This window comes from Solanum verrucosum, unplaced genomic scaffold (assembly GCF_900185275.1).
Source record: "Solanum verrucosum unplaced genomic scaffold, falcon-dt-bn FXZP01000160.1, whole genome shotgun sequence".
NCBI classification, from domain to species: domain Eukaryota; kingdom Viridiplantae; phylum Streptophyta; class Magnoliopsida; order Solanales; family Solanaceae; genus Solanum; species Solanum verrucosum.
In genome coordinates this window covers 500,678-572,766 of record NW_026020443.1, presented here as the reverse complement: position 1 = coordinate 572,766, position 72,089 = coordinate 500,678, and the positions used below count along the sequence as shown (strand labels likewise).

General features: G+C 33.0%; 3 protein-coding genes across 3 annotated transcripts; 2 read left to right on the top strand and 1 right to left on the bottom strand.

The window, feature by feature from the left end:
- Nucleotides 1–7,147: 7,147 nt before the first annotated feature.
- LOC125808546 (sodium transporter HKT1-like) lies at nt 7,148–12,981 on the top strand. Its single transcript, XM_049488229.1, has 3 exons — nt 7,148–8,258; nt 12,133–12,354; nt 12,593–12,981. Exons 1-3 carry the CDS (start codon nt 7,177–7,179, stop codon nt 12,789–12,791), a joined length of 1,503 nt encoding a protein of 500 aa, XP_049344186.1. The 5' UTR covers nt 7,148–7,176; the 3' UTR covers nt 12,792–12,981.
- A 19,090-nt stretch (nt 12,982–32,071) lies between these two features.
- LOC125808541 (sodium transporter HKT1-like) lies at nt 32,072–39,266 on the top strand. Its single transcript, XM_049488224.1, has 3 exons — nt 32,072–33,297; nt 34,815–35,045; nt 39,065–39,266. Exons 1-3 carry the CDS (start codon nt 32,072–32,074, stop codon nt 39,261–39,263), a joined length of 1,656 nt encoding a protein of 551 aa, XP_049344181.1. The 3' UTR covers nt 39,264–39,266.
- A 580-nt stretch (nt 39,267–39,846) lies between these two features.
- On the bottom strand, nt 39,847–50,995 carry LOC125808540 (dolichyl-diphosphooligosaccharide--protein glycosyltransferase subunit 2-like). The gene is made up of 20 exons (XM_049488223.1): nt 50,931–50,995; nt 50,700–50,839; nt 48,822–49,014; nt 48,629–48,718; nt 48,304–48,366; nt 48,143–48,212; nt 47,925–47,989; nt 46,220–46,274; nt 44,179–44,306; nt 43,977–44,092; nt 43,757–43,826; nt 43,291–43,392; nt 43,069–43,158; nt 42,799–42,947; nt 41,832–41,943; nt 41,670–41,753; nt 41,281–41,361; nt 40,885–41,109; nt 40,558–40,680; nt 39,847–40,148 (listed from the first exon to the last, which is right to left on the bottom strand). The coding sequence occupies exons 2-20, from the start codon at nt 50,834–50,836 to the stop codon at nt 40,032–40,034; spliced, it is 2,070 nt and encodes a 689-aa protein (XP_049344180.1). The 5' UTR covers nt 50,837–50,839; nt 50,931–50,995; the 3' UTR covers nt 39,847–40,031.
- Between the last annotated feature and the right edge of the window lie 21,094 nt (nt 50,996–72,089).

Below are 72,089 nucleotides of genomic sequence, written 5' to 3'. Positions count from 1 at the left end.
GAAGTGAAAAAGGACAAATATACCCCCGAACTATCGTAAATGGTACGTCAATACCCTTCGTTATACTTTTGGGTTGTGTATGTCCTTACCGTCAATATTCTAGAACGTATATACCCTTAGGATAGACGGAGGGACACTTGTCATAATCTTAAAGTACTACCCAAATTTAATTTAATTTTTACCCCACCCATCTTGCCCAATTTTAACCCATGACCCAAATTGTAACCAAAAGCACCCAAATCAAAAGAGAAGTTTGGTAAGACAGTAAAATCTCTCAAATTCCTCTTTTCTTAACTTATACAATAACTAATTTCAAACATTTAAATTTGAACAACATTTTCAACTAAGAAGAACATGATTTTTTTTTTTCAGAAACCCTTTAGACAATTTCTTATTCTTCATCTTCTTCAACAAAATTTTTGTATAATTTTTCAGTTAATTTGGCTGAAATCACTCATAAAGATTTGATTTTGAATGTATGAGATTGGAAAAACATGATGGAACTCAAATTCCTTAATTCAATTTCACCTATAAAACAACCACCAAGTCTTAATCTCTTCCCCACACTCAATCCACCAAAAAAAAAACTTTTAACTTTTCACAAGTTTTGATATTTTTCTAACTGTTTTTGCATATGAAGCTTTTCATGCCTCTAAAAACACAGAAACAAGCACACATGATTGAGCAGAAACTAGAGAATGAAGCAGTCTACGAGTTGTTTGTGCTAACAAGGTGTACGGCGACTATGCTAACACCGAAGAAGTGTACAACCAGATAGTGTGTGCTCATCTGTTATGCGTGGGGCTCGAAGGACTAGAAGAAAAAGAATTAATTTGTGGAAGAACTGACACCAAAGGGTGTTTAAGTTAGGTTAGATTGGGGAAGAAGAAGAGCGTTTTTAACTTGGTATGGGCGGGTTAAAATTATGAAAAATGGGTGGATTTTTTTTATTGTGGGTAAAAATTAAATTAAATTCGGGTAGGCCTTTGAGATTATGACACGTGTACACAACCCAAAAGTATAACGAAGGATATTGACGTACCATTTATGATAGTTTGGGGATATATTTATCCTTTTTTCCCATAAAAGAATTATTAATAACTTTGCAAAGGCATCATTCTATCATTAGTATGCTTGAGCTTCCCTGAATATGGTCATTCCTTATGTCACTTCCCATTAATGTAAATAGGAGGGTGAGGGGGTCAATTATGAAATGTTTTAGTTTAAGAACTAGTTAACAACAACACTATATATAATATTACATTAATAAAGCATAAATAAGGGAAAATGGTTCAAAATATATTCAAACTTTGACCGAAATTGTTGTAACAATCTCAAACTTTGGGCATAACATATTACCCCTGCACTATTTAATAGTGTATTTTAAAGATATATAGGTGTCCACGTGGACATCGTCAATATTGGATCATTATAAATAGTAACTTGTGTAGTTGGGCACTTATGTATCTTTAAAATATATTATTAAATAGTGCAGGGGATAATAGGTCTTGCCCAAAGTTTGGGATTGATACAACAATTTCGGTCAAAGTTCGAATATATTTCAGACTTTTTTCCCCATAAATAATATAAGAAGGTTTTGACATTTGAGGTATTAACTGCCAAAAAAGGTTTTTTTTTTAAAAAAAAATTAATAAGGATAGAAGCTAATGGTAGGGGTGTACAAAATCGAACCGAAAACCAAACCAAACCGCAAATCGAGTCAAACCGAAAAAAAACCGACTAGTGGTTTGGTTTGACTTGGTTTGGTATTGGGAAAAAAAACCCGACTATATTTGGGTTGGTTTGGCTTTAACTAAAAAAAAAAAAACCCGTGACCAAACCAACCCGACATTATATATGTAATTTAAAATTTTATTTTATACATAAAAATATTTACTTTGATATAATTTTAAAATATTTCTTATACTATTTCATAGTTTTTATCTTTTAATAAATTATTTCAAGTTTAAAACTCAGATCGGAATGGTCCAATAATGATTATAGTTCATAGATGTTGATAATTATAATAAAACATAAAAATCAAATTAATACTAATGCAAAAAGAAAATCAATTCAACACTAAGAATGACAATAATATTGAATATTTGTTCTTTTTACATTGGCTTAGACAATTAAAATACATAATCTAATTTTAATTTTTCTTAAATATTTAGTAATGTAACTAATAGTTATTAAACTTATTTTAGCATGATTTAGTACTTTTAAATTATGATCATTTGCAATATTTATTTTATATGATGATTTCATTATTATTTTTATTGAATAGTTTTAGTGTCATCAATACTCATCTCATATTTTGTGTTATTTTCTTAAGAAACACCTTAGATAATTGTATTTTGGTTGGACTAAAGAAATATTTGGAGCACAAGTTAATTATATGTTTGTATGCAAACTTTACGAAAAAATCCAAAAATCCAAAAAAATCTGAGGTTTATTAGTTTGGTTTGATTTATAAATTTAAAAATTTGACACAATGGTTTGGTTTGGTATTTGAAAACCCCGAACCAACCCGAGGTTGAAAAACCCGAAAAAATCCGAATTTTATTAGTTTGATTTGGTTTATAAATTTAAATTTTTTATACAAATGATTTGGTTTGATATTTGAAAAACCCGAACCAACCCGGTCATGTACACCCCTAGCTAACGGTTTGATTAAAAATCAATTACATAAATTGATTTTAATTTAGTCTTGGTTTGATTTGGATTTAATTTTTTAAAATCCATAATATTTAGTTTTTTTTATTGAGAAAATGAAATCAAATCAAATTGATAAGTTACATACATAAATTTTGTAATTATACATAAACAATATATTATTTTTTACAAAAAAATACCTCTTCGTTCGACGTATCTTCTTTATACCAAGGGTAAAAAAAATTCAATATATATGCTTTATAGGTGTTTTACATTAGCTTTTCGCTGATAGTTTAATTTCACATCAATAAAAAAAAATCGTCAAATAAATAAAATTATGATGAATAAAATATTGATAATGTTATTAAACATTTATCAAATAAAAAATTATTTTCTAGACTGACTAAAAATATATGTCACATATATAACACCATCATTCCCTCTTTAAGTCTTTTCTGACAACTTTTCCGAATGTCTTTGATCAACCAATTAGAAAATTTAGATAATGTTTTCAATTTGAAAATGTGATTTTATTCCACTTTGGTACTAAAAAGATGCACTCAGAATATATTAATTGATAAAAAGAATATGAAAAAAAAAATGAAACATATAGAATGGCCATCCATTCCATGTATATTTTTTAGTAAGTTAGGTCTGCATGAAATTAAGCTCAAGTGCAACCTCCACTTCAACTAGTATGTTGTAATTGGGAAATAATAATTCCATCCAGTAGTAATATCCACTTAGAAAATAAGAACAAGAGAATAATTAGAATATCATGTCATGATAAAAAAATTGAGACAGTTCATAATGACATCTATTCAATTCTTATATTACTGTTGAATACTATGACTGGAATTTTTTGGTGTAGTAAAGGTGTGCTTGTTTTGTAAAAGGAGTGTGACTTTTTTGAACAAGTGTCTGTTTTAACTATTTATGTTCTCTATAAATAGAAACGTCAATTACTCCAAATTAATTGCTTTTTAATTCAGCTGATAATAATAAACTTGTTATATTCCAAAAGGAGAATTGTTTGCTAACTTTATAGATAGATAATCACTTTTTTTGAGACTTTATTAATAATAGGGAAAAGGGTCAAATATGCCCCTAAACTTTTCGAAAAGATCTAGATATACCCCCATTTAAAGTTTGGCTCACTCATGCCCTCGCCGTCCAACTTTTGGTCTAGATATGCCCTTATAGTGTTAGTTTGCCTGCTGGAAATTGCCACATCATCTTTAAATGCCAAATGGAATTGCCACGTCATTTTTACATTACCACGTGACATTTATATTAAAAGGGAAAGGGGTCGCTTATGCCCCTAAACTATCCGACCCATAAATCACCCCTCTTTTAAATAACCTATCCAACCCATTTTCAACAATTTTGTTTTATTTTTATTTTTTTGGATAAATCCCAAAAATGAGTAATTGATTAATAAAAAATAGGAAAAATATGAAAAAAATATAAAATTAACGCCAAAAATTTACAAATAAATATAGTAACCTTAAATTCAACAATTTCAATAATTTTTTAAAATTTTTTTTTTTTTTTTTGGTAAATCCCGAAAATGAGTAATTGATTAATAAAAAATATGAAAAAAATATAAAATTAACGCCAAAAATTCACAAATAAATATAGTAACCTTATATTCAACAATTTTTTTTCATATTTTTCCTTTTTTTATTAATAAATTACTCATTTTTGGGATTTGCCAAAAAAAATAAAAATTAAAAAAAATTGTTGAAATTGTTGAATTTAAGGTTACTATATTTATTTGTGAGTTTTTGGCGTTAATTTTATATTTTTTTCATATTTTTTATTAATCAATTACTCATTTTTGGGATTTACAGAAAAAAAAATTAAAAAATTAAAAAAATTATTGAAATTTTTGAATTTAAGGTTACTATATTTATTTGTAAATTTTTGGCGTTAGTTTTATATTTTTTTTCATATTTTTCCTATTTTTTATTAATCAATTACTCATTTTTGGGATTTATCCAAAAAAAATAAAAATTAAACAAAATTGTTGAAAACGGGTTGGATAGGTTATTTAAAAGAGGGGTGATTTATGGGTCGGATAGGTGTTTTAAAAGTGGGTCGGATAGTTTAGGGGCATAAGCGACCCCTTTCCCTTTTAATATAAATGTCACGTGGTAATATAAAAATGACGTGACAACTCCATTTGACATTTAAAGATGACGTGGCAATTTCCAGCAGGCCAACTAACGCCATAAGGGCATATCTAGACCAAAAGTTGGACGGCGAGGGCATGAGTGAGCCAAACTTTAAACGAGGGATATATGTAGACCTTTTCGAAAAGTTTAGGGACATATTTGACCATTTTCCCTTAATAATATCATGTCTCAAGCCTTTTCTTCCCATTCTCTTACTCAAATATACTATTTGATATTACTACACTCCTCGTACATGATCATCCTACTTACTCAAATATATTATATGATTGCAGGGAGCTACTTCAGAAGCTGGGGAACCCTCAATTCAGCATATCTATAGACAAATAAATCAAGTGACAGATGCATTAGCAAAGGAGGGTAATAATCTAACACAACCAAAATTCTTTTTGTGTTATGAAGTTCCATCGATGTTTGTTTTGAAAAACCTAGAGATAGACATAACAGGAACTCGTTTTGTTAGGCTGACTAATCCCTTACTACTCTGAATAAATGTATAAATAGTACTATTAAATCAACCCCTTCTCCTAGCATCAATAGTATATATAGGTTTGATGGAATCAATTTCACAATATATAATAATAACATGCACTTTATCATATGTTTAAATGTTTAATTGAAACAAATCGTGATTTAAATAGCTAAATAAAATTTAGATAAATATTCAAGATACATATTAATTAAGCCTTTAAATCATCATGGCTAACAAGTTGATAATATGACGACCTGCAATGAGCCAATGATGCATGCCATTTTAATTATATCCTACTAAAGCTTCTTATGTGACACTTAAATAAAAAATCAACACAGTATCAAATAAGTAATTGACATGTCCAATATAATAAGATGTGGCTAAAATCATTTCAATCGGTATCAATCATAATAATTTTCCATTTATTTTATATTATTCATTTGGTTATATATTATCAATGTTGTTTGCAAGTCACGTCATTAATAGAGGTACATCACATAACGTCATGATAGTGTTAGCTATGCGAGACTCAACTGAATCCACGAATTCCCTTTACTTTGTCTATAATCTGAGATCATAAGATTCAAAAAATTCCTTTTATATTTCAAATTTTGTGCCCAAACAAACAAAGAAAATATAAACAAGAGTAGGGGTGTGCAAAAATCGAATTGAAAAAATGTTATTGGGTTTTAAATGGGTTTATAAAAAAATGTTATTGGGTTATTGGTTCGGTTTCGGTTTTTATTATTGGGTAATTGGGTAAACCGATAACCCAATAAGATGGTAATAACTTACTACTTTATCCTTCCTAAATGAGTATTAAATATTAATAATTTAATATATAACTAGACACTTAGTACTCTACCCACTTCACACTAGGCCGCTTTACTAGTCTTTATTGTTTACTCAAAACCTAAAGACTAAAGTAAGGTTCGCAATTGTAGCTATTTAATTTTAGTTTTAGTTTTAGTTTTAGTCTTGTTGGACTATTTGATTTTAGTTTTAGTTTGTAATTGTAGGTTGTAGCATTTGCAAGTTTGTAAAGGTCTGTAATTTGATTAACATTAGAAATTTCCTATTATGTTTTGGCGGTGACATGTAATTATAGCCTTCATACTATATTTTCTCTTATTGATGCAATTTCTCATTATATTTCTTGTTTCACTATATCAAAGCATTTAGAGAAGTGAGAAGTCATATAATATTTTACGGACATTTTTTTATTGGGTAAACCGAAAACCGAATCAATAACGATCAAAAACCAAAAATCGATAAAAATATCTTATTGGTTTGTTATTGGCTTAGCATATTTTAAAACCGAAAACCAATAAATCGAACCGATAATACATAAAATTGAATCGAACCGACCGATAGGAGTACTTTTTTTTTTCTCTTCTCCATTTCCACTTGACAAACCCTTTCAACAATTCTTACTGAAAATAATCACTCCACTAACTAATCTTTGAAAAAAAAAATCCTACAAAAGCAATGTCAACAAATTAGAGGATTCATCACTCAAGTAACTCATCCATAATCCCTCTTAGTCTCTCACAACACTATCATGCATTACTAAGTAGACATTAATTTGGACATAAACTTGAAATGCATAGATGCCTATTTTAACACGTTTTAAAAAATAAAAATAAATGGTAAAGCATCTTGTTCCACTAACTCTATGATAAGGAATTATCATGATCACTTACCAAGAATTATTATATTCCAACTCCTTTTGATACACCATATGTTGTTGGGATTAATTTAAAGCTTAGTATAGGAATTTCACTACTTCGCAATTTTTACTATAAATTGAGCCCTTGACTAAATAAAACTTAGCCAAACAAAATTATTTTACCAATGAAGCCACTTTCATTTTCTTTCTTTAAGATTATGAGTCTTAGGGTAAAGCCATTTTGGATTGAATTAGGGTATTTCACAACCCTTTCATTTTTAGGTTTCTTAGCTTTGAATTATTTTTCAAAACCTAGAACCCTACCGTCTTTTCGTCCTCAAAACCTAGATGTTTTTTTCACTTCTGTTTCTTCAACCACAGTTTCTAGTATGTCCACTATTGAAATGGAAGTTTTCTCAAATGTTCAACTTGTTTTCATGACCATATTGATGTTTCTTGGTGGGGAAGCTTTTACCTCTTTTCTTAGACTTAAACTCATCAAGAAAGAAACCAAAGATGAATCTTTTAGTAGCAACGATTATGAACTAGGAAATGTAATAAACGTTGACGATAAGTTAGAAGATGTAATAATAACAAACCCTATCGAAGATCATAGTCATGATCATCACGATGAAATTATAAAGATGAAATCGATAAGATTGTTGAGTAACGTGGTTTTTGGATATATTCTAGTTATTATTCTTCTTGGTTCATCGTTAGTTTCTCTCTATATAATAATCATCCCTAGCGCGAAACAAATCCTTAACAAAAAAGGTCTTAATTTACATACTTTTTCACTATTCACCACAGTTTCAACATTTGCAAACTGTGGTTTTGTACCTACAAATGAAAACATGATGATTTTCAAGCAAAATTCAGGTCTTCTTCTCATTCTTATCCCTCAAATCCTTCTAGGAAACACTTTGTTTGCTCCTTGTTTACGCCTCGTTATAATGTTCTTATGGAAAATCACAAAGAGACATGAGTTTGAGTATATTTTGAAGAACTCGAAACGTGTTGGATTTTCTCATATTTTTCCATGTTATGAAACAATTAGTATTGCAATTACTGTTGTGGGATTAATAGTATTTCAATTTGTTGTGTTTTGTTCATTGGAGTGGAATTCTGAAGGTACTTCTGGATTGAGTACTTATGAGAAGATTGTGGGATCTTTGTTTGAAGTTGTGAATACAAGGCATACTGGTCAATCTGTATTTGATCTTTCAACTTTTACTCCAGCAATCTTAGTATTGTTTGCCTCAATGATGTAAGTATTCTCTACAATTTTTGTTCTTCTTAATTTCTATCGTGTTCTGTCTCAATTTACGTGACATACATACTTCTTTGTTTCATTTGTGTCTGAAAGAATTAATGTCACCTTTCTATAATTAGAAATAACGTATTTTTCAAATTTTCTTTTTACCTTTTAATGAAATGATTTATCATCACACAAATATCTAAGATTTGTTTTAGATTACCAATTTTAGAACTCTTTCTTTCTTTTTCAAATTTAATGTTAAGTTACAAAGTGTTGCATGAATTGAGATATGAGAAAGTAGTTCATTGTTTAGAAGTTTATCATCCACACGCAACTATGTTAATACTAACATATTTGTTTAAGTTATACTGTAATAGGATATGATAAACAGTTAACTACACATTAGGTTTAAATATTAAACAAATGTGTTAAAAGTGTTACAACGCTATTAAATCACTTCAAAATAAAATATAAGTGTATGTCTATTGGAGGATGAGATTGATGACTGTGGAAAAATGATATTTTTTCTGTCTCAATTTATGTGAGACTTTTTTTTTTAAAAATTGTCTTAGAAAGAATGTTATCTTTTTATAATTGGAAATAATTTTATTTGAAATTCTCTTTTTACCTTTAATAAAATGATTTATAGCCACACAAATAGTCAAAATGCATTGTAGATCACAAGTTTCAAATTTGGTTTCTTTCTTCAACTATCAAATCAAACAATATCACATAAATTGAAAAATAACATATTACAATTTTTTAACCTGTATTGATAGTGTAAATTTTCTTTACACTATTATACCATTTATATCTATATACAATTTAACTATGTAAATTTTCTTGTGTGGCTGGTTGGAGTGTTATAATTCGAATATGGCTTGTGGAATACAAGTACAAAACTTGCATAAATTTGAGTCTGATCATTAATGGTGGACACAGGCTGGCTAGCATTAAAAATTAAGAGATATTGCATATTTTCATAATTCATTCTCCACTAACAATATTCATGATAAGTTGAAGCACTATATATTCATATTGTCTCTAACTAATTTAATATTTAGACTTGAACTTCTTTCTCCAAGCCACAAATTTTTCAAAAAAGGACTCACAATATTAAAAGATTTTATACCTTATATACAATTTGTCAATCTTTTTCAATTAATAATGTGGTACTTTGTTCACACGCCCATCAAATCTTCTCTTGAACTAAGTTCCACATAACACATCACCACGATTATCCACGTTGGATCAATTTTTGAAATTCACTGTGTGAACCCATATTGTGGGAGTATTTTATGGCAACAGGAGCCCACAACTAGCTTGCTCCACACCATCATCTTCCTTCGTCATACTAGTCCCTCTTAACCTAAGCTATGATATCAATTGTTAAGATAAATTAGCTAAATGATACTTTTAATATAGTGTGATATTGTCCACTTTGGATCAAGTCCTCATGATTTTACCACTACAAGAAAATAAGGAGACAAAATTTTGTAGTTAAACAATAAAAATGTTATGGTAATCCCATTTAGTGGCGTTAACGATAGACTATTTGAAAATTCAATTAGTTAGGAGCTAATTATATAGCGACAGATTAGCCAAGAATTATTGTTGAATTCCGTTGCTAATTTCATGTTTTCTTGTAGTGTTGTCTCGAGAAAAGCTTCACATCATTAACAGATCATACACCTTATAAATAGCTCCTCAATCTTTTCAGCTATCAATGTGAAATTTTGTTCGTACATCCAACAAAGATAATGAATTTCTCCTCCATTGGGCATTGATTGTGTAAAGGTTTTTAAAATGGATTAACAGCTTCTTGTAATGCTCTTCCTATTTATTTATATTCTCACATAAAAGCAACTATATATATATATATATATATATATACATAGAAGTGACAATATTTTACTACTCCATAAATAGAGAAGTCATGTAGATACCCTACTTTTTGATATTCCATTTTTAGAGAGTCACAAAACAATTCATATAATGGAAGATCTAAGAACACGTTCTTCTTTTCTTTCAGCCACATAGCAAATTCCTTATTCTTACACAAATATTCATCATTGTTTATTTATTTATTTATTTATTTTGACTTATACCTTGACTTCAAATCAGTGATTTGGTGTATCTAGCATATTGCTTTGGATCCAACATATGTATTTTTATTAAGGTTTTAATATATTCATTAAACATATCATTTAATACTGTAAGTCTGTAACATTTGTTATAAAGCTTATTGGACTAATTAGGTTACCCTTTATATATTCTCAAATTATTTTTATCATTTTAAAACTTTTTAGATCATGTATTAGAGTAACCATAAATATTTTTAAAATGATTCTTTTAAATTTTCTAAAATTCACAATTTTTATATAAGGAAAAAACTTAAATATTTCATTGAACTTTGAGAAAAGAACTCATTTATGTCATCTGTTAAAAATGTGATTCATTTATCTCATTTTCATTTGTGAAAAAGTTCACCCATGTCATTATTTATTAGCTAAAAACAATTTCGATTAATTTTGCAAAACTTCTTTTACACGTGGACAATGATAATTTGACCACGTCATTAATCAAATTATTTTTTGAAAAGACAAAAGGCTTAAATATGTTATCACACTTTGATAAAGCACTCATCTATGCCATCAGTTAAAAGTTTGGCTCATCTATGACATGGATGAAATTTTTTCTCAAACAAAAATGACATAAATGAGCCAAACTTATATTGTATGACATATATAGACTTTCCCAAGATTCGATGACATATTTAATTCTTTTCATCTGCTTCTTGTCTCTCCACGTCTTCAGTTTTTAGTTCTTGATCCATGACTCACTTCTATATATACTAAGCATGTAATATTTCTTGCCCACTCTTTTATCATCCTTTTGCAAGATTTATTCGTATCATCTCCCACTATAAAAGGAGAAGGTGAATAAGATGCCAAGATATTGTATTTGATCATAAACTTTATTAAATATTTTTGATGCGTTTTAATTTATGTGACACTCTTTTATCGGTGAATATAAATAAAAAAATGATATTTTTCTATGTTTAATAACAATTCGACTTTAAAATATTCATTTTTATTTATAATGAGTTGATCTATAATCACAAATATCTATAACTTAATTATTTCAGCTCACAAGTTTTAATTGCCTTTCCTTTCTTTCTATAAGGACTTGACCCTGAGGAACCCCTTTCAGTAAAATATTACATTGTTTATATTTATATGTTTAAAATATATAGAGAAGATGTTGAATCCTCTTTGATTTCTTTGAATGTATAAATCTTCATATTTAAACCCGTTTAATGAAAATTCTAATTCTCCCAGTTATCATATAAATAGGTATGGAGGAAGTATGTAATATTAGTATAACAATTATTACTGCCCTATTATAGTAATACACAGTAATTTGTAATGAATATTGTTTGCAACAAAATTTAAAGTGACAGAAATAAATTGCAATCACAAATAATATAGGAAGAAACTAAGAAATATAGTTTTATTGATAAATATTGTGGGTATAATTTTGTTCCTCCCTTGATTCTTCTCTCATAAGATTTATCCATGATTCGAGGGTCGTTAGTTGCGTATTTCTCAAATAAGGATGATTTAAATTTGATCTCTTTATGAATTTGTGCAATATTCGAGATGTCTTTTCAGGGGAATATAATACCCTTTATATTGGCAGGAACGAGGGTTTAGGATTGAGTAGCCTCCAAGAATCCTAGTTGGAATTCAATACACCTTATAAGAATCCCAACTCGAATTAAGCACGTCTTATAGAGTCCCACAAAATTTCTATGTCTACGAGTGTCAAAAGCTTTCTATTATAAAGTTAAAATGTAAGAATTGCAATGGTTGTTTTACAGGTATCTATCATCCTATACTACTTTTTTGCCTGTTTACAATTATGAAGAGAAGTCAGAAAAAATGAAGAAGAGTAAAGGGAGAAGCTTAATGGATTACATATCATTATCACAACCTTCTTGTTTGGTCATTTTTACCATTCTTATTTGTGTTGTGGAGAAAGACAAAATGAAAAATGATCCACTCAACTTCAATGTACTCAACATTCTCTTTGAAGTCATAAGGTGAGTCCACCACATTTTCACTTCATAAAATTTTATTGACATTTTTCATCTCCACATGCCAAAAAGTGAGCATCAAATGGCCAAATTTATGAGTTATTAAGACTACTGATAGTTTAAGAGATCTAAATAAAACGCGTCTAACTTTAAGGGATGTTTAGGTATTGTGCCATATTAATATTATAACTAAGGTGATTTTCACTCCAACTCATGCATATATATAATGATGATAATTTTGCAGTGCATATGGGACTGTTGGAATGTCAATAGGGTATAGTTGTGCTAGGCAAATAAATCCAGATGGCCATTGCAAGGATGCTACATATGGATTTGCTGGAAAATGGAGTAATACAGGAAAGTTCATTTTGATAATTGTCATGTTCTTTGGAAGGTTGAAGAAGTATAATCAAAGAGGTGGAAAGGCTTGGAAAGTATTATAACTTCACAACTATGATTACTTTTAACTATCATCTAGGTACAAATTGTATGTAAAATAAATATAAATTTGCAAGATATCTTTGAGCTTTTTCTTTCTTTTGCACTTTTGTAAAACAAGGTATTGGTATATTATAATGTAATCTGCAGATAGTTGGTTATCTTCCTTGTATATATGTGAAATTTGCGCTTGAAGTTCCTCCATTTGAACTATTGTGTACTTGACTAGCACATGTACTGCCTAGTATTGTTAGTGCCAACCAAGTTGTTTAATTTTTGTCCAGGATAGGTCTCTTATACATAACATATTGATGTGTCATAATTTGCTCCAAAAGGAGATCACTCCTATGTTTGATGAAAATCGACCTAAGAAAAGCTTATGATTTGATACCGTGGGAATTTATTGAGGAGATGTTGGATGGCTATGGTTTTTCCAATAAAGTTCATATAATTGATCATGGAGTGTATCACCACTACTAGTTTCTCTGTGAAAGTTGATGGGGAAGGATATTTTGAAGGGAGGAGAGGGTTGAGACAAGGAGAGCCCATTTCACCACTGTTGTTTGTGTTAGTCATGAAGTACCTGACTAGAGTATTACTATTTATTATGAGCAAGCTACTTGATTAGAAATTCCATTTAATGTGTAAAGGTCAACTACTTACTCGTCAATGTAAAGGACATCGGTACTAAGAATTACAGTAAAAGAACTATTCAAGCTCCTTACAAAAGGCAGATCAGCTTGATAACTCGATAAGTTGTATTGACAGAGCTATGAAGGTGAACCACAATGAAAACCATACTTCCCCCATTAGCATGCATATAACAGAGCAATCAACCCCTTCAACATCTCTCATAATGTGTTCTGTTAATAGCAGGATTATGGAGGTCATTGGTCACTTCTCACAGACTACAGGGTTGGTTTCCAATACAGACAAGTCTGGTCTTTAATTATGTGGCAAGAGTGGATGATATGACAAGGGACAAACTATTGGAATGTACACAGGTTGTACTGGGCACCTTTCCAATGAAATACTTAGGTTTGCCATTGTGGAACAAACTGGATTGTCATCAACTATATATGTCTAAATATAACATAGAAGATTCGAGCTATACAAACCAGGCACTTGTCAAAGTTCAGGTCATAAATTCAATGATCTTTTTGATAATATAACTTTTGAGGGTCTTCGTTCATCCTACCGATAGAAAATGCAGAGATTTTTTGTAGGGTAGCACTGAGAACAAAAGGAAGATTACATGGAGCAATGTGTGCAAGCCCAAAGCTCAAGGAGGTCTTAATATCAGAAGCTCTGCAATCACTAGAATAAAGCAGTTGTAGGAAAGTTGATCTAGATCATGTTGGGAAACTTTACGGGTGAAATGGATCCATGCATGGAATTCATATGAAAAATGGAAAGGACTTTTGGATTCACCGACCTTCTAATGATAGCAGTTGATATTGGAGGAAGCTCAATAAGTTAAAAATGGGCATGATAGGATGGTATAGCAATAGGAAATATATTCTAACTTCATCTGGTAAGTACTACTTTGTTACTAAGATCTACCCGATTAAGATTGAAATTAGAGCAAATTTGGAAAAGTATGATATTATTTGGACTAGGATCATGCAACCTAAACATAGATATATAATGTGGCTATCTAACTAGAAGAAGTTCTTGACAAGAAGCAGACTACTCTCTATGGGGATACAATGTGAAAATACAAGATGTGTACTTTGTGATCAATAATATGAAGAAGACTTCAAGCATCTTTTTATGTCATGTCAATGAACAAGAGAATTGAGGAGGGAAGTTGTAGTGTGGCTAGGGATTCAAGTCCCACAAACAGAGGTCAAGGAAATTCTACAATGGATCAAACGAAGACATTGGAATAAGATAAAAAAGGAGATACTAACAGCAGTGTATGGTTCTGTGAATTACTTCATCATGGATATATCCATGCTTCATGCGCTCTTCCTTGTTTTCTGTCCAAAAATGATGTTTTTCACAATCTGCAATCTTGCTTGATTTGTGTTACTACCCTGCTTGAGTGTAGGATTTATTGCTCCCATAGTACTGCGTTACGATCCTTCCATATCTTTTATATATTATCTTTATTATAGTTTTCAGTATCAATTCTCTGCATCTTCTACCTTTTGTGCATCTGTCTATTTCTTCTTCATATCCTTTACAGTCTACTTGTGGGATCCCCTTATCAAGCCATGTGAATTGTTCTTGCATATATATTTTCGAGAATGGACACTCGAAAAATAGATGTTCTACCATTTCTGATTCATCCCCAAATAGCATACATTTATCATCTTATCCCTATTTTATGTAGCCTCTCTTTAGTTGGTAGTCGCCCATGTAAGACTAGACAACATATAAAGTGTGCTTTGAGAGGGTTCTCTTTCCCCATATCTATTTCCTCCATGACCACTTCTCTTACTCTCCTCATCTCCATTTATATGTACTTGTAATCGTGTACTCTCCTCGATGCAAATTTGTATCTAATTTGACATATCTTCTTCCAATACCAACATCTATCTAGTGGGACTGTATATTGCCACCATTTCTTTCCTATTAATTATGTGGACATGGTCCATCCATCTAACTCATAAGTTATAGGCGTTCTGAGCGATGTTTCATACAAATTTTCCAACGGCTATCTCATTCAACTATATATATTCAATTATCTCTAATCCAACCTCTCTTTTGTTCTTGCACACCAGGTCCCATGCCACTAGTGGTGCCCTGTTAGTACTCATTTTCCCACACCAAAGAAAGTTTCTACACACCGTTGTTATACCCTTCAACACTTGGTTTGGTAGGATGAAAAATGAGGACCAATAGGTATGACTATGCAATAGTATGACATTGACAAGTAGCATCCTCCCTGCATATGGGAGATTCCTTGACCCCCCCAATTACTTCTCACTGTTGTAGTCAACTTGTCTATAAACACTTGCTCTGAGAGTTGCCTTGGTAGTGTCCCTCTCTGGTATTCAGTTATTTCGCATATATTATATTGTCATGTTGAATATATATACATTTGATTTTATAGCATTTGAGAAGTTTTTTCAAGGCTCTCAACAACCATAACACTGACTGTAACTCCCTTTGCAGAACATAAACACATCATTTGTGAAACATATGTAGTTTAATTTCAAATTTCTATAAAGTGTGGTATTCAAATCCATCCTTCATGTGTAGTAGTAACATTCAAGAGCCGAGTGAAATACAAAGACCAGGAGGGATATGGGACACCCTTGCACCAAATATCATTTGTGAAACATAGGTGGTTTAGTTTCAAATGTCTACAAAGTATTATGATCATATTCAAATTCTTTATGTGTAGTAGTAACATTCAAGTACCGATCGAGTGAAATGCTTCAAACAAATGACAATGAGCAGCTACCATACCTTGAATATCCCCATGCATGCTGTCATTGATGGCAATGGTGTATTGGATGGTTCATTTTATGAAAGTTGGGGGAAATTCATTGCATGTAACATATCACCTACAAATTCTCATTCCATCGAGTCGTATACTTTGCATAGATTAATTTTAATAAGGCAACTATTGTCGGGAGCCTAAACAGTGTTGTTTTATTGTTGTGCAGAAATAAGTTCATCTTTTGTGCTCTGTTTAGGCCTCTGGCATTCCAGAATTTTTTACTATCCATTTGGAGGGGTATTCCCCCACCCCTCCCATGCTCTGGACTTTTTCCATCTATACTTCCCCTAGGAGAGGAGAATGTAGTATCAGAACTATCTTATTCCTTCTACTATCTACTTCATCTAGTGATAAAAGAGAGTCTAGTACACACATGATCATAAATTAGTTGAGATGTGTTTCGCTAACGTAACTATTGGGTGATAGTACATGTCACGCCCCGAGCCTACACCCTGGACGTGGCCGGCACTCGAAGACCATTTCTGGTCCCCAAGCGAACCCTCATCCTGGCTGACTCCAAGCGGAATACTAACTTAAGCATACAAGAGCTTAAAACTGAATAAGAGTTTATAAACTCAACTTTATAAATCTTTAACTCAAAAGAAAACTCTGTATAATAGAATATATATACAACTCGCCATAAAAGGCAACTTTAGTCTTCAAAACATTTAACAAAATAAATGAAGAGACTTCTGAAACTCTATTGTCTATCTATGAAGCCTCTAACTGATAAAGATGGAAGCCGGGACAAGACCCACGACCTCCTAACAACTGATACAACTGAAAGGTAAATGAAATCCTCCGGAAGCAAAGAGGCTTGTCATAGCTAACTGGAACTCCCGGATGTATCAACGAATCTCCTGTTGATGATCCTGAATACCTGTGTCTGCATCATAAAAAGATGCAGGCCAAATGGCTCAGTACGTGGAATGTACGAGTATGTAAGCTAGAAAGCTAAACAACATAGGCTAGAAGAAAAACTGGAATAAATTGAATAACTTACCTCTTTTCAAACTTTCTCAACTCAAGGAATACCCAAAACTACTCAAACTTACTCAACTCAGAAGATAGATACTGGACTCAGAGACAGATACTCAACTCAAAGATAGATACTCAACTCAAAGATAGATACTCAACTCAAGATAGATACTCAACTCAAGGATATATACTTAACTCAAGATATATACTTAACTCAAAGATACTTAACTCAAGGATACTCGACTCTTGAATAACTGAACTCAACCTGACTGACTTCTTTCAATATAAGGCAATTTAAAACAAGTGCGATATAAAGAAAGACTGTTTAAAACATGCTATAAACTCTGAGTGTATACAAGGATACAATAAGCCTGAGATGTATATAGAAATACAATTGAACTGATGTATATAAAATACAATAATTTCTGTGTATGAAAATACAATAACTGCTGTGGGAGTTTCTCTAACCGACAACCATCACATAAGAGCTATAGTGATGATACAGCGATCGACCTCACGCTGCCAGAGCATCTTATACCCGGCCAAAGGTATAAGACCTGAACTGCCTAATGGATCCACTAGTCTAATCTGAAAAGGATTCATCTAAAAAGTATGATCCTTTTCTACCCATGGTGGCTAACATGGTTCTATGGGGGCTGTGGGTTCTTTGAACGCTCCCCCAATTCGGTGCTCAATACTACTCCCAAAAATGTACTGGCTCTTATGTTTTTAAAACATATTTATTCCTGCTGATATGAGATAATTACTCAAAAACTAGCCCGAAGGCTCTTTTGGAAATCTCAGTTTCCAACCTTGTTTAAATGTAAAAACATTTCTTTAAAACTTCTTTGGGAATACATAGTTCCCTAATAACTTTGAGAAATGAACTCAACTCTTTACTCTTTACTTTACTTGAAACTCGATACTTTGACTCAACTTGAAACTCTTTACTCAACTTGAAACTCTTAACTTGGAACTCTTCATTCTTTACTTAACTTGAGCCTTAAAATGAAGTTAAAACGATCAATGAAGACTCTTGGAAAACCTTAAAGACTTGTTTTGACTTACTTACTTCTAAGCTTGACTTCACTTGACTTGGAAACTAACTTCACTTGACTTTGAAACTAACTTCACTTGACTTTGAAACTAACTTCACTTGACTTGGAAACTAACTTCACTTGATTTGGAAACTAACTTCACTTGACTTTGAAACTAACTTCACTTGACTTGGAAACTAACTTCACTTGACTTGTAGTTTTACTTGACTTTTGGAAGTACCTTGGAGTGTTGGAAACAACTAGGAAACATAGGTATAATACCTAGGAACATGTATAAAAAAAGAAATGGTGAATGAAAGGGAAGGATTGGTGTCCTTGGCACTAGGAGAGGTGCAACAGCCCAGCCCCTTTTTCCCCAAAAATCCGACTTTTTCCCCTTGTTTCTTTCCAATTCTAAACCCTCTCAACCTCAAGGTTTCAGCAGCAACACTTAGAATCATAAAGACCCTTATTATACAATAGATTCAACTCAAAAATCACAGCCAGAAATCTGTACTAAATCAACAAGAACTTCAACACAACACCACTACAACTTCAACAACCAATAAATCTTCTCTTGGAATTAAAAACGAGTTGGTGTGTGGGGGTATGAACCAACCAACACTAAGGATCATAAAATCCCTCAATATACAATAGGTCACAACTCAAATACACAGCCCAATCCTGTCCCACAACCAACAATAACTTCAACAACACAACTAACAACATCAACAACAACTAACAACTTCAACAACAAATCCAATCTCTTCTCAAATCATAAAAACGAGTTGGTATGTGGGGGGAAAGGATAAACCCACACTAAAGACTCACATACCTGATTAGGGATCACCCCCGACAAAAATCCACGACGATCCTTAGCTTCTTCTTCTCTTTCTCCTCTTCTTTTCCTCTTCTTTCTCTCTTATCTTCCAAGCCCTAACTCTCACTCTTACTCTCACTCTTTAAAATGGGACAAAAATGATCCAAACATCAGTCTAACACCTCAATATAACCCAAAGAAAAGATTAGGGAAAAGACCAAAATACCCTTAAAATTTTCGGACTAAACAAACTGCACTGTGCGACTGTGCGACTGTGCCAACAACCCAACTTCCAAAGGGCATAAGTCACTCATACGAACTCGGAATCAAGCAAACTCGGCGGCGTTGGAAAGATCATTCCAAGGGCTTTCCAGACATAACTGGAAATTCGCCTAAATCATTTTGAGCTAGGAGATACGACTGCTCAAAGTTGACCAAAAACTCACCTTTTTTCCATAGCCAAATTTTCCAGATTCTTTCCAAAATGACTATTTCCAATTCAACTCTTCTTGGAACTCAATGTGCTACACCTAGGGACCTTAACTTAACACTCAAGAAATTTTTTATTCCTCGGTAAAATCCCACTCCACATGAAGGATGGCTCGAGTCTTAGTTCGAAAATTCTCTGGGGTGTTACAATATCTCCCCCTTGGAATCATTCGTCCTCGAATGACGGCTAGTCTTGGTATGGAAGGGTCTACTCTTACTAAGGTCTGCGTCTAATGGTCTGCTCTTACCATATTCAAGCTTAACCCAAATCCTTAGGTTCGGATTCTATACCTCTCTATAGGGAATCTTATCCCAAGACTATAACTCTTTAACACCACATTAAAGCTTAGTATTCTAACACTCCATGGACTCTTACTAACCACTCCTTTAGATCCAACTAAGGGCTCTCATTTGAATATTTCTCATAGTAAAACCTCATCCTTTTCTTCCTCAGTGTTAAAAAAAAAAAACTTAAATGGAACTATCCCACCATCACAACACGATAAGAACATCAACCTCCTCTTTTTAACACCACTCCATTTCTAAAATGGCCTCTGAAAAGATATCTCGCAAACTCTTTGAATTCATTACCATCTTAATCTAAAACACTTGACTCCATTTCTCATCTTGACATCTCCCCCTTAGGTCTAAAGCTAACACTTGAAAGCTATGGACCTATTCCACATATTTAACTTGTTTACCTCTTCTTTTAATCTAACACTTGGGAGAAATTTATCTCATGCCTACCAAACTCTCTATAAGCGGTGCTAAGTCCTCTTTCAAAGGTGTTTCCTTTAACTTCTTCTGGTTACATACACTCTCGGTACACCTCTTAACGCTTTTGTTACTCTGGTGACTTAATCACACTTCATTGCCCTTATCTAAAGGTTAGGGTCTCTCACTTGTACCACTCATATTTATTGCGACTAATCACCTTAATTCCTCACTTACTCTATGTCAAGTCTACTAGATCAAATCTCAAGACTAGCATCATCACTCTCATGTTGCCATTTCTTTGGTCAAGACACTCATCTCAAATTCAAGCTTAAGGTTTATGACTAAACCCGAATATTAATATGATTGCTCGCTTACTACACTAACTTACAAATACTAGGTACAAATTCAGAAACTCTCGTCCACTAGGACCTTATGGCCAAAAGTCAAACCTCACCTCTTAGTATTCATACTCACAATTTACTATCATATTTCCCTTCACAACTTGAGTACTATTTACTCATTCACTATACATCAATGCCCAATAATTCTATACCACTTGAATGTTATGGGACCTCCCTCAAAATCATAAGCCTAGCGTAGATCTAACACCTTATGAATACTCTGCTTTCTTTTTTCAACACTCGCACTTGGTCATTTTCTACACAATAACACTTCATCACTAACTCCTATCTAGCTACAACACACTCTTCCTCTTATGATGTAATCTTCACAACTCATCACTTCTTAGTCTACCCATAAGGGACAACTCCTCATTCATAACTTACTGGGTGCATGACTACAATAACATAGCTTGCCTCATCACTATCTCCCTTACTTAAATTACTAAACTTCTGTATATTTTTCTCTCTAACTCTAGGCTCTTTCTCTACTACTGCTCATGATCTCGTAACTCATGCTACTCTTTCGGGTGAAAATCATACCCAAGCTCTAAACATACCTCCTCGTAAGGATCTCAGCTGAAACAATACTTAGAGAAGAAAGTACAACTCACTTTTATCTCAAATGCACGATTCATATGAAGGCATTACTCTGAAACTGAACACTTAACTTACTCTTGGGCTTCTCTTAAGCCCCTCTGAATCCTCATGACTTTCTCAAGACTCTTGCTAAGAACAACTCATCGACAAAAAAACTGACTCTGCTTTTCAACCACCTCCAGTATGATGGGTAGTTGAAAGATTCTAAGAACGCACGAGTTAGATTAGATCTCCATGACTTAGCTCTATTGCACGATTAAGAGTGTGAAAAAAAAGGGAGACTTTTCTTAAATGTCTGTAGTCCCTCATTTATAGAAGTGGGGCCCTCACAACCATAAACAAGATCTTACTGACACGGCTTCATAGACACCCTAGGACACTTGAACTCTGTGCTCTGATACCAAGTTTGTCACGCCCCGAGCCTACACCCTGGACGTGGCCGGCACTCGAAGACCATTTCTGGTCCCCAAGCGAACCCTCATCCTGGCTGACTCCAAGCGGAATACTAACTTAAGCATACAAGAGCTTAAAACTGAATAAGAGTTTATAAACTCAACTTTATAAATCTTTAACTCAAAAGAAAACTCTGTATAATAGAATATATATACAACTCGCCATAAAAGGCAACTTTAGTCTTCAAAACATTTAACAAAATAAATGAAGAGACTTCTGAAACTCTATTGTCTATCTATGAAGCCTCTAACTGATAAAGATGGAAGCCGGGACAAGACCCACGACCTCCTAACAACTGATACAACTGAAAGGTAAATGAAATCCTCCGGAAGCAAAGAGGCTTGTCATAGCTAACTGGAACTCCCGGATGTATCAACGAATCTCCTGTTGATGATCCTGAATACCTGTGTCTGCATCATAAAAAGATGCAGGCCAAATGGCTCAGTACGTGGAATGTACGAGTATGTAAGCTAGAAAGCTAAACAACATAGGCTAGAAGAAAAACTGGAATAAATTGAATAACTTACCTCTTTTCAAACTTTCTCAACTCAAGGAATACCCAAAACTACTCAAACTTACTCAACTCAGAAGATAGATACTGGACTCAGAGACAGATACTCAACTCAAAGATAGATACTCAACTCAAAGATAGATACTCAACTCAAGATAGATACTCAACTCAAGGATATATACTTAACTCAAGATATATACTTAACTCAAAGATACTTAACTCAAGGATACTCGACTCTTGAATAACTGAACTCAACCTGACTGACTTCTTTCAATATAAGGCAATTTAAAACAAGTGCGATATAAAGAAAGACTGTTTAAAACATGCTATAAACTCTGAGTGTATACAAGGATACAATAAGCCTGAGATGTATATAGAAATACAATTGAACTGATGTATATAAAATACAATAATTTCTGTGTATGAAAATACAATAACTGCTGTGGGAGTTTCTCTAACCGACAACCATCACATAAGAGCTATAGTGATGATACAGCGATCGACCTCACGCTGCCAGAGCATCTTATACCCGGCCAAAGGTATAAGACCTGAACTGCCTAATGGATCCACTAGTCTAATCTGAAAAGGATTCATCTAAAAAGTATGATCCTTTTCTACCCATGGTGGCTAACATGGTTCTATGGGGGCTGTGGGTTCTTTGAACGCTCCCCCAATTCGGTGCTCAATACTACTCCCAAAAATGTACTGGCTCTTATGTTTTTAAAACATATTTATTCCTGCTGATATGAGATAATTACTCAAAAACTAGCCCGAAGGCTCTTTTGGAAATCTCAGTTTCCAACCTTGTTTAAATGTAAAAACATTTCTTTAAAACTTCTTTGGGAATACATAGTTCCCTAATAACTTTGAGAAATGAACTCAACTCTTTACTCTTTACTTTACTTGAAACTCGATACTTTGACTCAACTTGAAACTCTTTACTCAACTTGAAACTCTTAACTTGGAACTCTTCATTCTTTACTTAACTTGAGCCTTAAAATGAAGTTAAAACGATCAATGAAGACTCTTGGAAAACCTTAAAGACTTGTTTTGACTTACTTACTTCTAAGCTTGACTTCACTTGACTTGGAAACTAACTTCACTTGACTTTGAAACTAACTTCACTTGACTTTGAAACTAACTTCACTTGACTTGGAAACTAACTTCACTTGATTTGGAAACTAACTTCACTTGACTTTGAAACTAACTTCACTTGACTTGGAAACTAACTTCACTTGACTTGTAGTTTTACTTGACTTTTGGAAGTACCTTGGAGTGTTGGAAACAACTAGGAAACATAGGTATAATACCTAGGAACATGTATAAAAAAAGAAATGGTGAATGAAAGGGAAGGATTGGTGTCCTTGGCACTAGGAGAGGTGCAACAGCCCAGCCCCTTTTTCCCCAAAAATCCGACTTTTTCCCCTTGTTTCTTTCCAATTCTAAACCCTCTCAACCTCAAGGTTTCAGCAGCAACACTTAGAATCATAAAGACCCTTATTATACAATAGATTCAACTCAAAAATCACAGCCAGAAATCTGTACTAAATCAACAAGAACTTCAACACAACACCACTACAACTTCAACAACCAATAAATCTTCTCTTGGAATTAAAAACGAGTTGGTGTGTGGGGGTATGAACCAACCAACACTAAGGATCATAAAATCCCTCAATATACAATAGGTCACAACTCAAATACACAGCCCAATCCTGTCCCACAACCAACAATAACTTCAACAACACAACTAACAACATCAACAACAACTAACAACTTCAACAACAAATCCAATCTCTTCTCAAATCATAAAAACGAGTTTGGTATGTGGGGGGAAAGGATAAACCCACACTAAAGACTCACATACCTGATTAGGGATCACCCCCGACAAAAATCCACGACGATCCTTAGCTTCTTCTTCTCTTTCTCCTCTTCTTTTCCTCTTCTTTCTCTCTTATCTTCCAAGCCCTAACTCTCACTCTTACTCTCACTCTTTAAAATGGGACAAAAATGATCCAAACATCAGTCTAACACCTCAATATAACCCAAAGAAAAGATTAGGGAAAAGACCAAAATACCCTTAAAATTTTCGGACTAAACAAACTGCACTGTGCGACTGTGCGACTGTGCCAACAACCCAACTTCCAAAGGGCATAAGTCACTCATACGAACTCGGAATCAAGCAAACTCGGCGGCGTTGGAAAGATCATTCCAAGGGCTTTCCAGACATAACTGGAAATTCGCCTAAATCATTTTGAGCTAGGAGATACGACTGCTCAAAGTTGACCAAAAACTCACCTTTTTTCCATAGCCAAATTTTCCAGATTCTTTCCAAAATGACTATTTCCAATTCAACTCTTCTTGGAACTCAATGTGCTACACCTAGGGACCTTAACTTAACACTCAAGAAATTTTTTATTCCTCGGTAAAATCCCACTCCACATGAAGGATGGCTCGAGTCTTAGTTCGAAAATTCTCTGGGGTGTTACAGTACAGGTAGGAAACTTACACTCTCAAGAGTTCCGCTAATTATTGGATGATAGTTCAGGTAGGAAACTTACACTCTCAATAGTTCCGCTAACTATTGGGTGATAGTTCAGGTAGGAAACTTACACTCTCAATAGTTCAAGTGTGAAACTAGTTGAGATGTGTTTCACTAACCATTTGGTGATAGTTCAGGTAGGAAACTCACACTTTCAATAGTTTAGGTGTGAAACTAGTTGAGATGTGTTTCACTTAACATTTGATGATGATTTAGATAAGAAACTCACACTCTCAATAATTCAAGTATGAAACTCAAAAAACTGAATAGTGTAGATATGTTTTTATCCTTAACTCTTAGTTAAACAAGTCGGTTGGACCCAATTTGTATATATAATAATGGAGAAACATAGACAAGGTGATGTGTCACATCTCTATGGCCTCCATTTACATTTATCTTTTCTCTTCTTTTTTGGCCTTTTTTCTTATTTAAATTAATTATTGCATTGTAAGAGTAAATTACTTAATTTATTACAAATAAATATTTTATTAGTGGAGGAACATTTACAACAAAAATTCTTCACATTCTTTTTTTATTTGTTTGCCTCACTTCTAACCATAAAATGAAAATATTATTTTATATTTAAAAAAAAATTCTCTTTATTATTTAATTTATTCACAAGGATTTATTACCCATGACTTACACCTCTTTAATTTTTACTTTTAATAATATTCATAACTACCATAATTTTTATGTCCATAACCTCCAAACTTAAATTTGTAAGTTTATAATGTCTTATGGTATTCCTTTATTTTGCCTATAAATTCATATTTAGTTTCATGAAAATTCACATTCAAGATTATCTTTTCTCTTCTTCATCATATTGGTTTGTGAATGAAATAACAAGTAACAAAAAAGAAGTACATGAAGGTAAGAAATATTTCATTTCATTCTCAAGTCTTTATTTTTTTCATTTCCTTTATTTTGCCTATATAAATTCATATTTAGTTTCATGAAGATTCACATTCAACATTATCATTTCTCTCCTTCATCATATTTTTTGTGAATTAACTAACATGTAGTAAAAAAGAAGTACATGAAGGTAAGATATATTTCATTTCTTTTTATTTACTTTGACATGTTTTCTTAATATATTATTTATGTATGTATTATCATTCACTAAACAAGTATGATAAAAAAAAAACCTTCGTAATAATGAATAATGTGTTGTCAGTATGCAATTGTTCTTTCTAATAGTCAGTTTTTGGGATATAATGTAATTTGATTATACTATTTGTTAGATTTCAAGAGATGATTATATTTTAGTATTGTTAGTACTGTTGAAAAAAATAATATATAGATATATTACATATAATTTAAATTTCTTCTTTCTTTTAATACAATTATTTTTTTAATTGGTATATGATAATTTATTTATTCATATTTTTCTTATTCAATTGATAGCATATGATGAAAAACTTGACATATGGAGCAAAATATGATGGTGGATCTACTTGCAAAGGAAGATGATAGAAGAGAGGGGAGGGGGAGGGGGGGGGGGGGGGGGAGCATAATTCGAGATTATTTTTGCTAAAACAATTTAGCTACATGTATTGTCAATGCTCATCATTTGGTCCTTTAGTATTTTTTTTATTTTTTTTATGAAGCACAATTATTATAATTATCCCATTTCAACAAAAAAAAAATGATGATTAGGAGTTTTATTTTTATTATATTTGTAAAAAGTAATTGAAAAATAAAATATTATTTTCATGATGCCATTTTTTTGCGTATGTAACAATCTATTTTCGTCGCTATTATTTTTAGTTTGAAATGTATTTATAATATTTATACAATCACCGATTATTATATTTTTTTATTCATTTTTGTATTTTCACCCCTTATTTTCATTTATCAATGCATAATTATTAATGCATTTAATGTCTAATAAAATTATACATTTGAATTATTTATAACTCGTGTCTCTTCATCTTACTTGTAACTTCTAATCTTAAATATTATTCACACTTTTGTATGTTTCATTTTTCATAATTCTTATAAATATTTAATTAGTTTTAAAAAAAATTATAATAACCAAGTGTAATAATAAAGACACGATAAAAAAAAATCAAATTCTTTTTTACGAAATTAGAATTTGTATAGAAAATTAGCACTCCTACAAAAGATAGAGGAAATTAAAACACACAAAATATTTTCAATATAGTACAATATATTGTTATTTTAAAATATTACCTCTTATTCCATTTACTTTACCACAATGAATATTTTGTTCTACTATATACATATGTATTGTTTGCACTTAAAAAGATGCAAAAAATATTCTATTTTATATGTTTAAAAAATGAGGAAGAAATGTATCATATCGCAGATGAAGAGAAATATCAATATTATCTTATATATTCGACACTAACCTAAATATAAATTTTACATATTATTATCTTATAAATGTTTCATATAGTTGCGCGAAGCGCGGACAATTTCACTAGTTTTTTTTATAATTATAAACTGGGTGTAGGTCTACAAGTCCAAATCCATCAATATCAAATTACTTGTTTGTAAATCAAGATCAAAATCACCCAATTGCCACCTCATAAAATCTGTGTTGTAGGTGTAATAATTCCTGAAAATTCAACGTAACAATTAAATTACGCGTTATAAACCTAAATTCAAATCAAATATCGCTACATAAATTAATACTAAAGTAGTATTATCTTACACAAAATTTTATATTATTATTTGTTATTTTAGTACCACCAACCGAACAATCTCACAAATTCCTAAACCTCAACATACACAGGTACATGTGATTGATACAAAAAAAAAAGTCAAATTCACAATCATAAAAAAAATGGAATTGTAAATTGGATAAACAAATAAGATGTAAGAATTTATTTTTATTAAAACCCTATTCATTGATATATTTAATTAGGATTAAAAAATAGTACAAAGGTTGACACGGTTTCTACACGGGTAGCTATTTTTTTAAAAATAAAATAATTCAAACATGGCTATTAGTGGTTAGTATAAGTCAACATCCAGAATTATTGATCCCTTTTTCTTTTACTTTTTTTGGTTTGAGGGAGGATTTGGGGAGGGGGTTACATAACATTGATTACCAAGAGAGAGGTCAATTTGAACCTTCACATTACATTAATTTATTTGATGAATATAAGTAGAAAATAAGCAATTATTAGGAGAGTATTTGGTTAAGATTTTTAGTTTGTATAAACTAATTTATGAGTAGGGTGGGCATCGGGCCGGTTCGGTTCAGTTTGAGAAGTTCATTTTTTTTGTTTGATGTTCGGTTTAGTAAAAGTAAAAATCGAAATCGAATTGAAATTACTTCGATTTATGAGTAGGGGTGGGCATTGGGTTGGTTCGATTCAGTTTGAGAAGTTCGTTTTTTTAGGTGTTTGATTTAGTAAAAGTAAAAATTAAAATCAAATTGAAATTGCTTTGATTTGGTTTGATTTTTTAAAATTCAGTTTGATTTTTCGGTTTGCACTTATCATGTTATAAATTTCTGAGATTGGTAGATTATGAAAGAATAGAAAGAAAAAAAGCCCGACAAAAACAAAGATGAAGTAAGAAAATACTTTAAGCTAAAACTAGATGAATCTAAACTAAGCAGCTAAAGTCTATTTAGTACGGAGTCTTTAGAACCTTGTTGTTTATGAAAGGACATAAGATATCTCTAAGAAAATAAAAAGTGGGGAAAAAAATAATTAACTGATGATATAATTGGTCTTGACTTAGGTGAAAAAGCACATTTAGTTTTGGACTTACCTATATGGGTTTGTTGGACATGAAGGAATTGGTAATGAGGAAAATGAAAATGAAAAAGTTACAAATTACTTATTAAAAACCAAAAACCAAACCAAATTACCAAAATTTTAAAATTTAAAATCGAAAACCGACCAATTTATCGAAGAATCAAAACCAAAATTAAAAAAAAAAAAAAAAAATTCAGCTCGATTAGCGATTTGATTAAGTTAGATTTTTTTAGAGGCTAATTTATTATAAACCCTAATCCATGTCTATATAAATAATAATTAACTGATGATATCATTGGTCTTGACTTAGGTGGAAAAGCACATTTAGTTTTGGACTTAGCTATATGGGTTTGTTGGACATGAAGGAATTGGTAATGAGGAAAATGAAAAAGTTACAAATTACTTACCGGAAAACCAAACTGAATTACCAAAATTTTAAAATTTAAAATCAAAAAATCGACCGATTAAATCAAAAAGTCAAAACCAAAATTAAAAAAAGATTCAGTTCGATCGATTTTTTCGATTTGAACCAAATTATGTCCAGCCCTATTATAAAACAGTAGTTGCGAATGATAATTATTTCAAATTATAGTGATGTATGATAAATACATATCATATGTTTGCCTTAATACGTAATTTTAAACACTCAAAGTATTTATGAGACAAGTGCTCGTAGTCCATAAATATCAAAATTTTATGGACTCTACTAGATAAGCGTGATTTAATAAAGTTAGGTTTTTTAGAGGTTAATTTATTATAAACCCTAGTACCTGTCTATATAAAAGGTAATACATTCTCCAAAAGAGAGATTTCAAAAATCTTATAAACTCATAAGATATTCACAAAAATATCAAGATGTGACCGACCTCACACCTACTATTAAAATACATTTGTGAAAACAAAATTTCTAATAACTTTAATTTCCTTTTTTCATTGCATATGAAGCTTCCTCCTTTGTCCTTTCCTAAATAAAGCAGCAAATATATTTTTTTTATATTGTATATAAATGGTTGAATTTCTTTTGACATGAAATAAAATTCAAGTGAAGGGAGTGAAAAATACTTTAGGTCATATGCTTAAATTACAACGAGAACCTTATAAAAAAATTGAATCTCTTTATATAAATTTCTGATTTTGTCATGTTTTAATGACTAGGCTGCCCCCACCATCTTAATAATCACTAAACATCTACCATGTTCATCTTAACAATTATGATTTGACCCTAAATCATGTGTGGGATATATATCTAATTAAGACCCTTAATTAAGGTTTTGATGAAATTCTATATAAAGTGTTTCTCGTTGGTCAGTATATTCCAAGGTATTTCATCATAGGATACAAACAATATTTATTTCATCAAATTATTGATTTTAGAATAGTAATCATCAATTATGTAAGAATTGACTTAACTTAAAAATTTAGGATGATTGCCATGTTATACCAATTAATTGATGCCGGATCGGATGCAAGGTATTATTCAGCCACGGAATCAACACACAATTGCATTGTTATTTGTGGGTAAGTGAAATGCCACAAGTTAAAATATTATTGGTTAGTCTGATTTAAGTAGTTACAACTTATTAGTAAATGATTCAACAGTATAAATGAGAGTGCACGGGCATTTGTTAACTTTTTAAAAATATATTATGTGTATATACTTTGAGGATAGATATATTTTAACTATGCACCATTACAAATAGAAATGCACCTTGGGACGTTCGTTGAAGCGGTTGTTTTTATAACTGTGATCCCAGATCGATTTCGGAATAGCACATTTTTAATATTATTTTTTTGTTTTTGATTAAAGGTTTATAATAACAACATAAGTGATACATACAGGATTCGAATCTGCAATCAGCAGTATATTCATCACACCATTGACCAGGAAAATAACGCAATTAACTGTTACAACGAATTCATATTTCACCTATATATTTCTATTTTCGTTATTGCTCACACCACTATGACCAATCAGACACGATATTATCCCTCAATCAAAAAATTTGCTAGCGCCTAAGATATTAGTGCCCCACAATCTTTAAATTCCGAGTTCGCCTTTTTCTGCTAATACAATCATCCTCAACCATCACACTCCAAAGATAGTGTACTCAGGGCAATCCCTGTTGAGTCATATGTTTAACCTATATTTCTCTTGCCATGTGTTGCTTCCTAATTTGCCCATGTGTCGAGCCCCATTTTTACCCCATATATATATAGATAGATATATATAAAAATGAAATAATGCAGAATTATTGCTATAATATAAATTGCTTAAAACCCCATGGCAGGTGAGTTGGGACTTCAAAAGGCCCTCTTAATGCCAAGCAACCAACTAAAATAATAACAATAATTGAATCTTAGACTAAGATAAATTTTTGTTTCAAATATTGGACGTAATTTACAACATTATTGTAGGCATGACACATACAGGATGGAAATTGTTCAATTGGAAAATTGACATTTCAAAGGCTTTAATATATAAAGTAGCAATTATTTATAATTTTCAAGATCCACTTCTACATCTAATCCCCTAATTAATAAAGTGTTTAAAATCTTAATTGTATATAATTAAAAAAAAATTAACATGGAATTTACCATCAAATCCTCCCTTATTATGACTAGTAGCCTAAATTTCTCTACTATTACTAGTAATTCTCCTAGCTCACTACTAAAAAAAATAGGAAATTAGAGATGGGTCAAATTTATAGGTAAGCAAAAAAAATTCATGTTAATTCAATTTAGCTATAGATTAATGACAAATTATAAGAAAATTCAATTAGCTAGACATGTTATAGTGATAAATTAGCTAGGAATAACCGACAAATTTCATAGTTTCTAATAGCGTAGGTTTCTTTTATTCAGAACTATCCCAGTTATCTCATGTAGTAGACCAACACCTAGCCTAACGATTGTTCTTTCATCTTTTTTTATTTGGTTTATTAACTTCCAATAAGTAAATAAAATCATTTAAAAAAGAAAAAAAACATATATACTAATAATTAATAGGAGGATACTAATAAATTAGTGGTTTATACTATCAATTATTATCCTTAAATTTAATCCAATCAACAAAATCACGTTACAAGACCATCATATGAATGTACTTGTTGTACGACCCCTTTAATTTCTACTATTTTAATAAAATATTTGAATGATTTAAGGTTCTTAAATTGCGATACATTTGTTTATTAAAACATTGACTTCATAAAGCATAATTGAATTAATCATTCAACGAATAATATACTCCTTCCGTCCTATATTACTTATTCTTTTTTTTTTTTCACACGCTTTTCAAAAAATTATAAATAAGAATGATATTTTTTACTGATATATCATTAACTTTTTTTAATGATTGGAGGTAGAGAAGTATATTTAATGGGAAGTTTAAATTTAGTAAATCATTAGTAATATTTTTTCTGAAACAAATTAAATAAGATAGAGAATAAATCATATAAAACTAACTAAAACATTTATCATATATATATATATATATATATACACACACCTTACTACTCTAGATCCAAAATTAAGAAGAGTGGTTGTAATTTCTCAAAAATGAGTAGCTTATCTTATTTGGGAAAAAAGCTACAACATCTTTGTAGCTCTATATATTTGTATATGTCATATTTATGTGGATCAACATGTTTTCTCATTTCTTCTTTATACAAATCCATTCTTTTTAAAGTGAACAAGTTTGCCATACAACTTTTTTACTTCATCTTCATCTCTATTTTCGGTTTTTTAATTCTCAGAAACTTGAACCTGAGACATAGTGAAGATTTTACGTCTACCAATTTAGACTTGTTCTTCACTTGTGTTTCTTCTGTTACTGTTTCAAGTATGTCCACTTTAGAAATGGAGGTCTTTTCAAATTCCCAACTCATTGTTATAACATTTTTGATGTTCATAGGTGGTGAGGTCTTTATTTCTATGATTGAACTTCATTTAATAAGACCTAAGTTTAAGCCATGGAGAAAAAATAGCAAAATTGAGTCAATACTTAGTAGTAGTAGTACTTCTAGTCCAAGAAACTCGAATTTTAATAATGATGACGATTATAATATTGAGTTGGACATTGTCGTTTTACCTGATTCTCCAAAATCTAATAAGTCAGATAAAGATGATTTCGCGTCATCAGATAATAATCTCAAGTACCAATCTATTAAATTGCTTGGAGTTGTAACATTAGTTTATCTTCTAGTCATCAACATTGTTGGTATGTCATTAGTTTTAGTGTATTTAGCCTTTGTTTCAAGTGCAAAAGATGTACTAACAAATAAGGGGATAAATACCTACATTTTTGCGATTTTCACAACCATTTCATCCTTTGTTAGCTGTGGATTTGTTCCAACGAACGAAAACATGATGGTGTTTAGCAAGAATTCAGGTCTTCTTTTGATTTTCATCCCTCAAGTTCTTGTTGGGAACGCGTTATATCCAATGTGTTTGAGATTTTTGATTAGGTTGATGGGAAAATTATTCGTGTCCAAGAAAAGAGAAGCTAAGTATTTGTTGAAGAATTCAAGAGAAATAGGACATCTACATTTGTTTTCTAGACAACATTCAAGATTGTTAGTGGTTACTATGTTTGGTTTCATCTTGGTGCAATTCATATTGTTTTGTGTTTTGGAATGGAATTCTAATGGTCTCAATGGACTAAATAGTTATCAAAGATTTGTGGGATCATTGTTTCAAGTTGTGAATGCAAGACACACTGGTGAAACTATTGTTGATATCTCCACTCTTTCACCACCAATTTTGGTGATGTTCATAGTAATGATGTAAGTTCATCTATTCCATTATATTTTTCTTTATAACGATTTTTTTTTTATCGAAATTAGTATTTATACCCCTACAAAAGTGGGGGTATGGTCTACATACATCCCACCTTCCTCAAATCCCACTTTTGGAATTACACTAGGCTTCCAAGGTTGTGGCCTAATGGTCAATGAAATTATTGAGAATCCTAAGGTCTCAGGTTCAAAACTTAGCAGAGATTAAAAAAAACACTAGGTGATTCTTCCTATCTGTCCTAGCCTTGGTGGACAGAGTAACCTGGTACTTGTTGCTAGTGTGAGGTGACATATATTTCGTTGAATTAGTCGAGGTACTAGAGGAGCAGGATTCTCAGAAAGGGGTGTCAATGGTTGTAGTAAGAAAAAAAAATAAAAATTATGAAGTCAACAAGATTTGAATACACAACCTAAAGGAATTTTTGCAACACCTTAACCACTAGACTAAACCTTTCATTTGTCTCAAGAGATGTCAATACTTTTATATATATTTATTAAACCAAAATTTGACTTCTATATACAATGTAAATTTCCGACGAAGGGGTGTCGCTTGACACCCCTTGGCCAAGGGCCAGGGGTGGCTCCACTCCTGAGTCGAGGTGCGCAAAAATTGGCCCGAACGCCATGGTCAGCAAAAAAAAATTATATTGAAATTTTTGTTGTTTGACTCGCTCCTACTTAGGGGTGTGCACTATTCGGGTTAAATCGAATAACCAAACCAAATCAAAAATTGAATTTATTTGGATTGGTTTTTTGATTTTTCGGATTGGTTTTGGATTAATAAATTACTTTGTTTGGTTTCGAATTTAAAAAAATAAAAACTGAAAAATCGAAAAAAACCGAATTATCTCTCTCTCTCTCTCTCTCTCTCTCTCTATATATATATATATATATATATATATGTTTAGGTTTAGAATTAAGTTGGAGTTAACCACTTTTGTCCCTTTTTGGTTATTGCCTTTCACGATGATTACGTTTATATTTTATGTTTGGACATCTATAATAGGTATACTTATAAGTATTGTGTTTTAAGTTTTTTCTTATGATTTATATTAGAAAGTATATTTAAGGGATTCAATATTATTACTTTGGTTATGTTATTAATTGTTGACATAACCGAATAATCAAACCGAATAGAGGAAAACCAAACCAAACCAAATTTATTTTGGATCGGATTGGGTTACACTTTTACAAAATCAAAAACCGAAAAATCCAAACCGAATAGTGCAAAACTAAATCGAAAAACCGAATGCACACCCCTACTCCTACTTTTTCTATTCTCACTATACTAACATTTTCTCAGTTTCAATTTGTTTCGTCTTAATTTTATTTTTAGGTAGTTTAAAAAATAATTAATTTTCTGAATTCCTAATTTGATAACTCATTGTTGTCAGTTGTCGCATGACATGTGTAAGGCAAGAAGTCATAAGACATTTTGATACATTATACATAGTTTAAAGTGAATAAAAAGAAGAAAAAGACATGATTATTTAACCTTTTTTCAGGTATCTTCCTCCATATACATTATTTATACCAGTTAAAGGTGTTGAAGAGAACACAGAAGAATATGTATTTGATGAAAAACAAGGAAGAGGAAAAGTTGTAGAAAATTTCATACTTTCCCAACTTTGTTACCTATCCTTGTTCATTATTCTTATTTGCATAACAGAAAGGAAAAAGATAAAGGATGATCCACTCAACTTTAATGTCTTCAATATCACTCTTGAAGTTGTAAGGTACTCTACAAATTCTTTTATCTCTCGAAATAGTCTGTTTTAAAAAGAATATCTGTTTTCTTTATTGACGACTTTTCAATTTTAAGTTTTCAAATGGTATATTTAAGACCATAAGAATAAAGGACATTTTGGTTCTTTAATTGTTTTAGATACCATAATCAATCTTTTAGAGATTAGTTTATATCTCTCATTTACTGAGGCCACTACTAAAAAACTGCCAAAAAGAGACGGACTGCGTCGCTTTTTTGGCCAAAAGTGACGCAGTCAATCTCGTCGCTTTTTTGGCCAAAAGTGACGCAGTCAATCTCGTCGCTTTTTGGCTCGACGCTTTTTCAAAAGCGACGGACAGCGTCGCTTTTGTTTTTTTTTTAAAAAATATTTTTTTTGAAGAATGCGACGCCATCCGTCGCTTTTTTAAAAAAAAATAAAAATTAAAAAGAGACGAAGTCCGTCGCTTTAATTAATTTTAATTTTTTTTAGAATCTTGAAAAGGGACGGACAATGAGACGCCGTCCGTCGCTTTTTTGGAAATAAAATTTTGAAAAATTCAGAAAAGCGACGAACTAAAGGACCCTGTCCGTTGTTTTTCTGGGTTTTAAAAAAAATAAAATTAAAAAAAGCGACGGACTAAAGGACTCCGTCCGTTGCTTTTCTGGGTTTTAAAAAAAATAAAATCCAGAAAAGCGACGGACAAACCATCGCTTTTTCTGCAATTTTTTGACAGCAGAAAACTATCTGTTTCTGATGCCCACCTGGAAAAGCAATTCAACTCAATTCAATTCAATTTAGCCCAATCAAACACAAATCATTATAAAGAAGCTACACAAAATATAAAACAACAAACTTAAATTAACATTCAAAATATCTAAATCACAATATAAAGACTTATAAAGTCTTTCAAAATTCGTTTCAAAATTACAAATAGTTCATAAAAACTACATTTTATCAAAATTTCTAAAGTTCAACCTAATAATTAGTTCATAAATTCTATAAATCAAGATTTCTAAAGTTCACAACCTAAAATTTAAAATCCTACAATAATTCAAGATTTCTAAATTTCACAACTTAAAGTTCTAAAATTCCACAATAATTCAAGATTTCTAAAGTTCACAACCTAAAGTTCTAAAATCCTACAATAATTCAAGATATCTAAAGTAACCTAAAGCTCTAAAATCCTACAAAAATTCAAGTTCTCTAAAGTTCACAACTTAAAATTCTAAAATCCTACAAAAATTCAAGTTCTCTAAAATTCACAACTTGAAGTTCTAATATTCTACTATAATTCAAGATTACTAATGTTTCACAACTTAAAGTTCTAAAATCCTACAATAATTCAAGATTTCTAACACTCACAACCTTATAATGTTCTAAAATCCTACAAAAAATCAAGTTCTCTAAAGTTCACAAATTTAAGCTCTAAAATCCTACAATAATTCAAGATTTCTAAAGTTCACAACCTAAAGTTCTAAAATCCTACAATAATTCAAATTCTCTAAAGTTCACAACTTAAAATTCTAAAATCCTACAAAGATTCAAGTTCTCTAAAATTCACAACTTAAAGTACTAAAATTCTACAATAATTCAAGATTTCTAACGTTTCATAACCTAAAGTTCCTACAAAATTCAAGTTCTCTAAAGTTCACAACTTAAAGTTCTAACATCCTACAAAAATTCAAGTTCTCTAAAGCTTACAACTTAAAGTTCTAAAATCCTACAATAATTCAAGATTTCTAACGCTCACAACCGTATAAAGTCTAAAATCCTACAAAAATTCAAGTTCTCTAAAGTTCACAACTTTAAGTTCTAAAATCCTACAATAATTCAAGATTTCTAAAGTTCACAACCTAAAATTCTAAAATCCTACAATAATTCAAGTTCTCTAAAGTTCGCAACTTAAAGTTCTAAAATCCTACAAAAATTCAAGTTCTCTAAAATTCACAACTTAAAGTTCGAATATTCTACAATAATTCAAGATTTCTAACGTTTCACAACCTAAAGTTCTAAAATATTTCAAAAATTCAAGTTCTCTAAAGTTCACAACTTAAAGTTCTAAAATCCTACAATAATTCAAGATTTCTAACTATCACAACCTTATAAAGTTCTAAAATCCTACAAAAATTCAAGTTCTCTAAAGTTCACAACTTTAAGTTCTAAAATTCTACAATAATTCAAGATTTCTAAAGTTCACAACCTAAAGTTTTAAAATAATACAATAATTCAAGATTTCTAAAGTTCACAACCTAATTAAAGTTCTAAAATCCTACAAAAATTCAAGTTCTAATTAAATTCAATAATTCATATCCAATTTCTAAAATTAGTTATATATAAACTTCTAATCCAAGAATTAATTAGTTATATTTAAGTTCCAAGTTCAACTTCAACTTCAAGTTCATATCTTGTTATATATAAACTTCTAATCCAACAATTAGTTATATATTCAAGTTCTAATTAAAAAAAAACTTCATCGATCAATATATATTCATGACATTCAAACATTCATCACTATATAGTCATGACATTCAAACATTCATCATATACTCTTCAATTACTTATTTCTAACTTCAAAGCAACACTTTACTAACTAACAATATATATCAATCAAATTTCAAAAAAATCTCAATTCACAATCAAATTACATATTCTCAAGTTTAAACTAGTTCTAAAATAAATAAAAAACCCTAATTCATTCACTAATTACAATACCCAATTTAAAAATGCCCAATTTAAAAGAAAACCCTAAAATAAAAAATCTCCAATTCTCTACCTAACTAACAATAATCAAATCAAATTAACAATAACACAACCCAACAAACTAAAACAATAATATACTAACAATCAACTATAATCACTAGAATTGAAAAAAAAAACTAAAATTAAACACCAACCTTAACAAAGAGGAGAGGCAGCGACGGGCGGTGACGGAAGGCGACTGGCGGCGACGGGCAAAGGCAGTGATGGCGGTGGTGGTGGAGGTGGAGGCGGCATCTGGTGGAAGGAGATCGATAGAGAGAAGGGAGAGAATAAGAGCGAAGAGAGAAGAGAGAGAAGAGAATAAGAAAATCCCGATCTGGGTCAAGGATATTTTAAGAAAAACGACGGACAACGTCTCTTTGTCCGTCGCTTTTTTAAAAATAGTTGACCAAAATTTTGACCAAAAAAGTGACGGACTAAGAGACGCTGTCTGTCGCTTTTCTTAAATGTTTGACCAATCATGTTGACCAAAAAGCGACGGACTTAGAGATGATGTCCGTCGCTCCTTTAAAAAAATAATTAATCAATTAATTATTAATTATATATATATTTCGCGTAAAAATCCACGAAAAAAAACGACGGACTAAGAGATGCCCTCCGTCGCTTTTTGAAAAATAATTTTAAAAATAATTATTTTTATTAAAAAACGACGGACAGCGTGGCAAATGACGTCGCTCCAACCATCGTTTTTTAGCAGTTTTTTAGTAGTGTAATTGTTAGACTATAATGATAATTCCTAATTAGTGTTTCAATAAACTGCACATTTTGTTGGATTTAATTCCATGTAGTTTAACAAAGAATAGTAACACCTTGTTTGGGTGGTTATTTATTACTCATTGTATTGTATTGTTAGTTTAAATATATGTTCATTTTGAATATTGTTACTCAAATTTTATTTTATCCTATCGTTAAACTCATCGTTAGGTAACAACGGAAAGTCTCATTTTGTGTAACGATCGATTTGGTGTGATTGCGTCGTTACCTTAATTTTTTTCTTCTCATTTTGTCTCTACTTATTATATAATGATCATATTTTATCATTTACCCTATCCTTAGCTCTACCATGTATCCTACTTTTCTTGTGGGTTTATCCTTCGAATTGTTGTTGTGAAACATTATATACAAAGAACGATATAATCTATACAACCGTTATATTCATTAAAATAATACAATACGATCATTATAAAACAATATATAACAACCATTTAACCAGAGTTTATGTTGTGAAATAATTCCTAATTTGAACTTTTTCTTGATTTTTTTTGTAGTGCATATGGGAATGTTGGTTTCACAACAGGATATAGTTGTGATAGGATGATAAATGGAGACCAAACTTGTAAGAATAAATGGTATGGATTTGTAGGAAATTGGAGTGATGAAGGTAAGATAATTATCATTGTTCTCATGTTTTTTGGAAGATTGAAGAAATTCAATATGCAAGGAGGGAAACCTTGGAAGCTCTTGTAATTACATTAGAGAATGGCATTCAAAGCTTTTATAATAAGAAGAATTATTTGAACAATTTTGTAAATATTTCCCATTTTCAATGTAATAGAACTTTGATCTCTTAAATTTGGTCAAACCCATCGGTGGACCCCTAAAGTTGGCACCAAATTTCACTTAAACTCCTCAACTGGGAGATGTTCATTTTAGACACCTCATGTAAAGTCCCGTTGTGTCATTTTGACACTTTTTGCTGACATGTCAAAATGAGTGTGATTCACTCAACAATAGAGCGTCAAAATGACATAATGAGACCTTACATGAGGTGTCTAAAATGAACATCACTCAGTTGAGATGTCTAAGTGAAACTTAATACCAACTTTAGGGGTCACCGATAAGTTTGGCCCTTAAATTTTCACATGCTTTTAGTATTAACCCTTTTAACAATATATGTACAACTTAACATGCATTTAGACAACACTGTCTATAGGTGAAAACTTCTGCAAATTGTGCACCATCAGATACAAACACAAGTCATGAATTACCACAAATCCTCATATAAAGTACTGTACGTATATATTCATGATGTCGAGAAAAATGCCCTCCCTCAGACAAATCACTGCAACTTCACCAGGTTAAAGTAGCAACTATCGATCATTTGAAGACAAAATCTGGTGCAGTTTACATCATACTAAATACGTATGTGCTTGTCGTACAACAAAATTGGATTATCCAACTCTTTTTTCTATTCAAGGCTTCCTCACATCTATAATTAAAAGCAATCTGTCTAAATTAGGCTGATTTCAACTTGGCAGATGATGATGCTAGATATGAAAGGGTTCTGTGTCCAACGAACATCAAGAAGATCCCCAAAAATCCAAGCGCTTTGAGTGTTGTGAATAGATTCAGCTGCACGTAAAAAGGCAAATACGCATGTAAAATTAGCAAATATAAACATGTTCGACAAATATACAAGACAAGTTAAATTAGGCTTCACTTAGAGCATTGGCGAACACATTAGAGAGTGTTTTATTGCTGACAGATGTCAAAGTTCATTATGGTCAATAGGAAACAAGACATTCTAAAACCTTGTTGATGTATAGTCATTAAATTTTGTGCTTCTAACTTTCCAGCACTGAAACACCAGTGTTTTTTCAAGGAATGGGAGGAAAAGGACAGGGAAGTTGAACTAATTTCTTTCTCCATCTCCTCATGTTGTTACCTTAATTAGAACGGAACTAATAGAAATGCTGCAAAACAGAAAGTTGAGCAATTTCATATAAAGGACAACCAGAGATTAAAGAAAGCATGGACGGACCTTCAACCAAAATAGTAGATAGAGTGTCAAGACAGCTGCTATGCCAAGGTGGAAAAGAATGGCAAATGTAGCAGGTACTGATGCTTTTGGGAAGTTCTTCAGGTTCACTTGCAGCCTCAAAAGCTGTTGAGACATGAAAAAACAAAAATAATAATCACAACAAAAGTAATATAGGAAAGACAAGAGAAAAAAGCTCCACATTAAATTCAAGGCAAAGCAAATAATTGGGAGAAGAACCAAACATATACTTGGCGATTGTCTCTTTTGATAAGGGAGAATACTCAACTGTTCACATCAACTAATTAAAAGAAGAATTCAAGAGCATACCCCGACCAAAAATCCAATGAATGGCAAGAGAACAAGGGCCAGAAAGATGAGAGAAAGCTCCTTAGGAGGTCTTTTCTCTGGAGCTCTGAATATGTGAGATATTTCTGCCTTGGGCCCAAATCTTGAGGTAGAATCAATAGGTTGTGGAGGAGGATGAGCTGCCTTTTCTGGAGGGTCTGGCAGATCTAATTCAATCGAACCAAGTTGTAGGAAGAACGAGTTTTCCTGGAGGAAAAATTGATCTGCTTAAAATACAACTCAAATGCTTCCAGATCAAAATTTGAAGCAGCCCAGTTGTCATAAGAAGAAATTTATTTACTGCTGTTCTGCTTAAAAATTGACCAAAATGTGACACAAAATATAGAACATTTATGGAGCTAAAAAACAGAAACTTACCATGACAGAATCCCCAACTGTAAGTTGGATGCCATATCTACCTGATAGATAGAAAAACTTCTCAACTAGTCCAAGAAAATCCTACAAAACAGAAATGCATTTACAATACAGCAGGGTTAGCTCTTCTCATCATTGTTGGTATTGGAGCAATTTTAATGATGCTTTTAATTGGGTTGGAACTTGAGGCTAGGAAATTATGGATGTTTCCCGCATAAGAACTTATAGCAGATCACCAACCCCATCAACTGAGAGCATAAATATGGTAATGGTTGGAATAACTCTAAGAAGAACAAATAAACAGGCGTGTGCTAAATTTACGAAACTGTCCATAGTGCACTCTATGTTAACAGGAGGTAGATATATAGAGAAAACGATTAAGAAAACTTAACTAGTATTATTTCAAATTTTTTTCCAGAATTTTCCACTACAAAGATGTGTTCCACTTTGCTCTCATGTCTCAACTTGAGGAAAGCCTGCACAGGAGAACAGTAAGTCCACCAATGTTCTATTACAGAAGACAATACACTAAAAGGACAAGATGAGTTTTCAACCTGATGTGGCTTAAAAGCATTCCCAAGAGGAGAAGTTAATTGGAATGACAACTGTAGCTTTTGAAGATGGTTTGCTGAGAGAGAGAGTGTGCTCTCCCCTGCCAAATCAAATCTGTATGGAAAACACACATGGATAAGGATAACTATCGTTGTGGTGAAGGCACAAATCAAGTTGCACAATTTTCAATTTGTATCAGAAGGCATAGAATTGTCCATATGATGATATAAAAAAACAGTATGAAAAATAAGTTAATAAGACAGTACTCAAATGATAATAATAATTAGATGAAGTGAAAAAATAGCACTTTCCGTAAAATTGAGGAAATCGTAATGCGATGGAAGCTATATAAAGGTAAACTGTATGAACTAATTGAATCTGAATCAGCTTCTATAAGTTTCATTGAGTGACTGAGTGTTAAAATTCTATATAGGTAGATAGGAATGCAATGTAAACAGAGTCAAAACTGATCATCTCTATCAAAAAGGAACACCGTCAAGAGAACATCTCTATCTAAAAAGAACTTCAACCAAGCTATTTAACCTCAAGGGGTGGTACTACCCAACACCTATGCTTGTGGGCTGTAGCAAGCGACCTGGTGGATTAATTGAGATGCAAGCAAGCTAAAGACCAAATACCACCATCATTAAGAAAAAGTGGCCAGTTCTTCAAATTTAATTAATGGCAATGTGATACAGCATGTAGAAAGAATCTAGAGCTAGCTTAATAAATGAAATGCTTAAATGTCAAAACAGTAAGGGAATTTATTAGTGTTATATGTTTTCATAATTGAGGCATGATATTTGCATTTATCATAACAGAGAACAAGTCAACAGTAATCATCAATACAAAGGATTAGAAAATGAAGACAAAAGACCAAATAAATTGTCAAAGATTAAAACAGAAAATCAGTCTTTAAAGTATATATGTGCCAAAAGTAGAGTAAAAGAAGAGCAGAAAATCCCATACCTCTTTTGAGTTTCCACATTACCAAGATCACTGTCAAGAACAGCAACATCTGCATGGTCAACTTTGATAAATCCCGTCACATATATGGGTACTTTTGTTCGTCCTCCAGTGGCATAGATCTTTTTATCCTCTGGACTGTCAAGGACAATCTAGAAGATCATCCAGAAAAGAAAGATAGGAGATCAAATAAGTATCAACTTAAAGGCATGAGAGATTCCAAGGGATGGAGAATGGGAAGACTTTCATAAGGAAAAGAGAGCTAGGCCATACCTCCAAAGAAAAAATGTAACTGCCAACATCAATGTTTTCTGGCAAAGCATCCAAGAAATGCACAGCATTTTCAGGGTCAAATTTGAGATCCTGCAGAACACAAATTTGAACAAATTAAAGTTCAATTAGAGCAAAGACATTTACACTATTTTAATCAAATTATTTTAACTCCTACTAGATATCCATCAGCTGGATTATATAACAAACAAAAACCCTACACACCTGATCAATGATTGAAGCATCTTTTGAACCAGAGCTGAAGATCTGCTTGAGTTTCACAGACAGAGAAGGTGCAGCAGAGCCCAAAACAGTGTTTACATTCACCTAATTTTAAGAATGGTAAATGTCAACAACTGAAATCTAGTGGTGAGCACTTAAAAAAACCAAGACAACCAAATTCTATGTGCAAGCAATAATGCTGATTGCAATTGCACATGTAAATTAAGGCCAGCTAAATCTTCTAGTGAGAAACCCCCTTTGAAGCCATCATTTTATTTACTCTAAACCAGTCTTTCAAGCCATTATTCCTGTTTTAATGTACAGTATCACTAAAGAAACAAAAACAAACAAGCGAATAACATGAATGAGACTTAAATCCAAATGAGTGGTTAGAATAAACATGTATGAAGGAAACTAAGCAATACCATCTAATCAAAACATAAGGAAAAAAGGGATTAACATGATGCACCTTAAGCTGGTCTTTCTTAGTCAATGAAATCACAGCAGTTGGGAGCGACAAAATCAATGGAATGGAGACCCTGTATTGAAAATAAGTTCTTATCATACATAAGTAAAGAATGCTGCTAACTGATAAGGAAGGTGCTTCATCTGAAAGTTACTATAAACAAATTCCCTGAGTTATTGAATTTGGGAAAAGGGAAAACAGAGTAAATCATAGCCAGGCCCACCGATTGTTTTCTAAGGAAGCCAATGCCTCGAGTTGATAAAACAAGTCTTCTGCATTTCCAGGAATTCCAACACTGAGGAAAAACCTTGCTAAACCTAAAATTTTGTCACCTGGCAGCTGCATATAATAGAGGAAAATTATTATAAAGCGTGCATATGATAATTGGAAAAAAAATGAAAGGATCAACTATTACACTACCGTACATTTAAATCTTCATCAGATGCTGTGGCAAATGCTGTGATACCACGCACCACCGCTGATGAAGCTGACAGGGGACTCTGATGTCCATGAGCATCAACATGCTTTTCATCAAAGTAATAGGCGCCATCATCTGTAACATGACAACAAATGTTTTTAGAATGATGTTGAGTTGAGTTCCCCAGCATGACTAGACAAACTGCAGCATCAGCTCTAAATAAGCTAGAACGGTATCGAATTGATTCATGAACTACTTCAATATCATCTTCTATGGAAAACTACAAAAGACATCCCTTGTAATTATGGATAGCTGCAGTTTTTATGCTGCAGAAAATAGTTATACAAAAAATGTTACCTTCTCAAAAAAAATTTATACAAGACACAAGTAACATCTAGTGATTGTGCCAAAGACCAAGCACATCAGAGCTTCTCAATCAACTAGCATCAGATATATTTAACAACAGGAATTATTTTTACTTTTGTCAGTTAGACCTTCTGGCCCCCCTTTCCTTACCTCTTTCTCGACCAGCTCATCAACCCCAACAATTTTTGAGTCAATCACATGATTATACATTTATGAATCATGTATTTTTCTAGATTAAGTAGGTATCACCGAGATCCAGCCTTCGCCCTTCTTGCATCAATTGATTGAGTGAAATGTAGACTCAGCTTTTTATGGAATAGTAAATAAAATTTCCCTCGTGAAAAATCAAGGACATTCACCTCTACATAAATCTCTCATAAATATACAAGGAACATTCACCTCAGAAATAGGTGAGGTACCTCTAAATCGAAGATCATTTCCTAAGCATAAACACATTCATCATATTGAAACGAGGAAACATAAGGACACCAAACATTTCACTTTGTTATATCTTGCAAGTTGCAGCATTCACTAATAAACACTTCACCTGAAATTTTCATATCAAGAAAAAAGGCAATCAAAAACCTATCCCGACAAAAATTAATATTCCATCCATTTCAATTTGTTTGTCCTACTTTCCTTTTTAGTCCATTTCAAAAAAAATGTCTCTTTCCTTTTTTTCACAACTCTTTAATTCCAATTTTCCACATGGCATATTTAAAACTACAAGATTAAAGAGCATTTTGATACATTTGACATATCTCTAATTTAATTTAAGAATATAAGATTCAAAAGTCTTCTTTACTTTCTTAAATGCTGTGCCAAGTCAAAATAGGACAATCGGAGGAGTAATACACAAAAGCAAGAATTTAATTTCTTTCTTGATTAATGGTACAGACAAGAGAGATAATACCTTAACATACATCAATATATCCTACTCCAACAACAACTCACAATATTTTTTTATTGGCTTTATGCTTTCTTTCTTTTCTTGGCCCGCACCTAAAGTAACATACATTATCACATGAGGGACATAAGGAGGGATCCTAACATGGTTCACATTGTTTTAACTTGCAGCATCCATTAATAAACACTTCTCATTTGAACTTTCAGTATCAAGAAAAACGCCATGCACATCATATTCATTCCTTCATTTCATTTTCTGATACGTCAATCCTTTGTTTCTACCACACTAATATCAATAACCACATAAAATAGGAAGAACAACAAATTTCATCTAAATTAAAACTATGGAAAAGAGCAATAATACCCCTGTAACATGCATCAGTAATTCAGTATCACCTACTCCATCGATAAATCAGAAACATTCACAGTATTTTTACAGACTATGTTTTCTTTTTCTTGGCTGGAAACTATTGCAAGAAAAATTTGAATACTATATTTTTTTCCAGTATCTAAAAGTTGTGCTGTGATAAGAAGGTTTTATCTGGTACATCCAAATGAATAGCACAGACCTAAACAATTACAACCAGCTAATGCCATTAACTCTATCTAGCACAAGCACATCAGTGTACATCCCTGTAAGTTCAAATCTCAGAACAGGGAATCTCAAGCAAAATTTACTAAAAGCTACTGAAAATCTCACCGAGAAAAGCAAAGAAAAAGTATCAGAGTGAACAAGAGAATAAGGAGAACATACAAAGAACAAAAGAGGTAGATACCATATTTCTCAACACCATCTAGAAGCTTTGATATGTCATTTTTCACCAGGCTAATCTGCCAACACAAAGAAATAGAGTTAAAACTAGTTATCTCACAAAATCCAATGCATGCACGTAGAAAAAAAACAGTGATGACATATGATGTACTTCCAAATGAAGCAAAACACAACTTTAGTGCATAAGCTAACATACTGGTCCACTCAACTCAATACTACCTAGACATATATAAGAGACATGCAGTTTTAAATCAAATGACCGTCAATCCTTTGTCTCTGCTTTATCTCCTTTATGTTGACCCGCTCAAACATGTAACATTCTTACGTTCATCCCTTTTAGCAACAGCAGGAAAAAACATAAGGCTTCAGATAATTAGTATCACATGAGAGGTGTTATAATATTTTATTGATCCCCTTAGAAAATCACCCAACAGCTCAGTCAATCACCCCATATTCCCAAATCTTGTAATATGTGAACTTAAAAGGCACATTTTAAACACACATTAAGTGGCACAATAGTGGAAAGCAAAATGAAATAAATGCAATAACACATTCAGTAACCTCTCCAATGATAGCTGTAAGGAATCTCACACTCAACACCATCAAATGAACTAAAACAAAATGAGCAGTGTACTTGAAACATAAACAGCTATGTTGTAAAAGAAACAGCTAAACTTGAACTGCAAGGTGAATCTCAATAGCAAGAATTCCACCAGGATCCCGTATTTTCAAACCAAAATGCTCATTCAAAAGAGGTATGCATGTGTCTCCACGACTTCGGTGTAGTTAATAAAGCGTAGCTTCTAAGGTGTGGTTTAGGCGCACGTTAGATATTTGTGTCTGGTATTTGGAGGCTGAAGGGTAGAGGATGGGCCAATTATCCACCGAATTTTGAACCTTGTGCTATACTGCTATTTACCTTGGAATTTCTAGGTTATCCAGAAAAGAAAAAAAAGAGGTATGCACATGAATGTGGTAGGGGTTTCCATGAAATATACGTTGCAAAGGAGAAATGAATCAAATTGCACCAAAATCTGTTGTGGCTTTAACGAAAAGCACAATTGAAGTGGTACTCTAGCAAATACGGATGGACTCTACATACATGCATGAATGCATCCATGCATCATACACACATACATAATTACATACGCATTACACATAAATATATAAGCTCAACTTAATAAAGAATGAAGAACAAAACACTGATTTTATAGACAAAAGAACTGAAAAACTACAATTAAGTGAAATATTCTTTTTGGCAGCCGAGAAATCATCAAGGACGATAATTACTCCACCCCTCCACTTCTCCGCTTTAATACCATGTTTTTGTCTATAGATGGTAATGAACTCGCGATGTGCACCTAACCCACACACGTTGTGCTCTTACCTCAGGACCAAAGCCATCAGGTTGAAACAATTTAAATGTTTAGTTCAAATTATAAGTTAATCTACTAAATTTCTAGATTCATATCCATAGTGCCGAAACGCACATCTTAGCACCTTAACGTCTACACAGAGCTGCCTTAAGCAATGCAAAGCACCCAGCCTGCGCTACACCTAGTTTCAGGGCTTATGTGGGCCTTTAATTACAGTGATAAGGAGGATATTAGTGCTTACTTAAGTGAAAGATTTTTCATAAAATACCGGTGACCAAAGTACAAATTAATGTTCTCGGGGATTGATCAATAGGAAGGACAAGTGTCACTCACCAGAGAATGATCGATCTCAGAAGATGCTAATGAAATGACACCAGCCAGGCTCTCAAGTGCAATTCCTGTAAAGGAATATTCAAAACCAGGATAAAATAATAACAAAAGATACAGCAATCAAGCAAGAAGAGGGGGCACCTTAGGGACTCATGTTTACAGATAGCCAATTGTTTTTGTAATATAATGCAAAACTATTGTCTTCTAGAGAAAATAATCACCTGCAGCAAATGTACTAGACTCGGGATTATTGGAGCTATAGCGCCATCTTCCATCACTTTGGCTAAGAGACTGCCAAGAGTTCTCAAGCGTCCTTTATGCATTCTTATACCAAATATTGAGTAATAACATGTAAATGATAACAGCAAGTGCAGTTAGAAACCTTTATGGCACGGAAAACTGAATCAGCACCTCCAAGATGTACATCAACTTCAGAAGTTTGACCCTACAGAGGGAACAATGACAAGGTAAGAACAGAAAAACAATCTTGGCAAAATTCAATTCCTTTATGAGGCACACAGAAACACAAGCAGATACGAAATTCACAGATATTGCCAACTCTATATTACTGAGAAGCTTCAACTTTGCTTTATACGAATCTGGTTTTGTTTACATTCTTTCAAGGGGTTGAGAGCATGAGAAGGTGTATCAGTTAAGTCAGGTACAATATAAAAGAAAGTATGAGACATTTCTCCCTGTTGCATTACCTTGATAAGAACTAAACTACCAATTGAATAGTAGTAGTCGAGAAGCGAGCTGGCAGTGTTCACAGAATCCTTAAGTCTTGAAGCTATGCCCTTCACACATACACAGCAGTCGCAGAAAAAAGGAGGATATAGGTAAATATAATGAACTAAAAAGAATTACCATAAATCAGATTAGCAGTAAGCTTAAACATACAGCAAAAGTCTCCTTGCTAAGCTCGCACTTCAATATCCCATTTACTTCCAATGCTTGGAACAAGTCCTTCAATGTGGAAGATGGAGACCCAGCAGTATCCACCACTGATTTACATGACTTCGCCTTGATGTCAAGCTGATGTCCAATCCCAAGAACCTTAAATGTCCTTAAGGCCTCGTATGTTTCTTTAAGGCTGGAGAGAGGTAAAATTATCAACCGCTAGATAGATGCAATTGAAATTTCAAGATACACCACAAATATCAGCTATGACTATAAGTTTGTAAACGCACAAAAGAGTGCAACTAAACGTTTTTGCAATTGGTGACTATCAACAAAATTTTAAATAGAGAGCACGAAAAACATAAATTGTGTTCATCCCAGGCTATCACAGATTCTGATAAGAATCGGACAATGAGGTGCCAATAATTGTTTCCTTCTTACCCCTGTATTTCTTGTAGAGGAAGAGTTTAACAGATACCTTTTAGCAAAATATCGAGATTGCCAATGACCAAATTGTCTAGGAAACGAACCTTGGTCCTAATTCAACAAAAGGTAGCTCTTTGAGGAGAGGATTGCTTAAGATCATATAGGGAGAGAACTCATTCCCTCAACTAGTGTAGGACACTTTACAGCCTCTGCACTATGAGGGTCGGACGTTTGGAGCATGGAGAATTTAACATGGGGGACAAACTAAAAATATGAATGGGTCTGCCTCTGCTATCATATTAAGAAATGGAACCTTGGCTAACTCACCCAAAGCTAGCGTATGAGGTGAGGATTTCCCAAGACCATATAAGGAAGCAAACAGCCCATCCCGCAACCAATGTATGACACTTAACACCAACTATCCTCCTCAATTGAGTTTTTTGGTAACCAAAAAATACATTATTACTAGCTTCAAAACTAGGTCAATAACGCGCTCACCCCTCTAACCTTCTCCACTTGAATACTAGACTTGGTTCACAAGTTAGCATTCGGACTTGTGAAGCTATTCCTCCTCAGTTAATTACGATTCTCACAATAACTTATATATATTGCTCAGACTTATATGTTCTCACAATTCTTCTGCACTTGGACATATTTTTTGCATATATATAAATTATTCGTACTTGTGAAACGTGCAACTGCAACTTTTTAAGATATCTACAATTTCCATATTCACAATTCTTCTTCTTTTTTCCTCTTCTTCTTTAGATTGAACATGCATCTACATAATACACCCAATTTAAAAAGAAATAGAGAGTAAGATGAAGTTCATAATTCTGAATCTCTTGTTTTATCTCATTGTCCTGCACTTAATTTCAATAATCCTAATTATCCTGGAGATTTGATTTTATAGTCCACTATAAATGTCATTTTAGTTATATGACCTTCTCAAGAGAAGACTAGTATCCACAAATAAAACACAAGATATCGTTGTAGGGTCATTTACTTCTATTCAGATTGTAAGTGGATGATCATTTCCTAGGATTATCCTTTTCCACTTCAAATAACAAGCCCCAACAACTTCCCTCCGCCAACGACCCAAAAACTGAAACTAGTATAGCTATGCTCTTGCAATGCCCCAAAATAATATTCCAAGAGCAACAAAATCCTAATTAAAAAAAAATCAAATCACCATATTGGGAGGCAATGGTACTCAAACTGGAAGAGTAAATACAGGTCAACTTGGGAATGAGATCTGACACAAAAAAAAATCTTAGCTTTATAATCATCATGATCAAATTTGTACAACTAACAAGCCAATGTTCAAAAATTCAGAAACCCTTCAACTATAACTCCTTATTCAAACATTTTTACATGACACACTTAACACATCCAAGATCACTAATTTGCAGGCTGAGAATCAAGGGGGGTTTAGTGAGGGTTTAATCAAACCTTGTAAAAGATCCATCTTTGGGTGTAAGCAACTCCAACGCAGCAGATCGGTGAGAATCTGAAATGGGTCTGAAAATTGCAGCTTCACAGATCAATGCACACAACGCTAGTATCAAAATTCCTAAAAATTTCCCCATTTTCTGCAGCAACAAAATCAATAGAAATACGTTTATATATATACAGATTTGAGCTAAATTCGAAACGAATTCGAATTTGGGGAAGAAGACTTACGAGTCTGCGACACAGTGGGGACTGGTAAGAGTGGGCTAGATGGTCTTAATCGAGTGAAGAATTTTATTAGTTGAAAAAGAAAAGAAAACTAATTTCTTCTCTTTCACCAAATTTTTTTTTTTTTTTTTAATTTTAATTAAAGAGAAGGCAACTTTTTTTTTTTTTTTTTTTGGGGGGTTAAAGAGGTTAAATTCTTAACAAGTACAAGATAGTAGGTAGTAATGTTTCGCTACTATATATAGTTAGAAACTACAGCTAGGTTATCAAAACGGATTAACTTATTACAAGTAGCTAGTGTTACTATTTTACTAGATGGTCATCTCTTTTATCGTCTTTTAGTACTTTTTTTTATGTAGTCCGGAGAATTGTATAAAACATGGGGTTGTCTGCTTCTTGTTAGCTAGGTACCTTGCTTAGACAAAATATCAGTTATCTTATTGGTGTTGAGGAAGTTATGGCGAACTACTGGATTCCCCAACTTCTTCAAAAGTGACTAGCATGAATTGTCTCTAACTAGATTTATAATAAGTAAATTGATGAAATTGAATATGTTAAGATTTCTACTCAAAGACAACTTTATATTAATTATAGTCTATGAAGCCTCTAAAACAACTGAGATGGATTTCAGGACAAACCCCACGACATCCTAATGACTAATAAAATAACTGAAAGCAATAAAAAAGAGTCCTCCAGAATGCAAGGAGGCTCACCAATGACTCTGGAGTGCTCACTGGACCAACGATGCGTTGGATGTCAATCCTAGTTACTTGTGTTTGCATCATAATAAGATGCAGGCCAAGTGGCATTAGTACATTGAATGTACGAGTATGCGAGTTGGAATGCTAAACACAACATAGGTTTGAAAAGAATCTGAAGAACTTACCTGGCTGAACTCAACTCAACATAACTGAACTCATGTCAATATAAAGCAGTTTAAAACAAGTGTAATATAAAGAAAAATTGTTTAAAACATGATGTCTACTCTCTGTGTATGCAAAGATACATATAACTCTGAAATGTATGTAAAAATACAATAAACTATGTATATAAGAATACAATTACTTTTGTGGGAGTTTCTCTAACCGACAACCATCATGTAAGAGCTATTGTGATGATACAACATTTTGCCTCATGCTGCCAAGGCCGTTCTATACCTTGCCGAGGGTATAGAACCTGAACTACTAAGTGGATCCACTAGTTTATGCTAACAAGCATTAAAGGAATCATCTAAAAAGTATGATCTTTTTCTACCCATGATGGCTACATGGTTTATGGGGATTGTGAGTTGTCTGAACTCTCCCCCATATCGATTTAATACTACTCCCAAAAATATAATATTAGCTCTAATGTTTAAAAACATACCTCTTTCTGTGATTTTGAGGTTAATGCTCAAAAACTTAGCTCAAAGACTATCTTGGAAATCAAAGTTTCCTCTCTTGCTTCATTTAGAAAGCGATTACTTTTTTCTGAAAACTATCCTGAAGGCTCTTTGGAAATCGAGATTTCCTTTCTTGTTTAAATGTGAAAACAATTTAAACCCTTTTGGGAATACATAGTCCCCATATACTTTTGAAGAAATAAACTTCAAACTTTACTCTTTAATATTTACTCAACTTAAACTTTAAGTCTTAAAACAAAGATAAAACATTTGGAAAAGACTTTTGGAAAACTCTAAGAACTTCTCTTGACTTGACTCTTACTTTTCTTGACTTTGATCTTAACTTTCCTTAAATAGGATTATGGATTCAAGGTTCATGATCTCATGTTTATGGATGATTTCGTGACGTTTAGATGTACCTTAGAGTGTTGGAATCAACTAGAAAACATAGGTACATTGCTAAGGAACAAGTACTAAAAGGTGGGGAACAAATGGGGAGAACTGGCGTCCCTAGCGCTCTGAGAGGCGCGGGGCTCCAGCCCTCAAAGTTCAGAGCCCCTTTTGGGGCGCGCTGGCTGGCGCGACGCCCCACCCTATCCCCAGGTGTTTGACGAGTTTTCTTGCTCGTTTTTCATCTCTAAACCCTCTAAACTTCAATGGTTCTTTCCCCAAACACTTAGAATCATTTGTACCCTCACTATATGATGGATTCAACCCGAAATTACACCCGGAAACATGAATCAAATCATCAAGAAACTTCAACAGCACAACCCACAAGAATTCAAACGAAACCTTCAACAATGTTCATCAAGAACTCAATTTTTAAACTTTCAAAGACTTAAATTCGCTGAATTGAATCATGGTTGGCGCGTGGGTGAACTAACCAATCCCTATGTGATCTCACATACCTTGTAGGGATCACCCCCGACGAAATTCACAAGCTAAACTTGACGATCTTGACGAATCTTGCTTCTCTTCTCCTTTCACCTCTTCTTTTCTCTTTTCTCCAAGCCTAGCGTACTTTGGTAAAAGCGTAAACTGATATAATTCTGATTAGACCCTAACTTAATTACCAAAAATGAAATAAAATAATTGGGCAAGGAAAAGACCAAACTACCATTTAAAAAATCAGATTGGACTTTCCTTATTCCAAAAGCCCAACTTCCAAAAGGTATAACTCACTCATACGAACTAAGAATCACGCAAACTCAGTGGCGTTGGAAAGAGTTTTCCTACCATATCTGGAAGTACCTCTAACTCATCCTGAGATAGAAGTTATGACCATTTGAAGTTGCCAGAACTCAACTTATTCTAACTTAACAAAATTTCCAGATTTTCATTCTTCCCCAAAATGACTATTTTCAATTATTAGCTTCTTCCTAGTTATTTCAATTTGCAAGATGTTACAAGGATTATCCTATCTAGGTGTTAGAATAGGTGTCTACTTGGCTCGGTGGATTGGTCATGACAATCATACACAATAGTTAAGCATTTATTAGAAGCAAACATTGTCACATTGTAGAATAAAAATATGAAACTTAACATTTGAGTCAATGACATTATACATTTGGCACGGTTAAGTAAAATTCAAACCTAGAATCGATAAATTGACAAACTAAAAAGTGAAATTATTAAACCAATAATACATTATTAATGAATCAATAAAAAAAATTCTTTACTAAAACTGATAAATTTATATATAGATTTTGTTGATTTGAATACTGACTCTCCACAACCAAGCGCAAAGCGCGACAAAGGTTATGTCATGAGGACCTCCTAAGTAACTAAAGTTTATTTATAGCAAACCACACTCATAGAAATCAGTAGGTCGACAATCTTGGCTTTAACTATTTGAACAACATCATAACGGCGAGGTTCCCTTATTCATTGGCAACATTTAATTTATCAGAATATTTTGTAGATGGAAATTATACATAATTTTTTTTATCAGGAGGCAGTAACTCAAATGTATATGTGTTTTGCTCAACACTTTTCAGGTACATATCACATTCTAGTTTACTTTCTACCATCACTATTTGAAAATCATCGTCATCAAGTGTCACAAAACTAGTCGTATAAAGGCCAAACACATAGACAATACCTTTAACATGTCCCTATATTTCATTTTGACTTTCCAGCTCAATCTTGTTTCATTTTAATTCTTCAATTTTATTTTTATGTACATTTTAAACACAAAAGGCTAACTAGACAAATTTGTGAGATTACTTACCTTTTTAAGCGTATGAAAGATCTTTTCTAACTTTAATATTTGACATTTTTATTGTTAACAGGCTTCTTCCCTATTTATCTCCTCTACCTTCTCTCCTACACCATTTTTTTGTTCATTCACTTTACTTATCCATTCATTTTTTTCCATCTCCGTTTCTATATAGCTCTTTTTTTTATTGGTTAAAAGTGCGTTTATTTATATCACAAACTAGATCATTACAAAGGGGTTATTTCCCCCTTTTGCCTCAATAAGTTGAAGCATAGTAGTAGCTTCTAAAGATGCAGGTGGATGAGGTATATTTAAGAGTTCTTCCTCATTCTTTGCTAGACTGGAATTTGACGATGTTAATGGGTCTGACACACTTGTTAAAAATATTATGATTCCTATTAAGCTAAATATGCCAAAGAGCAAAGGGATAAAAAAGATCCCAAGATAGAAGAGAGTTTTCCAAGGTATGATTGATGGATCGAAAGTTCAAGAGCCATCAATTGTATTTTGGTTAAATAAACATTACAAAGATAAGAAAACATGAAATTAAATAATGTCACGTGTTTTGTTTTCTAAACATAAAAGTCTATTTTTATTAAGGGCCTATAAAGATCGATTGAATAAATAAAAAATATTATAAATTATCTATACCGAATTATCGAGTTGATAATTTTTGGCTGATTTGTATATTTTTTTATTGGACTATCAGTTGATTATCGATTTTTAGATTTTAGTTATAGTTAAATCAATGATGCGATAAATTAAAATAATAAAAGATTATCTTTTTTTTCATAAGTATATATTCATGTTTATTATAACTAAAAAAACAATGGGCTCAAGTGGTATTTCTTTGCAATCTCTTTTGTATTTGAGATTGTTGCTTAATTGAAAATCCAAAGGAAATAATAGCTTTAGCTTTAACATTTAGACTTGAAATTAATTTTTTCCTCTTTGTACATTAAAATAATTGAGCTTGAATTATGAGTAATGACCATAACTAGATTCTTTAGTATGAGTTTACCGCAAAAATAAATTGCAGTACTTAACAATTATTTTAAACCTAAATTAAAACATATTTACAATTGAATATTAACATGTTATATCTTTATAGAAATGTTAAATTATGAATAATGTGAATAAATAGAATAGTAAAAAGGTTTTTTAGTAATGTTATTGTATAGTGCTAAAATGATTTTGACGATGCATAATTTGAACTTTAGAACTGAATTTTTGGGCTTATGGAAGGATCACAGTGTTCTAATTAAAAAGACTTTGATAAAAAAAATTAAAGAAGCATTTTCTATATCGATGAAATCACAAACGAAATCATTATAAGAATCCTTAATCGATTAATAGAAAATTGATGAATATTTTTTTATTTAATTATCAATTTAGCATGTTCACAAATCAATAAATCAAACCAACAATATATAATTAAAAAATTACATGGATTGGTACATTTTAATAAATAATTACTGATTTTAGCGATACTTTTCATTTATTACCATTTATAGCAATACATAGCAAAATTTGCAATATGTATTAAAAGTGAATTATGTATGCAATATAAATGTATTATAACTGTTTAAATATATATATATATATATATATTATTCTTGTTTTGTAAGAAATTGACACATTGTATTATAAGTGTATTAAAATGTGTGTTAAATGTATAATCCATCAATAAAACTTGTATTATATGTGAATAATAAGTTGTTCTTCAATAATATGTATTAAAACTGTATTATAAATGTATTAACAATGATCAAGTAAAAAAAGAATGTTATTGCTATAAATGATAAAAAAAATTTAATATAGTATATTTATGTAAGTCATATATAAAACTGGGTCGGTCCGACCAACTTTAATTTGTGTTTAGGTGAATTTTAAACCTGGTTAAAACAATTTTTATGTATTTAAAAAAAATTATTTAATGTTTGATAACTCTAAAAAGTGTTTTTAAACTAAAGCAACTCAAAGATATAAGTTGGGCGATCCCAACTCATTCTTTTTAGCTTAAATTTTTTTATTTTCGACCAATTTATTTCATTTTAGCTAGAAAGTATGAAAGAAATAATATCTAAGATCATCCCTTTATGAATTCCTTCAACATGATGTAGAGTGTTTCTCTACCCACAATGACTATTAGTTGAGATTGCATATCTCCTTGAGAGCACGACTAACCCAGATTATGAGAAATTTCTTCAAGTTCCGACTCTGATTTTGTTTCAATCATTATAAATGACGTTCTTAATGAGATCTCTAGGTATGTGTAACGATTCGTTAGATTATTTTGAGTACTTGAATTGTTTTGACTCTTTCCGTAAATTTTAAATGAGAATCTTCAACTATTGGTTTAACAATAATTATTTAATTGGGAAAATTGTATATAATAGCAAACTATTAATTCAAATTAAATGTTATAACCATAGTTTGATTTAATTGTACCCCATAGCAAACTGTTGCTATTTCGCCTCTCTCCCTGGTGAATCTCACTCGCCACTCTCGTTCTCGCTGGGCAGTCTCCCTCGCCTCTCTCGCTTTTATACAAACACAAATGTATAAAATGTGTTTGTGTTTGTATAAAGTGAGAGAAAATTGTATATATACATATATTTTCACTCCCCTCTCTCCCCTCTCCCTGATCTCGCTCGCCACTCTCCCAGATCTCACTCGCCTCTCTCACTTTATACAAACACAAATGTATACATTGTGTTTGTGTTTGTATAAAATGAGAGAACATTGTATATACAAATACAAATGCATATATTTTTATCTTATACACTTATGATTATACAAATACGATCTTCCCCTGCCTAGTTTTCTTTTGTGTTTCTCTGTTTCTCGCTTTATACAAACACATATTATACAATTGGTTCTTTTGTACATGTATACCAAAACAGATTATACAATTACTTTTTTTTGTATATGTATATCGAAATATACATATTAATAGCTAACACAATTATGCAAACTATAGTTATAGTATACAAATATGATTTTTATGTTTGCTAAATGTGAATGTTGCTCTATTTAATTTATGGGTAATTTGAAATAATTAATTTAATTAGAGGTTAATGGACTAAGTTGATAATTTATTTAATACCTTATGTTGTGTAAAAAATAATTTTAAGTTAAAAAGGGGTTATTATTCTTTTAACTTTAAATCAAATCCACTGTCGCTTAAATCCTCACGAGAGAAGCAGTGGTGAATCCAGGATTTTCACTTAGGGGTTCAAAAAATAAAAGTATAAACGTGTGAATAAATCAATAAAAAACAATTTCAAGAAGAAGTAGTATATAGTTTATAGGTACAAAAAGTTTAGTTCCGTTACAAGAGACCTTTTAGCACATTTGGATTTTCTTGCACGTTTGGATATTTTTGGGTTTAAATCTACCTTTTTAGCATTTTTTTACAAAAATGTGAAAGATTGGTCCTGAAACTAAATGAAGAGAAGCTAAAATAAATGTTCACAATGGATTTTTTTTTTGGGTTTAAATCTACTTTTTAGTACTTCTTTTTTTTTAAAAAAAAAAAACGTGAAAGATTGGTCCTGAAACTAAATGAAGAGAAGGTAAAAAAATAAAATATTCACAATGAGTTTCAATCCGCAAATGTGAAGGTCAATGTAAAAGAAAATCTACTACTATGCTATAGCTTGCTTCTTGTTCATGAGGGGGTTCAAAATTAATATATCTACCTTATATATACGGTGTACTTTTTTGTCGAGAGGGGTTTGGGTGAACCCCTGGAAGAACGAGAAAACTTCAGATAATCATTCATCACGATCTAATCCTTGTTGCAATTATAGATAAGGTCATATATCATTATTATAACAGTGGGTTGTGGGAAAAAATGGGGAAGAAGAGAAACATACAGTAGGTTTATAAGCTTAATGGAATTGCAAACTTGAGTTTGCAAATTGATGTCCAACAATATTTTTTTTTTAGAGACAAAATATTAGTGGATAAGCATTATGTTGTGGTTAGAGGTGTCAAAAATGAGCCCAACTATAGGTAATCCGTCCAATTCGCTCAAAATTTTAAGGGTTGAGCTCAAGATAATTTGAATTGGGTTCAATATCAACCAATTTTAAGAGAATTCTCAATTGACCCAATTTAATCTTCAATTTCAAATCGTTTTAGAACTCTTTATTTGCATTGATGTATTATATGCTCATATATTGAATGTATGAATTACTATCTATTTTAAATCTTTTAGGATTAATCTATTATTTTGTAACTTTTTTTAAAAAGAATGTCTTGATTTGAAATAAAAATTGTGGTTATAAAAGTTAAATAACAATATGTAAAATTATTGAGATTAAACGGGTCAAATTGGGATGGTCATGATCCAACCCAATTTTTAGCCCATTTGAGCCCAAAGTAAACTTAGGCGGGTCAAGACCCAACCCAATTTCTATTTCAACCCATTCTAATATCTCAAATTTCAACACAACCCGCTCATTTGACATCCCTACCTATGATGATTAGCAAAAAAAATGAGAGGTGATAAATAAGATTAAATTGTTGGAATATAGTAGGGTTTAACAATTTACTTTTAGTGCGCCATTAGTTCCTAGTTAGTTCCCGTTTAAAACTTTGGTTCTTTTAATTATCACTTTATAACTTAAGTTTTGATATAATGATTTATGTAATTAAATATTAGGTGTTTTTATTATATGAATTTCATTAGAGTATATTATTTGGAGGAATTAAGACTTAAACCCTAGGCTTGAATTTAAGAGATATATGATTTGACCTATTAATTGGGATCATGAATGAAACTTGATATATCAGTTGGTATCAAAATTTAGGAATTTGATTATAGATTTGGGTGAGTTTTTTAGTATATGCTAGATATATAGTAATATGGGTGTCTACATACTCGTTTGCTTATGAATATTGTATACTTGATAGATTGGAAATGTTCAGAGGCATTGAGGAGAGAAAACATTGGGGAATTAACTTGCTTGACTCTGATTCTTCGGTAGAGGTAGGTTATGATTGTTCTATGTGATAGAGAGACTCTTAATAGTGATTGATAGTCATTGAGTAATATTGTGAAGGTTTCTATGTACTTAATTGTTGCGGTTTGGATGAAGTATATGTTTGTGATTGGTCAGTAATCTCAAGACCGCGAAATCCATAATCTTGAACTTGTTCTATTAAAGTGATGCCTTGAAAAAAGAAGACTTGATGAAATATTGTTAATGAAGTGGAAAGTGATGATAAAAAATGATAAATTAACCATATTATTGGAATGGGTGCCACGAGCTGGTACGATATATATATATTTGGATTGGGTGCTACGAGCCGCATGATATTATTGGATTAGGTGCCATGAGTCGGCACGATATATATTTAGACCGGGTGTCACGAGCCTACACAATATTATTGGATCAGGTGTCACGTCCAGCACAGTAACATTAAAGGAAAACATATTAAATTAACTTAATATACTCAATCTCAAAGAATTTAATTCTCAAAAGAGCGTGGTGTGGAGGCATGGGTCCTTATATGCGTTCTTGATATTGTGGATTGATTATGTACTTGTTTCGAAGTTGTTGTCACTTGTTCATATTGTTTGTTGCTTGTCACCTGCTAAGTGCTATAGTTGATTTCGTATTATTACTTTATGAATATTGGTTTCTATTTGAGTTGGCCGATGATATCTACTCAGTACATGTTGCCTTGTATTGATCCCTACTTGTATTTTGTTCTTTCATTTCCTTTTGTGAAGTGCAACGAGTGTACCATCGACTTCTACTCGCCTCAACTCTAGCTAGTCTTCAGAACATCAGATTTTAGGGTGAGCTATTACTTCTAGCTCGTATTAGATTATCTCGGTCATGGCATTATGTTCTTAGTTTTCGGACACAAACTACTTTAATTATTTATTTTGGTGTCTTTAATACTCTTAAACTTAGTATTTAGAAATTAGATGTCCTTGATGTGATTACTTTCAGGTTTTAGGAAACGATATATTTAATAGACTTTAGTGGATTTATGTTTCTTACATTAATAATAAGATTTGAGCTTCTGAATTATGATTCATATTTAATAAGTTGAACAATAAATATAAGTTGGGGTTGAATTCATTGGTTCACCCACCTAGGAGGTTAAGTATGGGTATGGGTGCCACTCATGACAAACTTGGTATCAGAGTTTTAGGTTCGATGATCTCATCACACAAGGACATGTCTAGTAGATTATTGCAGAACAGTATGAGGACGCCTTTACTTTTCTTATAGAAGCTAGAGGACTTTAGAAAAACTTCATTATTTCCTTCTTTCGTGCGATTACTTGAATTCAATTGGTATCTAGGTGATACAAATTGACATCTGACCTCCTTGACTCTATTTCACATATAGTCAGAACTAGAACAATAGAAGTGGCAACACCAACACTAGCAAGAGAGGGCGTGTCCTTGGAAATAAGCATGTTTCCCCGATTCACTATGGGCATGTAATGACTAGTGATCATCATGATCTTTTTACTAAGTTCTTAAAGTTGAAGCCCCATTATTCATGGGTATTGAATATGAAAATGCTTATGATTTCCTTGTTGATTTTTATGAGTTGCTTCATAGGATAAATATAATGGAAAGATTTGGTGTTGAGTTTATGACATACTAGTTTTAGGGAGACGCCAAAATGAGGTGGCGGTCTCATGTTGAGTGTCAACCAGTAAAGACACTACCTATGACTTATACATCATTTTCTGGCTTCTTCACAGAGAAATATAAACCCAGACTTTGAGGGATAGGAGGAGAGACAAGTTCTTGAATATAGATCAACGAAAGATATCTGTTGCAGTCTATGAGGCCAAATTTCATGCTTTATCCAGATATGCGACTCAGTTTTGCTTCAGTCTAGAAGAGTAAATTCGCTACTTTGTGAAGGGATTAAAGTTAGATTTGCAGATTCAAGATATATAGGTGGTTGCTTCAGCAAAATATTTTTAGGAAGTGGTTGATTTTGCAAAGGAGGTAAAGAGGGTGAAGCAAAATGACTTTGCCAAGATGAAAACATTCAAGAAGTTTCGTAAAGGACGCCTAGATAATGAACACCATTACTTTGGAAAATACAATTAGTAAAATTGTCATAACATGTATGCGTTGCTTAGCGAATGATGAAATTATGTTGCACCGATTGAGGGTAGAATCTCTACTATGACTTCATAGATTGAGTATATATCAAAGAGGGTCATGATATAACTATTACTACTACAATACCGATGCTTAATTGATTAGAGTTATGCAGTGTGTTATTTTTGTTATCAACCTAGTCTAAGAAATAATGCAAATTGCTTGAGCTAGAGACAAGACGAACTTGATATTTTTTTGCAACTATTTAATAGGTATAAAAGTGTGGGATATTTGGGTACGATCTTCTCAATATGTATGATATGTTCTAGTGATAGATCTAACAGACTTTCACGGTGTGGTAATAGTGTTATGTGAAAATTAATACGTCGATTGTCAAGTGTGAATACTACCTACTTAAGGAGTAATCAATTGTATGACATGTAAATTCGGTGTTACATTCACATATGAGAAACTAACTAGTTTGTTACTACGGACGTTTGGGTTAAGCATTTTTTTTATGGAAGATTTTAGTGGTGGATCTTTGGTACGATATTAATGCATTTAGGTTGTAAAGTATATCTTGAGGATTCTAAATGAGGACAGATGATTTTATCTTAAGCTCCAAAGGAGTAAATTGATACTGGAATGACAAACTTTTGGGTAAAGAAAGTCCAGTGAGTATATTTCGGTGAATGTAATTGAAGGTTTCAATAATAAAGTGCGTATAAAATTGGGTTATTGGATTTGATTGGTACAATTGGATTTAGGTGTCATATTGATGAAAATGTTGACTTTGTGGTGATGTCAATGGCTAACTGAGCATTTTGTAATAAGAGTTTGTGATGGATTGTTAGGTTAAACAAATTTTTGTATAGTTATAATGACTTGAGAGTATCTAAGGCTGTAGTTTTCTATTATTTGGCGAGTAACGTGATTGTATGAAAAGTTTTAGGAGATACTGGGTCATCGCTCGAATAGAATTTAAAGGAGCTAGAATCATAATGAAAAAAAATTAGTGGGATGTAGTGTAGCCTTTAGAAAGAGGAGAGAGCAAGAATATTTTCTCTGATTGCAAAGGCTAAAGAGGTATCTTCAGAGGGGTTGAGAATTGGGTTCAGAGACGCGTCCATTTTTCTCTGGTTATGGTAATAGTGTTACGAGTTCATCAAATTGATTAAAAACTATTTTATAAGACTTGAGAAAGGAGTGTACAGACGTCCAACTCGAGTGTGATGATAAGTTCTTTTGTGGTCTTGAGTTTGGTAAGGAGCACTATTGAATTTTTAGCGAAGGATATGATAAGGTTGCTGGAGAGACGATTAATGATAAGCTAAGATACATGAATTCATAAAAATCTTCAAAATATGAGCTAATATTGATAGATAAGGGGATTGGGTTACATAGTTAGATTCACAATTCAAATTTTTCATTGTATGTATACATTCATGGTGGTATGTTTTATCAAGTTATAGATTTGTAAGGTAAGAAATGATCGATTGCATCAAATATTGAGTATTTGGAATGACTTATACATGGTTTGGATTTTAAAGTTTACTACTTTTGATTGTTAAAGGACTCAAAGAAGGATTTCACTTAAAAGTGTTGATTTAGAGTAAACTAAATGGACGGAGTGGTTATGTAAGTTGTTAGTGTTTAGAGTGTGGGCTTCAGTGGAATGATGTGAAGAGTATGTGGGTCTGTTAAATAGAGTATATGTACGATCGTAATGGGGACCATACTGGTGAATTATTGGTAGCTAGAAATCAAAGAAATGGAGTCAACTGAATGGAAATGTTTGATATGGGCTCTTTAGAGGAAGAATTTAGTGCTATTCGACCTTGGTTCCGTACATTCTTATGTGACCACCTATTTCGTTTTGTACATGGTTTGGTGTATGATTCACTAGCTATGCCCACACGTTTTTTCATTTTTGTTGGTGGATCCCTAGTGGTGGATTAGGTGTACCAATCCTGCGTTGTCCTCTTGGTTGAGTAGGATGTTTGGACAAACTTGGCTACCTTAGATGGCATATTTGGTGTAGTTTTGGAGCTGTTGAAATATTTCAGTGGTTCTACATGTACCACATTGCTCATGAGAATTTATAGAAGAGCTACCATGGATATTTACAGTTGTCCAACATTCTTAATATTCATCTAGTCGTCGAGGTCATGTTCCGACTATGTGTGGTTGAATGTGGGGGACCATTGGGTCTAGTTTTACTGTTCTTAAGGGTCATCAACAATTACAACTACTAATATAACACTTCGACAATGTTGTTAGAGGTTCTGTATGGTTGAGTATATCGCTCGATGGGTGGTTACTTGATCATTTCCTTCTTTGGATTAAATAGGTTTGATGCTCCCTTGATAAGTACCTAATGTCTAAAGATCCATTTTTTATAACTTAAGTTCGTGAAAAGTTTATGTTGTAAGAAGGAAATATTGATAAGATCTATGATGGTTTGTGTATTATAAGTGTGTAGTGGTTGGTTCAGGTTCACTTATGATTGTAGCGATTATTGATTTAGGATTTTATCATGATTATGTGAGAAAAGATTCATCTAGATGATTGTGTCAAGGCCCTTGAGAACATGTTGCAGACGTGTGTACGATTAACTTTGGTAGTTATTGGGAATAGTTTTTGTTGTTAGTTGAGTTTACATACAACAATAGTTATCATTCGAGTATTGAGATGGCCCTATTTGAGGCATTGTGTGTGAGGAGATGTAGGTCTCCAATTGGTTGGTTTGATGCATTTGAGGTAAGACCTTGGGTACTGGAATTTTGAGGAAATCGTTAGAGAAAGTGAAATTCATCCGAGAGAAGCTTCTAGCAGCTTAAAGTAGGCAGAAGGAGTATGCAGACCAGAAGGTCAAGGACATACAATTTATGTAGGGAGAGCAAGTGTTGCTGAAGGTTTCACCCATGAAGGGTGTGGTAAGGTTTGGTAAGCGAGGTAAGCTTCGTCCGAGGTATATTGGACCGTTTAAAGTTCTAAAACGTGTGGCATATATGGTCTATGTTCTTAGTTTTCGGACACAAACTACTGTATTTATTTATTTATTTATTTTGGTGTGTTTTATACTCTTAGACTTAGTATTTGGGTATTAGATGTCCTTGATGTGATGACTTTCAAGTTTTGAGAAATGATATTTAATAGACTTTAGTGAATTTGTGTTTCTTACATTAATAAGATTTGAACTTCCGTATTATGATTCGTATTTCGAAAGTTGAGCAATAAATATAAGTTGGGGTTCAATTCATTCGTTCGCCCAACTAGGAGGTTAAGTGTGAGTGTCACTCATGACTTATTTTGGATCGTGACAGTACGAGTTCTATTATTTTACTATTAATTACTAAATGTCATTTTTGAACTTTGTATATAAATTTATAGATCTATATATTATGGTTTGTGATTAATAACTGATTTTTTTTCATTTTGGTATTGTTGATGTAATAAAAATCTAAATATCTTATGATAAATAACTATCTATAAAGAGATGAAACATCTCCATATCGACAAATTTACTAAATTTGTAATACACTTGTCAACTGTATTCAATTTTATATTATTTTCTTATATGTAGCCAATGTTGTGTTTATTGCTATATTTGAAGTAAAAAATATTAGATAGTAGCTATATTGAACTTCAACCAAAGTTCTTTATATCTAAACATTTGTTGGAAGAAATTGGCTTATAAGAGTTTTATCATATATATGGTATATAAGATTAGATGAGTCTTTACAAACTATCTACACAAATATATCTTTATTATGAACTATGTAAAGGTCTAATACGTTCTATAAACTATCTCTATAAATTTAAAAGTGTCACGACTCAACCCACCGAGTCGTGCGGGCACCTACTCTAACACCTAAGTAGGAGAACCCTCGTTTTCCAACCATTTTTAAGACATGCGGAAGACCAAGAAAAAGGAAGAATGATTAACATTCCTAAGATTTTTATAAAATAAGAGTTTAAAACAACAACTTGAATTAAAGACTTGTAAAGTAATTAACACCCTCATGGATCTAGTCTAAACAGGTACAAGAGCTACTAAAAGTACAAAGTAAACACAATAACGAAAAGACACAGCTCCCACCATGCTGAAGGAAAAATAGAAGCTGCTGGAGATTGCCCTCGCTTTCACCTATGAAACACCACAGATCCTGCAACCAGACTATGCCAAAAGGCATAGCAAGAGTGGTATCAGTACAACTACACGTACTGGTAGGCATCATCGGTCAACCCAAGTACCCATCGCATAATATGAGAAATCAACTGGCGAAACATGCAATTAGACTGTTCATTCCTCCACCTTTATAGTTCCATATCCTTACCATGTTCGGATACTTAATCCCATTAGTACATTGGACTATGACCCCTCACTCGTTTCATTCATAATCATACCTAATTATTCTATCCCTTAAGGAAAATACAAATATACTACTACCAACCCGGTCAACACTCATGACAATCCCTTACTTCATTCTCGTCTCCATTTCACTTATAACCTCATGTTACGCCTATTGATGTCTACTATCCGGTTATATTACTACCCATTCAAGGGTAAAAACCCAACTATAAAACACTATCACTAAACACCGCCCCAAACCTGAACAATAATACCCATGACCACATTCTAATTAACAAGGATAACACCAAAACCCTTAGTTCCCCCTTACTATGCCACAACCTGATTTGGGACTCTACCATTCATGATTCATTACCCAAACAAATATCTTCAATTAACTTACAACATCACATCCCACACATATGCCTATACATAATGCACAACCCAGTTATCATGTCAGGATTCAATGTACGATTCCATATTCTCAATAATACACATAGATGACAAGTCAATGGTTCTCTCATGGAACCCCCACCCAAACTGTTAGTGTATCGGTACGTGGTACCTGATCCAAGTTAGTGTGCCAGAAGTGACACCTGATCCCATGTATGCGCCAGAACGTGGCACCCGATCCAAGTTAGTGTGCCAGAACGTAGCACTCGATCCAATGGAAGTTAGTGTGTCGATACGTGACACCCGATCTAATGCATCACAACACTAACACAATCACATTCATGACGTACAATACTCATATCATATAGTCAAGTACTCAAGTTCCTGGCATGCAATATTCATAATCAATTTATTAGGTTCGTTACTACTATTACACTTTGCTTATACGTATGCATATCATACAGTCACCAGTCAACACACATCACACCAAATAGGAAATCACAACCATCCCCAACCCTAGTTCATGAGATAAGGCTTTCTCCTACGGTGTACATCTGATATAATACTTAGGAATATACGTATAATCTACTCTTTATTTTGTTGGTGCACGAAAGCCTACACATAAATTCTACCGTCAAGTTCCAACATACTACGCAGTGAATACCACATTTATAACTACTCGATTAATAAAACCTAGCCTACCTGGGCACTAAGAAACTGCATGGAATTATAGCTCCAATTCTGGTTTCCAAATGACAAGATGGTGAATTTGGCCAAGAATCCACAAGTTATCGATCTCTTTATGCTAGAAATCTTTTCCTCCTTCTTTCCCAAGCCTAGAGAATCTTTTGGAGGGTTTTTAGGGGTGATTCCCGCATCTTTTAGGTGTTTTGGGAAAAAGGAGAAAATCAGGCTTCACGTTATTTACATTTTGTCTCGCCTATCCCACTTTGGCGGCTACTTATCCCGCTAGAGCGCTGTCACCCTAGTGGCATCTGTCCCACTTTGGCGGGACAGTGGCCCAACATTTCCTGACGTTTTTCTCTTCTTAATTAAAGACGGTTTGGGTCGTTACAATAGATACCGATTTACCCCTCGTTCGTCCCCGAACGACTAGTGAAAGGATAACCCTGCGCCCTTTTTCAGAGTACTTCTAGACTAACGAACTGGGCCATTACGGAGCCATGAAAAATGGTGATTTTTCAATTCTTATATATGAAGGGTTCGATACTCAAAGGGGCGGTTAGATAAATGACGCAACACACGGAGAAAGAAAAGGGTCCAAGTTCACACAGCTTGACCCGCTAGAGCGGCAGACTTCCTGCTATAGCGAGGCCGTTGTGGCGAGGGATCTCATGCTGTAGCGGGAGATCGGAGGTAGTAAAGGGGGAAAAGAAGATTATTTCTTCATTTCTCTCTAAACTTACCCCAAACTCAAAAACTCTCTTAATCACTTTGCTTCAAACATCGACCTCAAGGTAATTTTCTTATTCCTTACACTCTTTACTTCAATACTTACCTTACTATGATTGCATGACATTTAGTTGATCGAATTTAAACGATTTTTGTGTAGTTATTTAAAAACAAACTTAGGTTGCTAGTTTGATAGAAAAACATAGCATGGACGCTTTCTTTACGTCCCCAACATTTCCACAATGTCCTGGGCATAAGGATTTCATAAAAATATGATCGAATCGGTACCAAAATGGGTGGGAGAGGGGAGTTGAAAAGTCTCTTGAGGGAAAACTTGGATTCAGACACTATTTAGGAGTTATTTTGCCAAAATAATTGCTTATTTAGGTTCTAAGATACTTAATATACTCAAATCTCCTGAAATTTTGTGAAAAATGAGGTTTTGGGACGAAAGGGGACCATGATCGCGCCTGGTATTCATCCCAGATGAACGCTGCTCTGGCGACCTTTATCCCGCTGTAGTAGCCTCCCTTATCCCGCCCTGGCGGATTTTGGGCCGCTGTGGCGGGACTCATTGGGGTAGTAACCCCTTGATACTAAATTAGAAATTTTTTTCTCTTCCCTTTTTAACCCAATATTGTCTAATCCTATCGTGTTCTAACATATACCTTCCAACTTTTGCAGGCTTCTCTAAATGGCTGGTGTCAACGAAGAAAATCTACCTGTTGTTTGGTTCCCCGATGCTACTAGCCGGGAGAGGCATCATGACTATCGAAAAATAAATTTGATGTGAGAGAGGTTTTTATCAATTTAACCTAGAGGACAAGGCGCCTATCTTCTATGCTCGTCTGATGGAGTTCGGATGGGCTCCCCTGACAGAGGCTCCCCCTTTAGCCCACTCCACAAGGGTGAGTGAGTTCTATGCCATCCTACCAACCGTTCGCTGGGATGATCCCTGATAAACCGTGAGTTTATGGTATTTTTAATACATTTTACTTAAAGAGTTGTGTGTGTCTAGGACCATTTTGTATTGGTAATAATGTGTTTTTATCATGTTTGTAGGAAATAAGTTCGGACGTGGAAGTTGAGAGACACATATGAAGAATGTGCAGAAAAGAGCATCTAAGGACGTGACCTACGAACCGTAGGTCCAGTCATGCCCCGTAGGTAGTAGGCGTAGATGGACATGCATGGCTTGAAGAAAAATCAGGGAATTCTTGACCAAGTGTGGAACCATAGTTACAAACGACGGACCGTAGGTTGACCTATGGGCCATACTACAGTTTCGTCAAATGATTCGGAGAGGGGGTTCTAGTACTTGATTTTGAAAAGTCTAAGTATGGAGCTACGGAGGAGGATCCACGGACCATGGATCGAACAACGGTCCGTCCTGCTGATCCGTCGATTGTGAGTGAGAGTTGGAGATTTTGAGTGTTGGAAATTTTCCTAAGTCGTAAACCACAGAAGGGACCTACGGACTGTAGGTCAGTGTCGTAGATCAAAACCGCGTCTAAAAATTATTTTGTTATTTCATTTCCTTTTTAGTTGAGACTTGTTTTCCTATATATAGGGCTTGTAAACCTCGTTTTTGGGGGTTAGACACTATTACTTTAGTTCTATTTGTTGGCTTTGGAGATCAACTTGCAATTCTAGCAATTCTTGATTTCCTAAGTTCGTTTTAAAGATTTTAACTTTGAATTTCAATTGAAGATTTCAGGTTTTGTCAACTCATTACGTAAGTTCATGATTTCTTCATCTAAAATATGGATTGTGTTCTTGCTATTATGGGTAACTAAATCCATAACTAGGGTTGTGGGAACCATGAGCGATACAAAGTATGAATAGTAACTAAGTAATTATTGAATAGTATTATTGCATGCATTGATAATTCTTTCGTTTAGAAGTCTTTTTACGGTTGCAAACGTTAGAACTCACCTTGTTCCTACTTGCCGGACCAAGGAGGTAGTTAATAAGAAAAGAATTATTAGCATAGATTTAGTGTGATACTATCTAATAGTCTAATGTCAATTGGTGCAAGGGTGAAAACTAAGCTATACATTGATGTGATGTCTAATATGAGGTAAATGTAAACGTTAGTAAATTATACACACGTAGCCGGACCAAGGTGCGGGGTGAAATTCTCTAGTTGACGGACCAAGGAATTAAAGATACATAACTTATCACTTTGCATGTAATACAGTGGGAAATGATTACTATGACTATCGCGTTATGAGCTTATGGGGAACACGTACACCCTAGTTATTTTCTCTCATTGATAACAACAAAGTTTGAATCCTACTCACTTGTTACTTAACTACAATTAAGCATTTGTTTCACAATCCCCCCCCCCCCCCTTCTTACTTTTCTCAGAAATACGCTAACTAAACGAATATAATCATAAGTTAAGTTTAAGTCTAAACCATATTCCTCGTGGGATCGACCCCAACCTACTAGCTGGGTCCTTTATTCGACAACAATCGCTTATACTTCTTTAGGGAGGTGTAATTTGAGCGTATCAAATTTTGGCGCCGCTGCCGGGGAATTATGTTTTTAGATTAAGTTTAACTACATTATTGAACTTTAGTCAATTATTTCCTAATTTTACTTTTCTTTTTTGTTTTTGTTTCTCTCAGGTTCCTACTCTAGTGTATGCCAAGTACACGGAGTCAAGGTGAACCACTGACTCCTTATGATCCAGAATTGAACAGAACTTTGCGAAGGATGAATAATCAAGGGGTCCCAGCCAATCCTATGGGAGAAAATCTAGGTGATGGAGTTGAGTTGCAGCCTCCTAGGGTTGGTAATGAGAATGCTGAAAATCAAGGTGGTAATCTATTGGGAGATGCATTGAAGGTACAAAATCCACCAGAATTGAGGTTACACGATAACTATAGGGTCGACTTCAATACTGCTTAATCTGAAGGACCAATTGTTCTATCTCTGGGGCATACATTCATGGTGACGAACAGTCTGATGCAGATTCTTACATCAAGAAGTTTGTTCTCTGGTCTGGTATCGGAGGATCCACATGGGCACATGGCCAAGTTGAGGAGTGTTTGCAAGAGTTGCGTGGGTAGATCAGATTTAGACATGGATGTCATTGGGTTGAGAGTCTTCCCTCTATCATTGACCAGTGATGCTGCTGTATGGTTTACTGAGCTGCCTTATAACTCAATTTACACATGGGATCAATTGAGTAAAGTGTTCATGGCAAAGTACTTCCCTGTGTCCAAGAAGCTGAACCACAAAGATAAACGCAACAACTTCGTAGCACTACCTGGAGAGTCTGTGAGTAGTTCATGGGACAGATTCACTACTTTCATAAGAAGTGTTCCAAACCACCGTATTGATGATGAGTCACTAAAGGAGTATTTCTATAGAGGCCAAGATGATAATAGTAAGGCTGTGCTTGATACTATTGTAGGAGGATCATATGGTGAGTGTACTTTTGAGGAAATCGCTGAGAAATTGGAGAAAATTTCTCGAAACAATAAAACATGGAGTACTCGAAAGTCAGACACTGGAAGAAGCACTTTTGCAGTTCAATCTGCACCTAGTCAATCTCCCGATGACATTCGTGAGGAGATGGCTCATATGAGGACATAACTTGGGTTGGTGTTGAAGCATGTGAGCGAAGGTACCGAAAAGATAAATGCTGTGAATTATTTGACTAGGAATCCATCTCCGGTTGAGGAATGTTATTATGAAGAGGATACTTATGCGGTGAATGATCCGACGGGGGGTTTCTGATCCAACGCCTAAGATTCCAATTCGGATAATTGGCGCCAAGGTCAAGGAAACCAAAGTCGGAACTATGGCAACTACAATCTAGAGGGTCAATATGTCCGGGATGGGAATTACAATCGCGACAACAACTGCAACCGGAACAACTATGGTAATAGAAACGAAAGGGATGGGCCTTATGTCTTTCCTAAAAATTGGGAATCTAGTAATAGGGAAGTTGGGGGTAGTATTTCACTGATTGAGGATATGATGCAGAAGATGATGAAGAGGTTTGATTCGACTGATGAGAATGTAAAGGAGATGTGAAACGACTTGTCTGGCCTTGGCCAAAAAGTTGATTCCCATGCAGTTTCAATCAAGCAACTTGAGCAGCAGATGAATCAGTTGTCTACTACAGTGAATCCACGTCAACCTGGCACACTTTCTAGCAACACTATCCAAAATCCGAAGAATGTTGGGCAATGTATGGAAGCCACTACTCGAGGGGGTAAGTAGACCATCGATCCACCTATGCCGTCTGAGTTGAAGCTGAGGTTAGCAAAGATGATGATGTGATTGAGGTCACT

Excerpts from the sequence above, each read along its gene's own strand:
- LOC125808546 (XM_049488229.1), top strand. The coding sequence starts at position 7,177 with ATGAAGCCACTTTCATTTTCTTTCTTTAAGATTATGAGTCTTAGGGTA. Across the intron at positions 8,259-12,132 it reads GTATTGTTTGCCTCAATGAT|GTATCTATCATCCTATACTA; the intron begins GTAAGTATTCTC and ends GTTGTTTTACAG. Across the intron at positions 12,355-12,592 it reads ATTCTCTTTGAAGTCATAAG|TGCATATGGGACTGTTGGAA; the intron begins GTGAGTCCACCA and ends ATAATTTTGCAG.
- LOC125808541 (XM_049488224.1), top strand. The coding sequence starts at position 32,072 with ATGAGTAGCTTATCTTATTTGGGAAAAAAGCTACAACATCTTTGTAGC. Across the intron at positions 33,298-34,814 it reads GTGATGTTCATAGTAATGAT|GTATCTTCCTCCATATACAT; the intron begins GTAAGTTCATCT and ends ACCTTTTTTCAG. Across the intron at positions 35,046-39,064 it reads ATCACTCTTGAAGTTGTAAG|TGCATATGGGAATGTTGGTT; the intron begins GTACTCTACAAA and ends TTTTTTTTGTAG.
- LOC125808540 (XM_049488223.1), bottom strand. The coding sequence starts at position 50,836 with ATGGGGAAATTTTTAGGAATTTTGATACTAGCGTTGTGTGCATTGATC. Across the intron at positions 49,015-50,699 it reads AAAGATGGATCTTTTACAAG|CCTTAAAGAAACATACGAGG; the intron begins GTTTGATTAAAC and ends ACCTCTCTCCAG. Across the intron at positions 42,948-43,068 it reads GTTACATTTTTTCTTTGGAG|ATTGTCCTTGACAGTCCAGA; the intron begins GTATGGCCTAGC and ends ATGATCTTCTAG.